This window comes from Echeneis naucrates, chromosome 16 (genome assembly GCF_900963305.1).
Source record: "Echeneis naucrates chromosome 16, fEcheNa1.1, whole genome shotgun sequence".
In the NCBI taxonomy this organism is placed as follows: domain Eukaryota; kingdom Metazoa; phylum Chordata; class Actinopteri; order Carangiformes; family Echeneidae; genus Echeneis; species Echeneis naucrates.
The window spans coordinates 22,143,623-22,197,441 of NC_042526.1; the positions used below are offsets into that span (position 1 = coordinate 22,143,623).

At 39.0% G+C, this 53,819-nt stretch overlaps 2 protein-coding genes across 2 annotated transcripts; one reads left to right on the plus strand and one right to left on the minus strand.

Moving 5' to 3' along the window:
* Nucleotides 1-759: 759 nt before the first annotated feature.
* On the plus strand, nucleotides 760-11,495 carry LOC115056280 (aminopeptidase N-like). The gene is made up of 21 exons (XM_029522592.1): nucleotides 760-1,063; nucleotides 2,554-2,860; nucleotides 3,156-3,343; nucleotides 3,582-3,673; nucleotides 4,478-4,604; nucleotides 5,363-5,517; nucleotides 5,769-5,882; nucleotides 5,976-6,119; nucleotides 6,393-6,458; nucleotides 6,624-6,689; nucleotides 6,799-6,971; nucleotides 7,595-7,671; nucleotides 8,299-8,432; nucleotides 8,570-8,625; nucleotides 8,821-8,968; nucleotides 9,049-9,140; nucleotides 9,731-9,838; nucleotides 9,921-10,088; nucleotides 10,191-10,331; nucleotides 11,117-11,198; nucleotides 11,343-11,495. Exons 1-21 carry the CDS (start codon nucleotides 760-762, stop codon nucleotides 11,493-11,495), a joined length of 2,895 nt encoding a protein of 964 aa, XP_029378452.1.
* Nucleotides 11,496-15,347: 3,852 nt separating this feature from the next.
* Nucleotides 15,348-32,490, minus strand: LOC115056384 (synaptic vesicle glycoprotein 2B-like). The gene is made up of 14 exons (XM_029522768.1): nucleotides 32,275-32,490; nucleotides 31,328-31,554; nucleotides 28,094-28,274; nucleotides 27,062-27,213; nucleotides 26,299-26,432; nucleotides 25,945-26,034; nucleotides 25,296-25,409; nucleotides 24,321-24,409; nucleotides 24,027-24,102; nucleotides 23,570-23,658; nucleotides 20,925-21,058; nucleotides 19,046-19,246; nucleotides 15,650-15,809; nucleotides 15,348-15,531 (listed from the first exon to the last, which is right to left on the minus strand). The coding sequence occupies exons 1-14, from the start codon at nucleotides 32,487-32,489 to the stop codon at nucleotides 15,348-15,350; spliced, it is 2,046 nt and encodes a 681-aa protein (XP_029378628.1). The 5' UTR covers nucleotide 32,490.
* Nucleotides 32,491-53,819: the final 21,329 nt, after the last annotated feature.

A 53,819-nucleotide genomic window follows, 5' to 3' on the forward strand; every position in this document is an offset into this window, starting at 1 on the left:
ACTCCTTCTTTACACTATGCTAAACCAATATAGGCAATGTATAAAGCAAATGAAACCACAGCAGAAAAGCTATATTCAGCTTTATTTATGTGTATCTTGAGAGCAATGTGATGTTATGCATCAATAAAAAAAGAAAAGAGTCCAAAGCAAACAGCTGTTGGCTCCAGCTGTAAAGTCACAATACAAGCACGAGGCTGGCGTAGTTCTCAGCTATCTCTCCACAAGAGGGACAAGGAGCCTATTACCTATAATGTCAAGCTGTTCTATAATGTGTGGGTTCCCTTTATTACAAAGATTTACTTTTCAAATATCTCAGTGGTAAAATGTTGAAAGTTGTTTCTTTTGGATGAAAAGGGAAACTCTACATTTTGATACACTGATTTTAAAAAAAATGAATAATTCCTATAATTCTTCCTGATTAACTTCAAAACCCTTGCTTATACAATCTTGTCTTTTTTATATGGCATATGTATGCCTTACATTATACATATAACATTTGCAAGGGACTCTGAATTTCAAAAGAATATTTTCAGTGGTTTTGCCCTTAGTTCTGGGCTGCAGCATATGCAAGTCAGAGGTTAAGTTATAGGGCAATAATTGCCAGCATGACTAAGAAGTCTACGTAGGTAATTACTGTCTTGCTGTTAATTTATCATCTGCAACAGTGAATGGGAGGGGAGATGCTACATAAGGCTACATATAAAGGCGCACCTTTCACCGTTTGTCCATCTGTGTGGGGCTTCTGTATAGGCAGGCAACATGGGGAAAGGGTTCTACATTAGTAAACCTCTTGGGGTTGTGGCTATCATTCTGTGTGCAGGGGCTCTGGCAACTATCATAGCCCTGTCTGTTGTTTATTCACAGGAAAAAGCTAAAAATAAAAATGAAATTTCACCAACGGATGGAGGAGCAACATCTAAACCCACAGTTACGACTGCTGCCCCATCAAATGAACCATGGGACAAATATCGGCTCCCCAAGAGCCTGACACCGGAATACTATAACGTCATCCTCTGGCCACGACTAACTCTAAACATGACGACTGGACTCTATATCTTCACTGGTGAGGCTTGATGAGTATAACATGCATCACTGATTATTGAGAATTTCTTTAAAACAGGTGTTAATTCTGAAAATAAAAAGTTACTTAAATTCCAAAATCTGAAATATATCATGATAGACCCAGGTCTTGGCTGTTCAGCAATGTACTGTGTATTGTGTATATTTTTCATAAAATAGATTTTTTTCACTTTCTTCAGTTATTACCTTGTTTTTGTCAACACCGTCAGACACAATAAAAGGGAAATAACTTTTTATTTATTCGGTCTAATATGTATTTAGAATTTTAAAACTATTATCTGGTGTCCTTAGTACACATATATACTATTAAATGTTGAATATTCACTTTTGTTAATTTTTTTATATCGTCCTGTAAAAGATCCAACATCAGACAACATTTACTTACTAAAGTGACGGTGTTGATATGTTATGGCTGTGACAGTAATATTGTCCAACAATATTTACAAGTTTAAGAGAAAATAGCTAACTTACAGGAGCTTGAGTGATCTTGATGCATACTGTAGAGCTGAAAGTTTGAAATTGGGGTCCTCAGGAATGCAGTTGACCTTGCAGTTGCCCAATTTTATTGCTTTTTATAAATATCTGACAGTGGTGATGAATATGTGGGACACATTTTGAGCAACCACAAAGTAATAGTCAGTATTGTTCAGATATTGCTGTTTGTAGTTTTTATTACATATTACAATGTACCCTTTCATGTGGTAAAGATATTATTCAATTCAATTATTACCTTTTGTTTTTTTAATCAAGTTGAAATTATTATCTCCTATCTGTGGGCAACTGAATTTGTAGCCAATCAGCCAGCATGTAATCATTAATCATATTAATTAATCAAAATTTAAAATAAGCCTATAAAAGAATCTTACATATGTGCAAAGGACCCACTGATTATAACCTTGATTCTTTTTATGCATGAAAATGTTATTAATATTCAACAGAATGAGCACTTTTCTGAGTGGAACATGTTTTTTTTCCAAAGTTTCAAGAATCAGAGGCATGTCTGATGCTCTGGAGGAAGGTTTTTTGTTTTTTCATGAAGAGTTTTAGAGGTTTATTAGTGAGAATTAAAACATGCAGAAGGTTGGCAGCATTTTTTTTGAGGGGAAAGAGATGACTGATAAAGAGTTAATATATTCAGGCTAGAAGGTTTGCAAAGGTGTGACCACACTCTAACCCACATTCAAAAAGCCTGATATGGTTTCTAATCGCAACCCCCTGCTGTCACGCATGCAATACTTTATGTATTCAGTGAAGATCACATATTTTTAAATTATTTTCATGGATAATGTTACTTCATTTGCACTTAAAGCTTTGTGAGTGTTTCTTTTTCATTGGTCACAAACCTAAAAAGGTTAGGAACCACTAATCAGATCAGGTTACACAATCACACAAATTACTTATGCTAGAAATTTGTTCAGATGGGTTGAAGTTTTTCACTACTGATCAAAATTGCAATTATTTATGTTCTTTCAGGTGAGTCCACTGTGGACTTTGTGGTTATCGAGGAGACAGACCTGATTCTTATCCACTCCAACAAGCTGAACTACACCCAACTTGACAATGGCCACTTGGCAAAGCTCACCACAGTTAACAGTCGAGCCGAAGCTCCCACAATCAAGAAATCCTGGCTCCAGACTACAACCCAGTACCTGGTTCTAGAGCTAAATGGTAAACTTAAAAAGGACCAAAAGTACCAACTCTACACTAGTTTTACCGGAGAGCTTGCTGATGACCTGGGAGGCTTCTACAGAAGTGAATACATGGAGGACGGAGAGAAAAAGTATGTTAATTTGGTGTCAGATAATTAATTGTGAAACAAAATTAGTAAAATTGAGTCCCGAAACTTTCAGAACTTATAGTAGCAAAAATTATCCAAAGCACATCTATTTTAATTAGTCCTTGATTGAACATTTCTATTTCTATATGTGTATTTAACACTAAGCTAAACTGGTAGAGCTTCCTTCCTACGTCCCGTATGTGTAGCGATCCACAATACAGAATACCAGGAACTGTCTTTCGGTTTGATGCAAATGAAATTATATGAATTTGAGATTCATTAGTCTGTTTCCTGTCAGAATTGTTGCTACTACTCAGATGCAGCCAACAGATGCCAGGAAGTCTTTCCCGTGCTTTGATGAGCCGGCTATGAAAGCTGTTTTTGATATCACTTTGCTCCATGACCATGGAACTATAGCCCTGTCTAATGGAAAGCAAAAAGGTAAGTCACTCTACGAGAAAAACTGGAGAGGACTAAGAAATACTTGTTTTTTTTTTATTCTTTTGCAGATGGATAGAATAGAAGTGTGACTAATGACTGCGGATGTGTGACAGTGAAAGATATTTGATGCGGAAATTAAGGCGTAGTTTTTGAACATATTTGTTGTGGAAAGCAGTGGAAATAATGAAGATCAAATGAAAAAAAAATCCTAACATATTTCAACCATTCTTCTTTGCAGAAACCAGCAACATCACCATGAATGGTCATAGTGTGCAGAAGACAGTTTTTGAACAGACTCCAAAAATGTCCACCTACCTGCTGGCATTCATTGTCAGTGATTTTGGATACATCAATAACACCATTGGTGACGTTATGGTAATGGCATTCCCCTTTCTCTAATAAAGTTTGTATATGAATCCTTAAAAGGTGCTGTACAAATAATCAAAGTCATAGGAATTTTCAAATCCCACACATGGTATGGAAAATACTTACTTTTTTTCAAAGGGAAAAAATGCCAGAAAATCAAATGACTTTGTTTCAATCAAGCAACAAGAACTTGAGACAACAGCTTGAATACAAGATAGGTTATTTTTACAAAATGAATCACATTGTTGAGCTACATCATACTATGACACTATTTTGAAATGAAGATATTTTAACCCCCCCCTAATCAAACCCACTTAAAAGCATATGTGTACAGACCAACAAGATAGTTTTAGGTTTTGCTGGAATGCAGCTAGTAAATGGATTGTATTTGTTGGATTTCAGTTCGGAATTACAAATGAACACACCCAGCACTGTTACAGTGCTAGGTTCCATGTAACAAGCTAGTTGAATTTTTAATTGTTCTACATCCACAGTTACATTCAGTACAAAGACAGTCACCACTGAAGTCAAACAAAACAGCCAGTGAATTGGGAGGAAGATTCTAAAATGACACTGCTCCAAATACTATGTATGATATATTTATGTTTTGAGTCATTATTTTACAGACTGTTATGCAATAATTTTAATGCCAAAATCCAATAATTTTATGCACAGTCTAATAGCATGCAGTTGAAAAGGTGATGTTTATTTATACCAGGCTCCTTGTTTTCTCATCATGCTTTTCAAGCAAACAAAAGTGTAAAAATGTCTAATGTGTCTAATTATGTATATTTTTGTGTTATGTGAATTCAGATCCGTATCTTCGCCCGAAAGCCTGCTATAGATGCTGGCCAGGGACAGTATGCCCTCAACAAAACAGGACCCATCCTCAAGTTCTTTGAGTCCTATTACAATTCCACCTATCCTCTGCCCAAGTCAGGTAAGTGTGCCATGCATGATGATCATGGAAGGAATCTCTTTTAAAATTACAGTGCTCTAGGGCCACAGAAGTCTGAGAGCAGATCCTTATTCAGTTAGCTGCCATGAATGTCAGGATGGGACCAGCTACCCAATTAACTCCCGCAGCATTACACTTTCTGCACAAATCATGGACGTGAGGTGCAAATATTTCCCTGGGACAATATTTAAATTCATATATTTCATTCAGTACAATCGAGTAACACGTGATTGTAAAATGTCATTCTCGGATATAACTGATGTGTTATACCGGTCAAGTTTATTGCCACCATTGTAAAGACATTGCAAATTACTGTCATTGTCAGCCACTTTGAGAAAATTGCTGTGCCAGCCTTTTTGAAAACCTTATCTACTAGAGGATAATAGGGATAGCTCTATCATTCTGTTTTGAATTTTTATGATAAGCCTTTCAAAGCAGGATCTGAACACAATCATATATCATAAAATGGATGACTTGATTGTTTTAAAATCTTTTATGATGTTAGTGATGTGAGTTGGATCATCCAGTATTTGTTGGCCAGCTCGTAAATTCCCTTCAATTCTTTTCTTTCTTTTTTTGCTTCTTCTTTTTTTTTTTTACAACATCCTCTAATCCCAAAGTCTTCATTCCAGGCTATGTTCTATTCATTTTGCATTGCAATTCTTTCAGCTCAGGTTTAGCCAGCTGACAACAATGTTAAGAGACTCCATCTGTAATTAACCAAAAATAACCCAATGCAGATCAGATCGCTCTGCCAGACTTCAATGCTGGTGCCATGGAGAACTGGGGTCTGATCACATACAGAGAGACTGCACTGCTCTATGATGAGGAATTCTCCTCCAACGCCAACAAAGAGAGAATTGCAACTATCATCGCTCATGAGCTTGCTCACATGGTGAGTAAAGCATTACATTATCAACACTGTGGCTGTATGTTTTGATTTGTTCTTGAGACAGTGTAGAAAATCATTGAAAACAGAGAAAGGTAATCACCTTTTAAACCTTGTAGAAGTTTTCTCTTAGGAGACAAGACTGTAAGCATTCATGCTCACTGCTAGGAGATTTTTGTAAAAGTCCAAACTCACGTTTTTGACATTTTGACCTTTTTTGTCTTTTTTTTTTTCTTTTTTTTTTTGTCTTCTTTTAGTGGTTTGGTAATCTGGTGACCTTAAGGTGGTGGAATGACCTGTGGCTGAACGAAGGCTTTGCTTCTTATGTTGAGTACTTGGGAGCACATGAGGCTGAACCAGACTGGAATGTGGTAAGGGATTTTCTCCCACCTCATGGTCTCAGCGATATAAATAATCTAACGCAGGTCAATCTGGAGAATGTTGTCTAATTTGTCTCCCGACAGAAAGACCTTATAGTTCTCAATGACGTCCATCGGGTATTTGCTGTTGATGCCCTGGCGTCCTCTCACCCCCTGTCATCTAAAGAAGAGGACATACAGAGACCTGAACAGATCAGCGAGTTGTTTGATGCCATCTCATATAGCAAGGTAACCTCACTCTGCTAATCCTAACCCTAACTATAATCACTACTCCCTACATGGGGACTGATTGTGGATGTCACCAGTAGAAACAGATTAAATTCATGAGTAAATGAACAGAAATAACTGCTGAAAAACAGCAATACTTTTCCCATCTTAAGTTCAATCACTTCAGGTTATGGTTTCGCTTGCTCTCTCAAATATTCATCCATTTTGTCTTTTTAATATGAATCCCTAAGTTGAGCTGTGAAAAACATGTAAAAGGAGTGTATTCATCTTTAGGGAGCATCTGTTCTGAGAATGTTGTCGGATTTCCTGACTGAAGACGTTTTCACGATGGGACTCAGGGTAAGAACATATTTACCAGCTACAGTACTGCAAAGCTTAGTCCTTTTTTATTGGACACGTGCTGGTATATAGCTGAGAGTACATTTAGCTGACAGCTCATGAACACTGCATCAGTTCCAGTAATATTAAAGTAACATTGCTTGGTTTATTCTGCCCCTTCTGCAGACCTACCTGAAAGCATTTAGTTTTGGGAATACAGTCTACACTGATCTATGGGAGCATCTGCAAACGGTATGTTGTTTTCTACCAACGCTTTAGATTCAGACATTTAGCAAATGTTGTACTTGAAAGGATGAAATCCATTACATAACTCTTTTTCTTGTTTGTTCTTCTTCCAAAGGCTGTTAATACTAATGGCACTGAACTACCTGACTCCGTCAAAAATATTATGAACACCTGGGTGCTGCAAATGGGCTTTCCTGTGGTTACAATAGATACAACAACTGGGGCCGTGTCGCAGAAACACTTCCTCCTCGATCCAGAGTCTGAGGTTACAGCTCCATCTCCATACAAGTATGTTTAATATAATGTAATGGTTTCCTTTTATGCTTAGTGGATGAGTAGAGCTCCAAGCTCTTCAACATCTAACGCTTTCCATGTTTTACCAACTTTAATTTACCATTTTTTACCATAAAAGTACTGTCCCTTATATGAAACATGCTATTATCCAACAAATGTTATCAAAGCCTAATCTACATCCTACCATACCCCCAGACTATGCATATTTCAACATTTATATTCCTCTAAAAATGGTTGCCGCCGCCTTGTTTTTTTCATCCAAGCCCAGTTAAGATTTTAGATTAACCAAGCTCTTAAACTATAACTGTGAGTTATCAGGAATTGGAACATACAGCTTCTTACCCCAGAAAGGTTCCCTTGATCAAGCAAAGTTTAGGGCTTCTTTCCTCTGCCTCCACCCCAGCCAACTCAGCTGTGCTGATATAATATGAAATCATTTAAAATGTTCAACAAGTTAAAGAGTCATTAAATGTTGTCACTTTTTTTTTGTTCAACTCATTGATATGCATTTCGTTTTTATTTTAATGACATTGCATTATAACATACACCTTGCTTCTAGTTAATAAAATGTAATATATAAAAAGGTTTGCAGCTTTAACAACATGTTCATCCTACAGCTATGAATGGATTGTTCCAATCAAGTGGATGAAGACCGGACAAAAGGAGACTCCAATTTGGCTGACCAAGAAATCAGGTATGATACACACAAACACCAATATAGAAATTTTCTGGTGAGTGTAGTCTATTCTCCAGTAGTTCAGATTTATTTACATAGGCCTTTTGCATTCGCACAGAGTTTAGGAAGAAACATAAGGCTAAGCAGCCAACTGTGAGTGTTGAATGCACATCATATATTATTAAATAACATAATAATAAAAAACACTTAAAAGATTCTCTTTTACAAAAACCTAAACTATACTGATAATACTAGGAGAAGCTATTATACTCTCTGAATGGCAAAAAAGTGCCCTCAAAATGCATGTGAAATAAAATAGTCTACCATCTGAGGTCATGGCTTGATCTGCTCATTTAATCTTGGAGAAGACCCTTTGGTTTTTAAACCAACATTCACTGGAGGATATCACCTCCAGTTTTTAGGTCAGACCCTCTGTACAACCCATCAACCAGTGTGACCTCCTCACTAAAATGAATGCAAAACAAATTGTTGCAATGCATCTTTGCTTTGCCTCTAAACTTTGCTTAGCTTTAACGATTTTTTAGGAGCACATCACACAAAAATGAATCATTAGCAAACCACCAGCACTGACGCAGAGGCCAAATGAATGCAGTACCTTTCCTTTATCCTCTCCATCTTGTGTAGACACAATATCTGCAATGAACACATCAGGGCTCGACTGGGTGTTGGCCAACCTCGATGTCGTGGGTTACTACAGAGTAAACTATGACGAAGGCAACTGGGAGAGACTTCTGCAAACTCTCAGCAACAATCACACGGTAGGAAAAAGTTCTTATCCCCTGTAATTTTTTGATTCAAAACAAGTAATGCATGGTCAGCCTTGCCTTTCTGTGAACATATGTTGTAATCTGAGATGTTTCAATAGTAGTGACAGGTCTGTCTCTTCTTTTTCAAGCTTATTCCAGTGATCAACAGAGCTCAGTTGGTGGATGATGCATTCAACCTAGCCAGGTGAGGCCTGCTAACATAACATATGTATCAAAGAGTAAAGCAAGTAAAGAAATTACTTACATTTACGAAGGCTTGCAACTAATTTGGCAGGATATTAACTAGAGATTAACTAGAGAATACAAGTAGTAAATGATTAAGGTAATGTGAAATCCATTCAGATATCCCATTTATTTTCCCAATCTCGTCACCCCAAAGGGCAAAGATCATCCCCACAGTACTGGCCCTCAGTACCACAAAGTACCTGATTAATGACAGGGACTATATGCCATGGAAGTCAGCCTTGAACAACCTGGACTTCTTCTACCTGATGTTTGACCGCACTGAGGTTTATGGTCCCATGCAGGTGTGTTGCATTTTCTTTAATGATTGTCATCTCACTGGAATATTTCCATAGTTCTTTAAATCTTCCCACTTGTTTTTTAGGATTATCTGAAGAAACAGGTCACCCCTCTGTTTAAATACTACAAGGAATTGACTCATAATTGGACCAAAGTACCTAATGGACATATGGACCAGTGAGTACCGATGCATAGGCACCTGCTGCTCTTGGGCTCATGTTTTTTTATGGGAGAAATTCATGTTTAGTCCAACAGCAGAATGAGTTCATTGTTTTGCTAAGCAAACATTATAATGCCAGTGACACAGGTGGAACTTTGAAAGTACTTTGCCAGTAATTTTTTTCAAAAGATTATATTAAAGAAGCTATTCTTAAATTTTGCTATTGCAAAACATTGTTTCTATGAGCACAGAATGTTTACTGGTGTAAAAGAAATGTACAGTATTGAAAAAATTTTGCATTTTTTAACATGCTGTATCCTCTTTCCCATCTAGAAAATTTGAACAGTGTAGTAATGTGTGAATTTGTCTACTTGCCTGATGCCTCATATTCACTCCTAATTAACAAAAAATCCTAGATCAAGCGTATATATGTACATGTATATGAATTTTTTTTTTATGTGTGAATTGCGCAGTCCCACCAAATTTTCAGAACAAAATTACTGCTACTATATAGCCTGAAGAATAATCCTGTTTTAGTTCTTTTCGTATTCCCACTGTTTTCCTCCTCGGTTCCTGGTGATACCCGTCTTTCACATTTGTCCTTTAGGTATAATCAGGTCAATGCCATCAGCCTGGCTTGCAGGACAGGTCTTGAGGAATGCCAAACTCTGGCCCAGACATGGTTCAAAGAATGGATGGACACAGGGAAAAACCAGTAAGTTTAGTCATCATTCCTGTGTGGAACTACTCGCATGCATTTCGCTATTCTGAAATTTAATGATGATGTCTCTCTTCAGGATCCCCTCCAACCTACGATCCACTGTGTACTGTAATGCCATTGCAGCAGGTGGCGCAAAAGAGTGGGAGTTTGCTTTGTCAGCATTTCAAAACGCCACCATTGCTATTGAAGCTGACAAACTCCGTGCCGCCCTAGCCTGCTCTAAGCAGCCCTGGTTGCTCAACAGGTCTGTTTTTAGATAGCTTTATAAATGGATACATTGCATACAACAATATACAAATGACAGTTACTAAAGAGTATACACACTCTCCCTGATGTGCCCTCTCAGGTACTTGGAGTATACTCTGAATCCCGACATAATTCGGAAACAGGATGCCACGTCCACCATTGTTTACATTGCAGGCAATGTTATTGGCCAGTCTCTGGCGTGGGACTTTGTCAGAGCTCAGTGGTCTTACATTTTCAGTCAGTAAGTACATCACAATACTTTCCTTTTTTTAGTATGTCTGCCAGTTGGATTGAAACATGAATGAAGTAATTATATTTGCTGTCAGTAACTTGTCAAAGTGACAAATATGGAGAAATAGGTTTTACAGTTCTTGATAAAAGATTATGAATCCACATACAGTATGTTAGGTAACAATCCTTTCAATAAAAGCTGAGTTAGATATTAAAAGAGTCACTGTAAAATCACATGAAAGAAGATAAGCGTTTTACGGCAACTTTGTTATCAGCAATGGCTTTTATTGACTCAGCATCACAAGTGTAAATCAAACTGTCTCATACCTCTTAGCATAAGCATAACACTAACAAACAAGGCATCCTTTTACTTCATGTAAAGTAAAATATCAATTTTTTTCTTATTAATTTAAATGCAAGAGTTAAGCAATCTTCTCAAAAATTGTATGTCTCATGAATAGCAGCTTTATGATGCTGACAAAGTAAAGAGAATAACCCATTTCAAGACAGAGGCCATTAAAAGTAATATTTTATTATAAATTGCATTTGAAACTGAAGATAGAAATAGTCCCCTTTAAATTTGACTGATTATTACCTTCAAGCTGCTTTGTAGCTTATGTATAGCTCCCACAGTGTATTTACATTTGTAGTAGATAGATAGAAGATTTACAATATGTTTCCAAACATACTGGTGAATTCTAAGGAGACTAAACAGTTCACTGTCATGTGAAGAGCTACTATTTGCTCACAGAGGGGTCAGATAATCCATTATGTCTTCATTGTCTTCATTCATAGGTATGGTGGTGGATCGTTCTCCTTCTCCAACCTCATTAATGGAGTCACCGAACGCTTTTCCACTGAATTTGAACTTCAGCAGGTTAGCTATTCAACTCATCTTCATCCACAAATTTAAAAAGCTGTTTATGTTATGACATTAAAGCATTCAAATGTCTTAGTTCAACAGATTTTCATGTAAAAAAAAAAGAACCTTTACCATGTTATGTTTTATTTTCTGTCACAGCTGAAGCAGTTCAAAGCAGATAACTCTGAGGTCGGTTTTGGCTCCGGCACCCTGGCTGTGGATCAGTCCATTGAGAGAACTATTGCCAACATTAAATGGATTGAAGAAAACAAGAACAATGTTCTGGCTTGGTTTGATAAAGAAGCAAAATAAACTTTGTACTTTATTCACAAAATGTGATTTTAATTTTTTTTCTTGCTTCAGAGAAGAGGAGATTTTACACAACTTTGTTTGTTTGGAACCTTTGTTGAATTAATAGTTTTGCTGCAAAGAAAAGAGAATTATATTTGGATGGGTTTTTTTTATACGTAATAAGCTTTCAATTAGTTTTTTCCCCAATGGTTGGATAATTACTTACTAATTGTCATCTTGTAATGAAAAAAAAAACAAAAAACAAACAAAACAAAACAAGTATCTGTATCTGTATCTGTATCTCTATTTGTATTATGCGCTATTTCTATTATTTATCTGTATTTTTCTGCCGCTAACTTAATAATTTTTAAGAGTAAATGTTTATTACATTGCTTGTCCCAGTAAAATTTATGAACAAATTTCTTATATTTATTGGTTCTCAACTGACATAAAAGTTATACATTTTGCCATTGTGTCAGAAACAGAGATAAAGAATAAAGAATAAAGATAAAGAATCCTTGTATGTGCGTTCAGATCAAATGCTAATTGCAAAATTTGGGGTTTACAGCAGACTACTGTTCATCAAGCGTGCAGCATTCTTGAGAAATGTATCAAAACAACTTTACAGTCAACTCTGAAATTCAAAACCTGCTGACTACATTTTAAGTCAGCGAGCAGTATATGCAAAGTTACAACCTACAGACAGACAGGATGTTGTGCACATGAAAGTATGCCTTTAAAAAGCCTGCTATCAATGAACACAGCTATCTGATGCTGAAACTGAAGATGTTCAAATGTTTCAAGTCAATGAAATTAAAATAAGCAGTGCTTTTATTCCACATTAATGTGTGTTCTCACACACCCATATATATATATATATATATATATATATATATATGCCTGTTCAACAGCACCAAAAGTTTGACATGTGAACATCGTGAGAAAAAACATTTGTGTGAATTCCCAGCAGTCAGGATTTATAGCCAATATGTAAACATACAGTGATGATAATTCATCATACATCTCTGTGTGTGTACAGAAAAGGTTGCAACCACGTCTGCTTGACATTATTAAAGATAACTGTTATTCATCTGCCACCCAAGCATAAAGAAGTACTTTCAGTGAGGAGCTGGTGACTTTGCTCTTTGTGGGTCACTTTGAATCAACCTGAGGGAGCTGTTTGCCTGGCCATGGGGAAAAACTGTGGAATTAGCAAGTTCTGCTTTGTATCCATAGCTGTAGCTGTGACCTCCGTGGCAACCATTGTCACATTGTGGACTATTGCTCTGACGGGAGAAGATCCTGGAGGTAACATCACCACCCCTTGGAACAGGTCGGGCAAAACTTTCACACTGCTGTGTCCTTGAAGGATAACTAATAATACAAATGTGGAGACAGACACGCATTGGCGAGAAAAAATTTGACTAATTCAATCTTTAGGAAAAATAAATTTAGGTAACTAGTCATGTATAATTTTAATCCCGCTTGTTACAAAAACAGACTGAAGGTCCACTGAAGAGGAGCAAAAACTGGTTACATCTCAGCTCCCTGTGAACTTGTGTCTCTTTAGCATTTGTATTTGTCAACAAGTAGAAGTGTGAGAGTGACGTGGAAACGTGAATGTCTCTTTTATTTAAGTTCTAACATGGATCTTGTCCCCTTCTTTATATGTCAATTCCTTTCTGTTACCTCCACTTCCCACTTGCCAATGTTGTGATTTGTACAATTTAACTCTTTTTCTTGTCATTTTATTGCATCTCCATTTGTCTTTTAGGTCTGCTATTGTGCAACCCACCTCCATGACATTACCATGATGTCTATGATGTCGAGAGACCCGTGGCTAAAGGTTTCCATCAATCATTGGTCCAAAGCACCGAGACACCAGTCGACACTCACTTCATATTGACTTAAGAGAGATCTTTGACATCAGCACAGTCTAATCACTGTTGCTTTCCTGGAGTAATGACAATAAAGCCTGCTTGTAATTAATTCCTTTGTATTTTAATACTGACTTACTAAGAACTACCAAGTACTACTAAGTCTCTTAAACCATCTGGGGATTTATTGTTGACTGTGATGAATCTAAAGTCAATTTCATAAGTTCCACATTAATTGAGCTGACCATTGAATGAATGTGGTGTTGCGCTTCTTTTATGCATTGTAAACTATATTTTATATGCTAGATAGCAACACATGAGACATCACTCTGAGTGCTTGCTATCGAAATAGAGGTGTACGTGTGATTTATTAAGTAGATGGATTTTATTGGTCTGATTTGTTACAGCCACAAACGCACACAACAGTAATCAGAGATGAAATGAAACAGTGAGACATTTTGCATTGGCAGGTTCTCCATCCTCACTTATGAAAGGAGGAGGTGTGATTTAAAGTACAAAGAAGCAAACAAAGAACAAGTTGTGGCTTTTTGTCAGTGTTAAAGACGTTTACAACGACAGACAACAGGTCCAAATAAAACAGGACTTAATAAAAAAGACACACTATTCGTATGTCATAAAACACATCAAACAAAAACAAATCAACATTAAGAGCAACACTTTCATAAATGGTCATACACATCGACTTGAGCAAAGTGATGATGAAAAACATAATCATACCATTACCATGAACCTATATTACAGAGATTTGTTAATAATTAAATTTTGCAGAATGTTTGCATTTTAAGGTAGTTTCCATAAGTTTGAAACTCTTTTTTTTTTTTATGCTCCATTTTGTACATGAATTTTCAGCTCAGTGGTTGTGAATGACCATTTTGCTAGATGTCATAATATTTCACTTATCACTTTTGACTATGTAACTATATTAAATATTAATTTCAATAGAAACACTTATCAGCTCATAAACTGATACAATGTGTAACTGTCTGGGCATGCAGAGGTAACTAGTTGGTAACTATTTGAAATGTCATTCTTATTATTTTCCTCCACAAACTTCTTTATAAAGATTTTTTTTTTTCATTTAATTCTGTGACTCATCACTGATGATGACATATCATTGAAACACCAGTTATTCACATTAAAATAATTAGTGATGGTTGTACAAGACAAAGCAGCAAATGAGTTTTTCAGTTGACGGGGACACACAAGGACCACTATATGATTGAAGACTGCAGCCAAACTTTACCTTAAGCAATGCAAACAGGGGGAGGCAGATTGTCTGAACAAAGAGAAGCTTCATGTAGCTCACTTTTGATATAATATCTAGTCTGTCCTATATACAGAGAATGAATGAAACCAATGACAATGTAGCAAAATGCTGAGAAGTCAAGAACTGCTTCATGCTGTGAGTGAAAGCTTAAATTTCCTCTTGTTGATACTGCAGTCCAACAAACACAACTCTGAGAGCGGCTGAAGCACAGTATAATTGACAGAAAGTGTATTCAGTAAACTTTAACTTCAGAGGATTGTAAACTGTCAACAAGCCTCTTCACAATTCCATTTTCTGAAATAGCTGGAAGGATTAAAGCTTTGGAAGCATGTGGACAGTTCATTGAACTCGAGGTACAAAGGCAAACAGCAGGAAGATGTCACCAGTTAGATCAAACCATTTAACCACCAAGTTTCTCTTACACAACAATAACAATTCTAGTTTGTCTTAATATCGTAATTACATGATCAGGAAATCCCTCTCAGCCGCTTTCTCCTCTCAGAGCACAGTGTTTTTTGCAACACTGTGCTCATTCTCACTCATTGAGTATGCGCAAAATAAAAATTGTGTTTCAAATCAAAAACTGAGGGCTTGACAGGCATGACATTTTTAAATTGTTTTTTTTTTTTTTTCAAAATCAAGTCAAACTGCCTTCAAACATCAAGTGGTCACAATGAGAAAATGCCCACCGTCCGCATCCCAGTGACCTCACTGGAGGATTTTCTCCCGTGTTTCTGGTAGTTTGAGCGCCACGAGGCCCCCACACATCAATGCAGTGAAGGACAGAAACATAGGGACAGCTTTGGTGATGCCCACAAAGCTGGAGAAGATAGCGCTGCCCAGAATAGCCGCCAGTTTACACAGAGCATTCAGCACACCAAATGCAGTGGCCCTGGAAGACAGAGAGGACAACAGAAAATGGCCAGTGCTGTCACCAGAGTATTGTTCCCTGGCTGCATCTGAGACATGCTGTATACGGCTGAGCCAGCCTTCCCAACAAATATTATTACCTTTTCGAAGCAGGGTAAAGCTCCACTGTCACAACCTCGATGCCATTCCATGCAGCTACACTGATGCCACAGAACAAACATTGCAGGGCAATGGTCACTGACTGGTTGAAGCTCAGGAACAGGAAGAAGGAGCACCCTGCTGAAGTCAGCATGGAGCCACCTGCAGAGAACAAATTTAAGCAACAAAAACAAATGGACAAGTAAAAAACAAACACCACCATGAGCTGTCTCAATCCAGAATCCAGGTTTAGCAGTTACTTGATCTCTGAGAGGCAGCGTACCAAGTGTGTCAGAGAATGGATGAGGAAAATGAACAAACTGATGACAATTTCAGATCAATTGAACACTCCATTAAGTCTCAGTAGCGACTGGTACTCCTTCCACCTGCTAAATAACTCTGAGCTAGCTTCCATATTTAAATCATCTAAGGCCTCAGCTTCTCTTTTACATCAAATGAGGCTGTTTAAGGCCTTTCAATTTAGATTTATTCAATTTGTCTTTGTTTTTTTTTTTTTTTTTATTAGGTTATGTACCACAGACTTTTAAGATTGCTGTTTTTTAACCAACTGCTAAAAAATAAATAAATAAATAAACACAATTAAATAAAACAGAACTGTTTAGGAGCTTCTGACTGAAAAAAAACAACAACAACAAAAAAAAAAACCTCAGGCCACTGCTATGGAAAGATTGCACCTCCTCCACACGTACCTGAATCTCCTTCCATCAGAGGCCACATCCAGACTGTTAATTACTGAACTGTTATTCCAGCTGAGCATGCCTGATCCTGCACCCACATTCTGTTGACACTTTATTATATTATTATAAATATGATTATAAACGTGTGCGTTGAGAATGCTGTCCTGTCACACTCAGCCCACACTAACTCGCCTCCTGTCTCACCACCTCACCAGTCACAATCTCCTTCACCAGGGAAATATTCAACAAACTCTGAGTATCCAGTTCCAGAACAGCTGATCTGAATGTGTTCACTTTGAGTTGAGCGCGTGCACAACGTCTATAAAAAGCATCATCAATAGAGTCCCGATACCATGAGTCACCATGGCAACCCCCCCCCAAAAAAAAAGAAAAAGAAAAAAAGATCCAGTAATTTCACCCTGATGTGGTTGGAGGTCTTAATGCAGGCCGATGGAGAGTATGAACACATGTTTCACCATAAATGTAAAACTCCTGCAGCAGCGAAGGAGAAACAGCAGGAGAAAAAATTACTACTCGAGTCAACGCGTAAATTTGGATGTACTATTCCATTGATTTTACATTTAACCGTAAGAGATCGTAGCTTACAGGTATAAATATGAATGGGAATAAAATAAAAATTTTCATTTAGGTGCAGTCCATCAGGAGAGAAGTGTACTTGGAAGCAGTTAAAAATGAAATCTCAAAACATCATTGAAAAAGGTAAGGGATATTTTTGCTGAGCTATGATCGTACCTCACTTTGATTTTAATTCAATTTTTTTTAATTGACTTAAGCTATTAAACAAAGTGAATATTAATTGAAACCCCTAACAAAATGTTTTAACGTCATCTCATTTAACAGCCCACTGGATGAACACATCATACAATGTTTACCCATTTTTTTTAAGTAATTCAAAAAGTGACGATGTGTACACGAATAAACTAAAATGAATAAAAAAAGAGATTGACATTTGAATTCTGCTTAGCCAACAGAAAAAAGGCAGAGGCCTGAAAAACAGGTGGAGCCGCCACCACCACCTCTGAAAGAGGCTGAGGAGCTGGGGACATCTCGGGGTCACCCCCCAGGACACAAGTGCCTACATGAGATATAAGTATAAACTTGTGTCTTTTAAAAAATAAAATTTCTGCCTCCTTCAGCCTTCGACTGAAACTATTGAACACCCGGCAGCTGTAAGTATTCCAGACTCAGAGTATTCTGAAACTGAATCTTTTCCTGCATCACAAGAGGAGGATGATGATGATGATGAAGAAGAAATGCTGTGTGCTGCCACAGGGAGAGCAGCAGAATGTATGTCGTTTAAAATAGAATATATGATTTTCTAAATCAGTCACCTGCCATCCTGTTGAATTCCTCTTTAATGTTTCTTACAGGTTTGTGTCCCGGGAACACTACCATCATTGGGAACAGTGCAAGAGTTACTTTTCTCACAGCTCTACACGCTGTTGCCTTTCCAAAGTGCTCTTTATCACTGATGTTGTAAAGAAAATTACAGTTTGCATAAAATCAGCTGTGATGTGAGCGCATGTCCACAGTGTGTGAGGTTGGTGATGTATGGCCGGAGAATGTCATTGAGATTAATGGCAGATGCTGGAAACGCCAGGACATCTAATCTCTCGCCACGTAAAGCATTTCGAATTACTTGGCCTTTGATATTAATCCATGTCCAGCAGCTTTCTTTGTGTGGGAGGAGACAGGTAGAAACTCAGGGTATCCTAAAGAAAACCAGTGAGCAGGTTATGTTTAGAGTCTGTTACCATGGTGATTGACTCTGAGTTTCAGATACCCCTCTTTCTGGAACTGATAACTCAGAGTTTCCCTCATCTCAGGGTGAACATACTCAGAGTTTTCACATAACCCGCTTTCTGGAATACCCCTCTGGTCTCCCCAGCTGAAGCTCCCCTCCACTCATCAGCCAGCGAGTATTTTAACGGCCCAGATCCTCACAGACACTGCCAGGTTGTTGTTGTGTCATGCACTACTGTCCAGCACTCTTTTCCAGACTGATCACCTGGTATTGACTGCTTGTCCCTGACCACGTCTCCTTGTTGCTGCCCTGGAAATCTGACCTGCTAACTTTTGCTAACTTTTTACTCTTACTAGCATTACAAAAATTATTGCTTCCTCAATTATTTCTACTTACTGTTAATATTAAATGTACATGTTTAGTAGTAATAGTCACTACTCTTCTTCTCTTCATCTGTCCAAAGAAATGCATGTCTAGGTTAACTGGTGACTCTAAATTGACCGTAGGTGTGAATGCGAGCGTGAGTGGTTGTTTGTCTTTGTGTGTTGGCCCTGCGATGGACTGGCGACCTGTTCAGGGTGTACCCCGCCCCTCGCCCGATGTGTGCTGGGATACGGATAAAGCGGATGAAGGTAAGTAAGGCACTGTTTTGATTAATTCATTCATCTTCTATTGCTTATCTGTTTCCGGGTTCCAGGATGCGCTGTGGCAGTTTCCTGAACACCAGCTTCAATACTCTCTAGAAATCCCACCCTGGACAGGGTCCGTTGGAACTACAGTGAGGACCCTTTATTTGGAGAGCTGGCCTATTGGAATGCCCTAACAGTGTCTTCCAGCATGATGTGAGATAGCTTTAACGTGGTACCTACCATACCTATGCAGAAACATGAAAAATCGATTGGTTTCATGAAGAATCGGGAACTTTTAAAAATCACCTATAATCTTGACCCTGCCAATCTTTTCCATGTAGAGCGCAGAAATGATGCTGCCTGGCAGCACTGCCAGACTGCCCAGGAAGCTGACCATGTAAATGAGGGTTTCGGTGTCGTCATCAATGTCCAGATGGCAGCGTTGTTTGTGGTGCTCAAAAGTTGTGTTCTCAAACTCACAGTTGATGAACTTTTCCTCCCATAGGTCTACAAAAAACAGGAAAACCAAGATGGAAAAAAGTCAACATTTGAGTCTCAGACATGATTCAGTGAAACATATATTATAATAATGGCAAATTCTGATTCGTTTTATTGGTAAGCACATTTCGATGCACTTCTTAACAAAGGGTTGAAAATATCAATTGAAATTTCATAAGGTTTCTTACAGTGAAGGGGTGATCATATTGTGTTTTTCCTGTTTTATTATTTCATATCAACTGAAATTAAATTTAGCGCCATATTTGTAATCCATTTGGAAGTGGTTCCTAACCAATATGAGCCCAGTCAATCTGAATGGTGGATCTGTGAGATGAAGTGGCAACATGTTGTGATATCATTGATTGGTGTGCATGTTGCGTCAAGTTTCAAAATTTGCTGTCAGCATGTTTTTTTTTTTTTGGATGAGGTAGTGGTGCTGTGGGTCTGACTTGTGCTGTGGTCCATCTTGATTGGTCGCATAATGCATTGTGGATGCATTTTCCATTTAAATCAAGAAGTACCATTTCCTCTTTGACAGAATATTCAGTACAGGCCAAAAGTTTGGACACACCTTCTCATTCAAATGGATAGGTGTCCAAACTTTTGGCCTGTACTGTATAAAGGGATTTTTCTGCTATCGTAGATTAATTAATTTTGGCAACCATCTAGGAGGCAAAATCTGATGTGCCCAATCCCAAAGACTAAATTCCAGTTGGATTGATTTTTGGCTAATTTGGATAATGTGAAAAGGAATAATATGGTATCATCTCTATCAACAACACATTTGGTAAACAAGACATGAACAATCTGAGTAGGCAACAGGAGTTGAAAATGATGGCCACTATCAATAAAAAGGAAAAAAATAGAAGAGGTCGCGGGTTAGCAAGAAAGTGGATGTGAATCATAAATGTATAATGTAATCATAATCATTATACTGACACATATGTTGTCCATATCTTGTCATATTGTATCATGTGGTATTTTCAGTTAAAAGTACAGAGTTTCAGCACTGTTGGTGCACAAGATGTGGGGGAAAGTATTCTGAACTGTTTTGGCAATGGCGCCACTAGGGGGTGTCCAGAGGGGGCGACAGCCTCCCCCTATGAATTTGCTAGCCACTCCACTCCAATCCACTTATGCATTTCATCTCAAATGCACAGCCAGCCAGGCAAGAGACGACAGGGGAGCAACAGAGGAGGATGGAGGAGAGGAACAGGCAGAGTAGCATCAGTAACAGAGCGCAGGGATGAGAAGACCATCAGACAGCAGCAGCCACCGCTGTGAAAAATGTCTGGAGGTGCCACTGTGTCTTGGTAATTAATGAATATGCGTGTGAACCATTCATCAGCGTCCACTATTTTACTATTCATTATCACTCAGCTTGCTATGAGCTAAACCAACGAAAAGTAACCTCCAGTTGCTTTGTCTATTCAGCTGTATGAGAAAGGAGCAATCAAAACCATCTTTCACGCAGATGTGAACATAATGTTTAAAGGCAGATAACTTCTATATGTAAACAAGCTAATTCATTCACACAAAGACACACTAATTTGACAATGATGGGTTAACATTTATTCCTGTAAGCAAAGCTTTAAGATGAACTCACCAAAAATGTAACCTCTGACCTGCTTTCACTTTTGGTGTTTGAGCTGTATTTCTTCCGAAGCCCTGCTCCTGCTAAACCTACCTGTGTAAAAGAAGGCAGTGGAACGGAAGGTGCAGTTCACAAACACTGTGTCTCTGGACCTGATGTCCTCAAAGCGACAGTCTTCAAACAGTGAGTCCTCAAACTTCATTGACCTCATCTTTATACTGATGAACCTATGGGGATGTAATGCGACGCACACACACACACCAACAGACAAAGAGAACATGGACTCTTTTCTATTGCTGTGGCAGTACAGAATCAGAATGGACAGAATGGGCCTAATGGAGTTACATCCAAAATGATCATCACTCCCAATACTGCCATGGAAATAAGTACTGGTTGTGGACTGGTGATGGAGTCAAAATGGTGGGATGATCATCTCCATGGCGATATTATAAGTGACAGCACTGTTAACTGCATGTTGAACAGAGTTAAAGCCCATCGAGTCTGTTTTGAATTTTGCAAAAAGCATAGAAGTAAATGTGTAAACAGTACTGGCACATACTGTACATCTGCAATGAAAACTGTCGTTTGTTGAAGCATTGAAGATAAACACACTCATTTTGTTAGAGAACCTAGCAGCAAATCTGTTCCTAAAATGAATTGAAGGCTGAACTTCAGAGAAATATTATATAATATTATATAATAAAATACAATATAATAGAACATGTCTAAATGAATACAAAGTCAACTGACAGATTCTCCAGGTTCAACGTTGCTGATGTGCATGAACTGTGTCTGAACTGACTGAACTTTAGGAAGAAACTATGAATCTACTTACTGAATACTGATTTCATTTCAGTATTCATCTATACTGTTTATTCGTCAGGGTTGCAGGGAGCTCTGGAGCCAATCCCAACTGACAACAGGCAAGGGCGGGGTACACCTCTGGCAGCTCGCCCGTCCATCGCAGATCTGACACACAGGGACATACAGACATACACAACCATTCACTCTCACACCAATTCTGTTGCCCAGCAACAAGACGTTTGCTGTTTGACCTGGGCCTTTCTGTGTGGAATTTGTTCTAGACCTGCTCTATATGTAAAGTGCCTTGATGTAACTTTGTTATGATTTGGCGCTATACAAATGAATCTGATTTGATTTTGATTTGATTTGAATTTGCATGTTCTCCCCCGTGTCTGTGTGGGTCCCACCGTCCAAAGACATCATGTTTGGGTTGATTGATGACTCTAAATTGTCTGCAGGTCAAAGTGGTTGTTTGTCTCTGTCTGTCTCTGTGTGTTGGCCCTGTGATGGACTGGTGTACCCCGCCCTCACCCATTGTGAGCTGGGATTGGCTCCAGCACCCCGCAACCCGGAAACGGATGAGCTGGAGAAGATGAATGAATGAGTGAATGTAGATGAGCCAGTATTAGGCTAATAACCTTATCCTGGGCTAAATCCATCAAGATGCAAAGAACTGTTATACAGATACAGAGCAATACAGGCGTGCAACTGTCTTCCAAGTGGCATAAGTGATATTAAAGATAAGCCCAGTTTTCAAAAGGGAATTAATATTTTACCTAGAATGAAATCACTGTTGATTTTAGTTTGCTTAAAATTGTTATGCTATTTGATTTTGGTTTTTGATTGCTTTTTGTCTATGTGTCATGTAATGCCTTGATGCTGTAATGTTTGCTTTGTGTTATGCATTGTTTTAATATTGCAGTCTAATTAAGGTTTATGGACTAGCTGGTTATCTAGGCAACAGCTAATGGGAGTCCTTTTTTTAATAAACAATAACAAAGCTAAAAAGAAAAGCAAGAAATATTCAGTACAGCGTTGTAGAGGATTTGCATGCATCTCATCTATGCCACCTCATCCACCATAGATTACTCTCAGGTTTTGCTACGAGCAACATTATTTCATTGGTTGTGTCACAGACAAGCAAGTGATGTGACAGACAACTGCGATGTCATGGACAAGCCGACAGTTAAGTTGCAATCACCCAGATATTTCACAAATAAAATATATCTGCAAAAATTTGAATCTAACCTTTGACCTTGGACGCAACTCTTTTGTCCATCCACAGCTTCATACACTTCACAAACCTTTAAGATTCGCAGGTGCCATAACAAAATCAGAGTGTATCTTTCTGGACTACATCCAAATGGAAAAAATCTTTTTATAATCTCTGAAAATTGTGATAAAATAAAAATGTAAACCTTTTTAAGTTCACTGTCCAACCAGTGTCATTCAATGTTTTTTGTTGAGATCATCAGCTTGGTAGTGATGGTCATGCTGGTTTGTCATAACAATATGAGTGAAAATGAAATGATACAAGAAAGATCACTTCCCAACAGGAAATGCAGAGTAAGCAAAAGATGGCCATCTCTTTCTTCCAAAAAGTGAATTATGTTGTTGCCGTTGTGCTTATTCTTTCACAGCTCATAAAAGTACAGCACAAGACTTGCATAAAAACTTAAAATATAGAAAATAAAGACTATTCAACATAATTTCAGCAGACCCAAGATGTGAAAAAAGGACAAAAATTTTAAACGCAATAAATTCCAAGAAAGTGGTCATATATAAGAACTCATACCAGCTCTGTCATTTACAACCATCTCACATTTTTAAAGGAGTCAAAAAATATATTTAAATATGAAATGTTAAAATAAAGTATTTGTAGCACATATTGAATCTGACAGCTTTTTGTGTCCAGGAAGTCCAGGTAGACTCACTTGTCATTGATGAATATTCCTCTTTTATGGAGTTGGTTCTCGAGAGAAAAGTTAAAATAGAAGTTCTCGACTCTTTCTCCATCGAACACCTAAGAAGAGACAAGGCCACATATATCACTTTCTCTGCAGGTGGTTTGTACAGTAAGTTCAGCCCACCAAAGTCGCAAGTCAAATAGGATTTCTGCTTCAGCTGAATTATTGAACTCAACTAGCTAAGATTTTCTTTTGAGGCTCCTGGAACGGCTGTTAGTGGCAAATACAGCCGTCTTTAATCAAATTCCATTCAGACAGATTTAAGTTCTACTGATTTCTGTTATTATGGCTCAAAGTTCTCTACCAGGCAGAGCACTAACTTTGTAGTTGTATAACTTCTTAACTTTTTATAACTTTTTCTTTTTTTTTGGAATTTGTGTGGAAGAAAATTATTCAGTAAAAACTCTTGAATTGTTGCCCTCACCTTGATCCTGGACTGGTACTCCTTGTGATGAAGGTGCTTGATCATGTCAGGGAACCAAACAGACAGACCATAGTAACTGGCAGAAAATGCAAATGGAGAGAATACCGTATCAATGCATATGCATAATATGACCAGACTGTAACTTCAGCTCGTACAGAAACCATTCCTCTGCTTTGTGTTAGAATTTGAAGAATATAATGGCAGCATGCCGTTTGATTCTGGCCGTCCTGTCACGTGTCATCCCCAGGACATATGTCTAACCTTCTGATGACATCATACTGTATGTGAACTCACCTGAAAGCCATGCAGAACCAGATGATTGCCATAAAAAGAGTGGCAAAACGCAGCTCTGCAGAGAAGAGAGACGCCACATTCCTTAACACCTGGAACAACAATACAGTCATGAACCGAGAAGCAGCTCATTCTGGACTCAGTGCTATAGACTGTACTATATGTTCTCCTCATAACAACACACATATAATTACATATTAAATAATTACAAAATCAGGGTATATTCTAAATATTTTGGAGCTGCTACATATAAAGTTTATGGAAAGAGGAGATACATTCTGGCCCTAAACCATATTCCTACTGTAAGAAAAAAAGCCATATTTCAGGACATGGCTTCAAACATGATAGTTATAATTTGGTATATTTTGTGTTTTACTGAAGGCTTGTGAAATAGTTTCTTAAGTTAAATCCAAGAGGTCATGGAACTAACTCCTGCATTAGTTAGCATTATATGAACTGTATTTGTAGAGCACTTTTCTAGTCTTATTGATAACTCAATGCACTTTAAGATGGAGATGATATGTATCCATTTCTACCCTGAGGCAACAGTCATTTTAGACATATTAGGGTTCATTATCTAACCTGTTGACATGTGGCCAAAGTGTTAATGTTCTGATTAGTGGATGACCCACTCTACTACAGCTGAATGACATATGACTGAACATATTGTATTATATTACATTATTTCACTTTTGTCTAACTTTATCGATAAATTGCTCTAGAAAAGAAAGGTCTCATTTAAAACTTGTGATGCTGCTGGAGTCCAGAGTGGAAAGACTGCTATCTTATCTCGTCACTTTAGCCAGACATAACTTCATCTACGAGGCTTTCACTGTAACAGTAAACATTTGTTGTCACTCACTCTAACCCAAACAAAATTGTTTTAAATTCTGCATAGTGAGTAAAAATTTCAGACGAAATGTGAAATAATTAGCTGCTCCCAGGCTTCAGTCTTAACCCCTGAGTGTTTGTACGCACCAGTTTGCAAAGTGTGAGTGAACGCACAGTCCATCGCTGTACTGCTGTTCCTGTGGCACTCTGAATCTCAATGAACTCATCTCCTGCTGTCGTAGGAGCCTTGATGTGAGTCACCTGACCCCAGAAAAGAAGAACATGTCAAAAGAAGTTGGATGTTGATTCAAGTATCTCCTCCTGAACATAACAAAGTCTCATTATAACCCTTATAAAATGATAAAACCCTTGTGTTTACTGCTGTCATCTCAAGTACTAATAGAACACAGCAATCACAGCTTGCCGCTTACAAATGGGATAGACAAAGACAGAGGTACGTCACTACCACTTATTTATGTGCTATGTAAAAAACTTCCTGTTGTACTGCACCACTTCCTTAATGAAGGCCAAAGGCTGTATCCAATAAGAAGATGATGAACAGCTTTCCTCAGAGCTCGAGGCAAGGCTACAGCTCAGGACTAACATTATAGCTAATCATAGGATGCACACACGCTCGGTTGTGGCTCGAGGCGCAAGTAACATGATCTTAAAGGAGATTGTGTGTGGGGTGTGCCCACACAGGTGCGTGTTTGAATCTAAGAAGAAATATGGCAGATTGTGTCAGTGGAAACATTTGTGCTTGTTGCATCTGTATGGGAGGTATGCATATACTCACAGTAAAGACTTTTTCTGGCTTTCCCTTGGCCCTCCAGTTGGTGTCATGGACCTGCTTCAGGATCATCCAGGCCTCATCGTGCTTGCCATTCTGCTCAACACACACACGGACATGCACGTAATTTGCTTGTTTCTTTGCATCATGTATTTGACTGCATCATCATTTAGAGGCAGTGAATACTGAGCTTGGATGAATAACTCATCTACTGCAAATGTGCAAGCAGTGTATGATCGAATATTATACATTATTTATTTGTCCATCATCATGGGGAATCTGGGTTACTGGTTGAAATCATAAGTAGTTTTTCTCAGCATTGTTCGATCAGATGGTGAGGAAGTCTGTGTGCAGTCTTACCTCCAGGAGGAACCGAGGGCTCTCAGGCATGAAGGTCAGTCCAACCAGAGAAGTGATAGCAGGTAGAGACGCAACCAGGACGAATACTCGCCAACTGTGGAACTGGATATCTGTCCCCATACTGAACCCCCAGCCTGTACACACACATATTGAATCACTGTTGTCAATGTGCTGCTCACCACACCATAGAATCTGTTGTCAACCGTCCATTTCCATTTTCAAGTGAAGGACAACACTAAAACCTGCAATGAAGCTAAGCAAAGCAGCAGAGTCTGTGGATTACCATCTCAATGAGATTAATTTTAAAATTCTCAGGGTCCATTATAATATTACACCTGCTAGGGTCAAAAGAGCTAAAGCACCACGGAGAGCAGTAGCAGATCAAAAAACAGAGCATGATTGGGGAAGGAAGGTTATCCTCAACAATCCATCTACTCCAACCTGCTCCAGATGTGGACTTCCTCACTTTTTCACCACTGTCATTGCTCTTACTTATTATGCCCACTCATGTGATGTTGCCTCACACCATAATAACCTGCCGCACAAATGACTCATTGGTTAAATAAAACGAAAACAAAATTCCCACCTATATATATACATATGTATATGATTGTGAAATTTAACAGCAGCAGCAATGGCAGCATATGTCCAAATACCAGTTTTGTTGAAATGGAAATATAAGCAGCATTGTCATTGTAGGGATGTGACAATTCAATGAGAAAGAAAATGACAAAATCATTAAATCCAGATTTTAAGTTCTCACCATATCTGGGTATGATGCCCCAAGCAGTGGAAGAAGCATAAATTCCACCAATCATCCAGAACATACACAACCAGGACAGATGCTCTCCTCTCTTGTCCATCTGAAGAAACTCAGAGAAGTAAGAGTACACGATTGGCACCGTACCACCAATACTGAGGGGGGGTGAGAAAGAGAGAGAGACTTTTATTGACGATTGCAACAATAAAATAAAACCTGTTTTAATAGAAAAAACAAAAACAGAACTGTCAATGCCACAGAATTCCTAAATCATACACTGGAGCAGTCATGTGTGGGGTATGAGGTAAGATGTGGTTGGGCGAAAGTGTGCGTTTTAATTTTTTTAATTTTATTTTTTTTTTAATTAACACGTAGATGTGTTGTTGATGTAGCCATGATCATATATAATCATGTATAAGTAAATGGCCAGTAATGGCCATTTTATTTTCTGCTCACTATGATTAGAATTAGAATTAGAATGCTTTTATTGTCATCATACACAATGTACAATGAAATTTAGAGACAACTCTGTAGTGCAAATACAATTATAAATTAAGAAGGATAAAGAAAAAGTAAAAAATAAAGTGTATGGATTATATTTACAAAAGGAGCCAGTAAGAACATATGTACAGAGAATTATACAAATTACACAAAAGTGTAAATAAATATCTTCAGGATATTCCATTTTAAATAAAACGCTACATTAAAGTCACTAAGTAAATCCATGTGCTTTACCAGGAGCAGTTTTAGCCTTTGTTAGTATGATGTGTGGTGACCCTAAGGAATAAGTGGTAGGAAATGAGTAATTGAGAGTGTATTACAGCTCTCTTCATATTTCCCTTGCTTTGAGATACTAATAATGAAACCCAATCCTGACCAGCTACATTGTCATAGTCAAGTCACTACAAATGGCTTTATCTTGGAATGAATTATTTCCTTCTGATACATAGCAGTTAAATGTAATCTGTATATCTAAAAAGCGATAGCTCTTATGATGTGGCACCTTATGCAAGTGTGCGTGTCATTGATTGTTACCCAATGCCAGACAGCAGCCTGAAGAAGAGGAAGAAGCCATAGCCTTGGGCGAATGATGACAGGAAGGCAAAGACGCAGTTCATAGCCAACGCCACAATCAGACAGCGCCGACGGCCAACTTTGTCTGCCAGCCCACCCCACACAAACGCTCCCATCATCATGCTTAGGAAGACAATCAATCCTGCACACAGAGAGAAAAACAGACAGGCTGTGGGCTCCCATCGCGGTTTCTAGTTCATCTTTAACCTCTTGACCCTTGAAGTTATTTAAAATTGTATGAAAAAAAATGTATTTGTGTTTTTGCTTTCAAGCAGATGCTAAATTAACTGGACAATTGTTAATTTGACAATAGCACATAGAATACATGTAAATTTAGGTATGATGCAAATTAGCAATACCAGGCAATAATGACCGGTCCTATGAGAAACCAGTGCTTACATAAGGTTCCTAGGTATGTATGGAATATGCACAAACAAGCATTAGGGGGATAAATATGCTATCTTGGCTTAATGGAAGTGGTTCGATGGTTAATTCTAAAATAGATTTTGATTTTTAAAAAGATTTTGAATTTTTGCATCAAACAGAATCCACATCACATGACCCATGGAATGAGATTTCTATGGTACAGGCTTACACAAAGGTTTGTGTTTGAGGCAGATTTATGGTATGAGGGGGATATCTGACAAAAGGTGTAAAGGAGTTAGAGATTTCAAACTAATGTAAATGAGGTAAAGAGAGAACTTCTAGTTTGAGCGGGATTTATTTCTCGCTTGCACTCCAAGCTACTGCACCTACTTGGACCACTAACTTAGCTTGTTGGATCTTTTCATATTCGTTAATATTTAATATTCATTCTTTTCACACTCCACATACAAATGGCCAAAGTTCAAAATGAGTGGATTTGAGAAATGTACCCCCCCGCCCTCCATGGAAGCTGAGGTCTGGCAAACAGGATGAAGCCTGTCCACCCAATACGCACACACATGGCCTACTTGAATATAAAAAGGTATGTCACGTTCTGCAATGTGGGATTTTGTCTCTGACTATGTTGTTAGTAGGGCCGCCGTGAATGAAGAGATTCCCCATCTGATTCCTCTTTTGAGCCGACTCTTTCTGCCACAACACCTTCATTGGGTTTAACCATAACTACAGCCAAAAATTGACAACACTGTACCACAGTAGGTATGCAGATGGCTGAGCTGCAGGGGAGAGCTAACTCTATGACTCATTATATTGAGTTCAAAGTATTAAAAAAAGCCCATCTACACATACTGTGCAAAACACACGTCATTTAAAATATAGAACGTAGAGGGAGAAGACACATAGGAGCACAAGTCCGTCATCTGTACCATATTTAAATACATGAAGAAAAAAAGTCAACTTCCCCTACTTTAACATTTGATATTGATCGGTGACGTTGACCTTTGGCCTTTGATGTTTAAAACAGATGATGTACGACACCAGACAGATGGAAAAGGAAAATGTGGAAAGACATAAGGGGAGGGAGAAAGAGAGAGGATATCTGTGTGTGACCAATACCTGCCTGTCTGCTGCTGAGTCAAGATTGACTGATGATAGACGGTTAAATACCAACATGAGCTCCTTCCAGTAGTGGTAAACACACATACTATGTATTGAACATATTCTGTGATATGTTAAGTGGGAATGTCAATGACATACACACTCTTTTATGAGAGCTCTTATGTACAACTGGCTAAAGCTTATTTTATATTTTCATATACATTTCACTACTACTGGAGTAAAAGTGAGCCATCAAAGTTGTTTGCTACAACAAATCATTGTGAGAACTTTAAAAGTTCTCTGCTCCACCCTTTCACATTTTCTGCTTTTGTATCCTTGGTGGTATTCCATGTATTGCCTTCTTTTTCTCTGCTAACCCAAACCTTCTCCTCACTTGTAACCTTCTCTCACCTCCACACCTTCAACTGTCTGTTTGTTTTGCTCTTGCTCTTCGTCTTTTCTCCCCTTGGTTTATTTCCTCTAAATGGGACCAGCATTTTAAAAAGAAGAACATTGTGTTGTATTGAAGACCATAAACTCATGAGTGAGGGAGTCTGAAAACACATCAAATGTATACATTCTCGGCTACTTCACATAGACTGTAAGAATGTCTCATTCTGATGTCTTTATAGTCATAAGATATTGATATTGTTTTGAGCATCTCGCTTCAGCACTTTTTATGTAATTTATGACATATCAGCTGTATAACATAATGCTTGTAATTATCCTTTGATCTGTCACTGCTTTCAGAGGAAACAAAAAAGTATGATAAAAAATAAGATATTGATAAGATGAAAATATAATAAGTCATTGACAGCATAAATTAAACCTACATGTAGGGACAATGCTCACTGTGTGATAGTCATTTTTTATTTTGGTAACAAAAAAATGAAACATCTGTATTTTTAAAGGTCTTTTTGTCATAAAAAATCACATTAATTCACCATTGCAATGATTTGCTATCACAACTGACTATTAAACTTTTATTTCAGCACCATTAATGCTGATGAACTTAACAAGGTGGTCAAATGGAGTTGATATGTGTATTGTGAATTGTTTGAATATAATTTAGAGTATGTATGGTCACGCTGCAGTTCAGGACAGTTCCTGTATATAGCTATGAAATCCAAGGATTTCCCTTTGCTTAGTCATTGATCATAACAAGAGTATCAGAGAGCCGCCAGGTACCAAGAAATCCACCGCGGATGTAACAGATGGAAAGGTAAACATCTCAGCACCGCATCAATCAAACCTTTAGCAAGACAGTGAGAGAAAGGCATACGGCTCTAACTGGAGCCCCCCTTTAAACAATAAGTTCAAAAACCAGCAGGTACGGCTCATCAGCTGGCTGACACTATCCCCACAGTAAAGCATGTACAGGGGAGCATCATGCTGTGGGAAGGGGGTTCCTCAGCACTAAGGACAGGCATACTGATCAGAATTGTGGATGAATGGAACTCTGTTTGGGCGTGAATGTGACCTGACACGGCAGAAACACTTCAGGGGCTTGAAGCAGCAGTGAAAACACTGGCCTGGCCTGTGATGTAACCCCACATCTATGGGAAAACTTAAAGATTGGACTCCATGTACAATACAGGCCTAAAGTTTGGACACACATTCTCATTCAAATGAATAGGAAAGTGAGTCCAAATTTTTGTCCTGTACTGTAGTAGCACATGCTTTACAAATACAATGCAAATACAAAGCTTTTACCCAACATTCCTTTTTCCGCGTTGGACAGGCATATATCCTTCTCTGCAGATGGTAAAACAAAGGCAACCACAAAACATTCGACTCCATCTGCCATTAACGCCAGGCCCAGCACCACAAAGAGCGTCCACTGGAACTTTCCATGGCCACAGTCTTCCATGATGTACTCATACTGTTCAGATAACTCTTCCAGTTCAGAGACGCCACTTTTAGCTGCTTGAGCTTTAGCGCTAGGACACAGAGAGAGAACAAGAAATTATCTTGATTACTTGTATACTTCTGAAAGTCTATGGCTGTAAAATGTCTGTTTCCGGTTTGTCAGGTCAGTGGCTTTCTTTCTCACATGATGTGCGAAGTGAAGGGACATGCGTATGCACTTCATCATCAGCTGTTCAAAGCAGAACCAAAGCTTTCAAACGTGCTTTTGATTTTGTCATTGGCAGAAATAGGAATGAAATGCCAATGTAGCTGGGGGATACATTTGGAACAAGTTTGTGTGCTGTCCCTGCTTCCCTGTGTTTTTGGATGTGTTGATACTGATACAGGAACATCACAGGGAACATGAAAAAATAATAGGTGTGTATTTGTGGAGCTGGTTCATTAGAGAGAAGGACGCTGAACGGAGGAGAGGTTGAACGCTGGGTGTCTAACACAAACGCACTTTAACAGATGACGGAGTGATACAAAATTCATGAATTTCTATTCATTTAAATGGCCAAGATCATTTATATCTCATACTTGCTAACAATATTAGAACATTTTACATCTTCAGCTGTTCATGTAGCAGCTGGCACTTGTTTGGCACTGTTGGGCGATCTGAGCAGGTTACGGGAAAATTGTCATCTGAGAAAGTGGAAGCCCAAAGTTAGAGAACTGAAAACTGACCATAGATTGTAGCTGCAGTGTTGCACATCTATAAGAAAAAGAAAGACAAACATGGCGGGTCTCACCTTGCAGCTCTCTGTGCAGCCTTCGTCTCATCAGGATGCGGTATCCCCTGATATTCTCCCTCATACATCTGATCCTCTTCATCGTGCCCCTCTGTTACATCGCTTGCTGCATCTTCTTCCTGGGAAGGGTAGTCACCAAGGCCATCACCTTCTCCATAAGTCCCGTAGCTGTCACCGCCTCTTTGGTGCACACCATTACAGCAGGGGTCAGCCATCTTGATTTACCAGCTCAGTCAATGTTTTTTTTTTTTTTTAAGTTGATCGTCTTAGTGATTGTATCAACCAAGTATGACGTGACCTAACATCACAACTTATCTAATTTTAAGAGCTGATACTCTAGTGATGTGCCTATCTCAGCTTCTGGTTGTAGTGCTGGTGATGAATCCAGTGTCCAGTCAGATTTTATTTTCAGTATTGCGCTCCTGAAAACAGAAAAATACACATTAATCAATTAATTAAGTCATTAATTCATTCACTGTCTTTTTCATTGATTTATTCAAGGTATTCTGATAGGAGGAACCAGAAAGAGAGTTATTTTTAAGAGCAAAAATGGCTGACTGGCTTGACCATTCAAAAATCAACAAAAATACTACAGGTGTATGATACAGGGTAAGGTATTCATTACGGGAACTGATGAACACTATCTGTCTATCTATCTATCTATTTTCTTATAATTTTTTTCTCATTCCCTGCTTGGTTCCAGCTAAGTAGGAGGGTTTTGGAGTGGGGGCAGATGGTCACAGCATGTTGGTCACGGCATGATTCAAGAGCCCTCAACATGAACTGTTTGCATTCAGATGTGATTGGAAAAAAAAAAACAAACAAACAAATAACAACAACAAGAAACCCAGAGAGCGATAATCACATGTATCCATGGCACTCTCTTTGTTTTCAGATGTTCTTATGGTAATTTTTTAAATAGTCATGAGTTGTGTTGAATGTTTTTGCTTCTTGCTCAATGAGCACTTGGATACAATTAAATCATCTCAGGGAGTTAAGAAAGCCACCATATGTGTCCCATATGCGGAGCAGTTTGAGGTTATAGGACAGATTGGCTAGTTCTCTCTGTCTGACTCATGTTCTGCTTTAGGTCAGAGTTAGAGACTAGAACATACAAGTACAACAAGTCATGTAGGCTTTTCATTGGTAAACGCACCACTCTTATACAACCATTTTCTAATCTTATCAAGCACTTAACACTTTTAGCCAAAATCACAAAGTTGAACACGCATACATACACTGATACATTTGTTAATGTCAGCAAATCACACTGAAGACCCAAAATAACTATGAATGGACGTTTTCTATAAGCAGAAGGCCACTGCACTATTCAGCTTGGTACATTGCCTCATTGATTGTGCTGCATATTACAACCTCTGGATTTCGACCTAGTATGAAATCTGCCTCTCACATACCGTATAATACATGATTGATTGACTGGCTCATACCTGATGCTAATGTACAGCACAGAGAGAACCACAGAAGAGTGGTGGTGCAGCTGTGGTCAGTGCTCAGCAATCACTACCAAGGCTTCAGTAAATAAGATGACCTGGAGCTGACACAGATGCAAAATGAGAGAGTAGAATGAAATTGTGTTTATTATGCGCCGCCTCAACTTCTCTGTATAACCGACGATTGGTAAAAAATGTGGATCTTTGTGGCTTCAGCCTTTGGATACATACATTTATCAAATCAAATCAAATCAGATTTATTTGTATAGCGCCAAATCATAACAAAGTTACATCAAGGCATTTTACATTTAGAGTAGGTCTAGACCAAACTCTTTATAAATTCATTTAAAGAGGCCCAACAGATCCCCCCAGCACTTGGCAACAGTGGCAAGGAAAAACTTCCTTTAAGAGGCAGAAACCTCGGGCAGAACCAGGCTCAGGGCGGGCGGCCATCTGCCTCGACCGGTTGGGTTGAGAGAGAGAGAGAGAGAGAGAGAGAGAGAGAGAGAGAGACAGGGAGACAAACACAGAGGGGGGCAAAGTTGGGTAGAAGCCTTGGTAGTGATTGCTGAGCACTGACCACAGCTGCACCACCACTCTTCTGTGGTTCTCTCTGTGCTGTACATTAGCATCAGGTATGAGCCAATCAATCAATCATGTATTATACGGTATGTGAGAGGCAGATTGGGGTCATATAAGTCGAAATCCAGAGGTTGTAATATGCAGCACAATCAATGAGGCAATGTACCAAGCTGAATAGTGCAGTGGCCTTCTGCTTATAGAAAAGGGAGAGAATGGGAACAGGAGGAGGGGATATTCAATACAGGTGCACATATAATGCTGCATGGTTCATAGAAATGATGCTGTATGGAGTTCATGAAGATATGGGTGTGGTGATTATTCACCACCTGCAGGATGAGGACAGGGAGAGGAGGAACTGGGAGAGACAGAGACTTGGGGATACATGGTTGGTAAATAGTTACACGTGCTTAGAACTGGGAGAAACAGGGACTTCAAAGAAACATGGTTAGTGGTATGCTGGCGCATGCAAGGGGGAGAAAGAGAGGGAGAAGGAGAGGTGCCCCAGCAGCCTAGGCCTGTAGCAGCATAGCTAAAGATGAGATGGACTTTCACTTTTTAGCTATAAGCTCTGTCATACAGAAAGGTTTTAAGCCTGGTCTTGAAAATTACTAAAGAGTCCCCCCCCCGGACCGATACTGGAAGTTGGTTCCATAGAAGAGGAGCCTGATAACTGAACGATCTGCCTCCAGATTTACTCTTGGAGACTCTAGGAACTACAAGTAAACCTCCATCTAGAGAGCGGAGTGGCCTGCTAGGACAGTAAGGAACTATGAGCTCTCTGAGATATGATGGAGCTTGGCCATTAAGAGCTTTATTAAAATCCTCCTTTGTTAAAAGGAGGATTTTGAATTCTACTCTGTATTTCACCGGCAGCCAATGAAGAGCAGCTAACACAGGAGAGATATGATCTCTTTTCCTAGTTCCTGTTAATATTCGTGCAGCAGCATTCTGAATCAACTGAAGGCCTGTCAGAGATTTGTTTGGACATCCAGATAATAATGAGTTACAGTAATCCAGCCTAGAAGTAACAAATGGACTAGTTTTTCTGCATCCTAATGTTTCTCAGGTGGAACAAAGCTGCCCTACTGACTTGTTTTATGCGAGGGACAAAAGTTACTCCGAGGTTTCTTACAGTGGAGCTGGAAGCCAAAGTAATGCCATCCAGACTGATTAGATGATTAGATAGTGTGATGGCGCCTCCGTTCCACTAGGTGTCCCTGTACCTGTTGCTGGTTCTTCTTTGTTTAGCAGGGATCTGGGTTATGGGTCATGGAGGGTCCTCATCTGCCTGATCAGTCAGCCTGGTGTGATCTGATTTTCTAAAGGCTACATGTTCCCCCGGTCGCAGGCTCTCTCCCCTCGCAGATGCGGCTGCCATTTTGTTTTGTTGTCGCACACATATACACACATCCACATTCACACATGCTTGCAAGACTGATACTGACTTCCACTACGTTATTCTTCACTTTCCAAATAATTGCTTGCTTAAACTTGCACATCTGTCTGGTCTCCCATTTTTGCCATGGCCTAAGAGCCGGGCTGTGACAATAGTTTCTCTGAGGTGCTTAGAGACAAGTACAATAATTTCAGTTTTGTCAAAGTTAAGGAGTAAAAACTTTTGGGTCATCCAGACTTTTATGTCTTCAAGACATGTCTGCAGTTTGACTATCGAAATTCATTTGGCTTCATTAATAAATACAGCTGAGTGTCGTCTGCATAACAGTGAAAGTTGATGCTGTGTTTCCTGATAATGTTGCCTAAAGGAAGCAGATAGAGTGTAAAGAGGATTGGTCCAAGTACAGAACCCTGTGGGACTCCATAAATAGGATGTGAACCACCTTAGTGCAGTTCCTTTAATCCCAATTTCATGTTCCAGTCTCTGTAGTAAAATATTATGATCTATGGTGTTGAATGCAGCACTGAGATCTAAGAGGAGAAGTATGAAGGCTGATCCATTTTCTGAAGCCATTAGAATATCAATGGAGACTTTAACCAGTGCTGTTTCTGTGCTGTGATGGGCTGTGAAGCAAACCGCTCCCATCCAGATGGTCGTGGTTTGCTACTGCTTTCTCAATGATTTTAGAAATAAATGGAAGGTTCGATATGGATCTATAGTTTGCCAAAACATCTGGGTCAAGATTTGGCTTTTTGAGCTGGAGTTTGATGACTGTGGTCTTAAGAGTCTGAGGTACATAACCCAAAGATAAGGTCACACTGATCAGATGTAAGAAAAGAAAATGTGCCATATTAGGTGAAAAACATATTTATTCTTGTCATACACTAACAGATCAGTAACAACTCTTCAAGAACAGTATGGCTGTTTTTACAGAGGCCTGACTGTTTGTTTCATCCAGGTATTATGAATGTAAATTTTGTCCTGTGTAGCTATCAGCTGAAAAAAAAAATGAAATGCTACCTTTTTTTCCTATTTCACGTTTGTTAATGTTCTCATATTGCTGTATATTGACTCCTGGTTGGCTGTCTGGTAGTTGAGACTTTAGCTCTGCCATAACAATAAAGCTCTTTAGAATTCTGAAAGAAGCAGAGGGTCGTCTCACCCGACAGTTAGAAGAGTGGTCACATATAATAGTGGACTTATGGGAATAACAAAGTATGAGAAAAGCAACATGTGGGTGAAAAAAAATTAAAATCCATAAAAAAAAGTATAGTTTAAATAGTTGTGCATCATTTTTATTTTTCTTATATCATCCAGCAAATTATTTCAGGTCCTTTCACAGACTTCAGTTTGAATGTGGAGAGGTTGTCCCACTGGACTGATCTGACACCGCACTGAGACCTCCTCAAGAGGGAGCCTTTGCCATTATTGCCACAGAGGGGATACATTTTGGTACATATAACTTTTTCCTTTTAGAAAAATATCTGTATGATTACACATTATTTGTACTGTTGATTACTTGCTGGACCCTGGCCGGGTACAACAAAACCTCTGTCTCCCTCTGACACCCCTCCAGTGAATGACCACTCAACATCCACCTTTACCTCTTGGCCTGCTGCATGGCATCTCTGTGGACAAAGAATTTGTGCTCTTTTATCCACAGACAAATCAGGAGCCTCCTAAGATGACAGCCATTTTAACCCATCGAAGAAAGTAATGTATAAAACTGTCTAAGAAGAGAACTCTTACACAAAAACAAAAACTACAAGGAATAGAAAGCTGAGGAGAAAACCACAGTCAGCTTGGTCACTTGGCAAGTTTAATTATTCATCATGTTCCCATCTACAGCAGGAAGAGACCTCTCTCACACACACACACACACACACACACACAAACACTTTGGTATAGTGCAGTCTCCTGTTTCAAATCAGATCAGGAGTGGCCTAAGATGCACTTTGGCAGAGCAGCGTGATCAAATATGAGCTATCAGCTGCTTTTAAAGGACCATGACATATTTATATTTTCATTCATTTCAATTCGTTATTGGCTGCCTTGATTTTTTGTAACTCATTCTTATGTAGTTTTCAAGTCTGTGCTGCAAAAGGGGTTAGGATTATATCATACCAACCCAAAGAAGACAAAAGAAAAAACTCGGCCTGCCAAAGATTTAAATTGGAGCTAACTAACAGCTGTTTACTACAGGGCTAGAAGCCAGAAACCTAGCTTCTAGCTTTGCAAGAAACCTTACTAGTTCAAAAAGAATTCCCTCGATCACTCAGTGCTCTCTACAGAGGTGGAGAGAACCAATGTTAACTCGTCTCTATCACATCTTTCCTTCTGCCAAAGTTGTGTTGCAAATTACCTAGACTGAGTAAAATGTAAAAATAACCCTTTTAAAATGCTGAACTAAAATTCAGGGGATCACAAAATTTACTTGAATTAAATTTGTGGGGAACATACAACAATCTGAACCAACAATGTCAACCTGTGGGGGGCAGAATAGGAAAATCAGGAGCCTCTGAGGAGCACGAGCAGCATTTGTGCAAGTCATCTATAAACACAAATGTTTCAGTGTGGTTCAGAACAGTTGATGAACAATCCTACCATCACTCCATCCCATTTTCCTGTCTTTTCCTGTTAATGTCCTATCTTTTGCATTGCACTCAATAATACAATAGAAGGAAATACTTTATCCCTGGAAACATATATGGGTTGTTTCAGACAATCTTTGAAGGTGAGAAAATTCTTTAACTGTTTTAGGGTCAGTCAATTTAATCTTTTCTTATCTGTCAGGCCACAAAATTGTGACTCATTTTAAAGAAAAACTATCACAATTTGATCTGATGTCCTGTTTACAACACTGACAGATGTACAGCGTGCGTGACTTAAAAGTCTTTCGAAGCTTTAGAAGCTGTCAAAGCCCAGCTGTTCGAAATTTTACATGGAAGGTTCATGTTACACAATGAATGAATCAACAATAACATAAAAAACACAACGAACGTCCTTAGCCCACCATATAAAATTGCTCATTGTGTTAGATGGACTAAACAAATTGCAATTAAAAGAACGAAATAAGAGAAGCACGTTTTGTTTTTGTGAGCGCTTTGCATGCATAATCCTATGTGAGCATTCCCTGCTGAATAAGAGCTCTCATGCTTCCTGCTTGTTATGAATAAATTCATGTTCTCGTTTATTTTGCACCTTGTGGAGGACTTTAATCCAACTGTTTGGCTTCCACACTTCCACTTTTTTCTACGTGCTAAATTTAGTACACTTTCTGTACCTTAAGTTTGCATCCTCTTTGGGGGCAGACGTTCTGATATTTGATCTGCTCATACAGTACATTGTCAACTCTGCTGAGTCTGGAACATGACAACAAGACAACTTACGCAAACTTCCATAATGATTTCAGCTAGCCGTGTTCTAACATTTCAAATAAATCAAATCCCAAAGTAATTTCTGTGCCAACAATCAATAACATATAAGTTTATGGGTACCGTCTGTCCATAGAACACACCACTACCTTTGCAAACCAAATCAAATCAAAAACAAAGCAAGCAATTCAAAATATTAAAATAACTTACCAGAACAGAGTCAAATTGAAGTTCCCATGCAGTTGACAATGTTCTGAACTCAGAGAATGCTTTCTTAAAATTGATTCACAACCTTAAAATATAGCACTTTGTATTTAAAGACCAACTGTGTGCACAGTCAGCACTGAGAGATTAGAGCATGAGAGGGTAGTGCTGCCTTTCTCTCCTTCCCTCTGCAGCACTCCTCCCTACTGCCGCCCACCCTGTGCACAATGGTTCAGTCCAACTCTGTACTGCGGTAATCACTAGAATTTTCCATTTGGTTGACTGGTGGGGAGAGAGGGGGTTGGAGGGTGGTCAGGCTGGGGTTAGTATGGAGAGGCACTGAATAAAGCATATGGGTGTCTGGTGGGAGGGGTGGTGGATGGATGGAAGATGGCAGGGAGGGAGGGGTAGATGAGGATGTAGCATAGGGAAGTGACAGATGTGTTGACTTAGTGTGAGAGGCGAGATGTTTGATGAGATACATTCTCCACACTGATAATGATGTCCAGCAGCATTATGTAGAATCTGTTAGTTTTGTTTTTATCTCAGTAATGTTGACTCATGCCACTTTCCCATAATGAGCTGTATGGTGTATTCTAATTCCAATGCTAGTTATGGAGCAATAATAATAATAAATCTGCAAACAGTTCTTTTAAATGTAGTATTACTTTTAATATTACATTTCCAGTCAAAGGAAAGTGCTCAAATGATATACTGGGTTGTGCGGGTGGACTTCTGGGTCATGGCACCCCAGTCTGTTCGTGCACCCCGGCCCTTTGCCTCACTCCGCCACAGCCATGTTTGTTTTTGTTCTTGCATTTTCCCCCGTTTGTTTCCTCCACCTCCTTGTTTTTCCCCTTTTTGCCTCCTGTTTGGAGTGATTTTAGCATCTGCCATCAACCGATCTCTGCATCTGATTCCTGATCTGAGTCCTGGCCTGACATATGTTCCTGACATAAAAGTCATTGGTCATAGTCTGATTGCTCAGAATACAGATGTTCCAAAGGTAAACCATAAGGAGCCCTTCTTGTGTGCTCATTAGTGTGTTGTAGCCAGGAGGGAAAGTACCTTAGATGTACACACGCACATCCACATACACACGTGGAGCCAAAACAGAAAAATGAAGTATCACAAACAGGAGGATACTGGAGGATAACAAACATCCCTACTTAACATGATGGGGAGCACTGGAAAACTTTTCATCCTGGAGACCAACCCCCTCAAAAGTTTTGTATGTTATCAAATACTTACTGCTGACTCAAAATGATTGTATAATTGTAATTTCTTACAACTTGCACCTGTAATATTTGGACATGTGCATTGGAGTTTTTTGAGGATATAGAATTAGAAACATTTAAGTTATTCTTTTAGGAATTACAAACTAACATAGAAAGAAACAATGTGCAGAAGAATATTTTAAATTATATATTTTAGATATATAAATTTGAAATATTTTATTAACTTGGAAACACAAAACTCATAGACACCACATATTTGGACTCTTGATTTTACAGCTCATTGTGGTAGTGGAGGGATTTAAACCAAACTAAACTGACCGACACTCTGCCTCAGTTCCTTGAACATGTCTCCATAGCAACCAAGAGAAACAATACCCGAACCATGTGTGCACCAACAGACTGGAAACATACAGAGCTGTGCTCCACCTCCACAAGCTACAACCAGTGAGGGCAGGGTTGATCTTAGACGACTGCGTGCAGTTACAACAGTAAATGTAGCAATAATGTCATAGTCCCCAGGAGGATCATCATCCGCCCCAACCAGAAACCCTGACTAATGGGGAAGTTGTAGACTCTCCTGAAGGTGTGCAGTACAGCCTTCAGATCTGGAGATACACCAAGACTGAGGGCAGCTGGGCGGAATCTGAAGGTTGGTATGCTCTAAAAATTCAGGGTCATTTTTCTACCAATCAGCCCCAGAATATGTGGAACGGCAGGAAAACCCTGCCACAAAAGAGACACTGTTGCTGGGAGCCATCCCTCTCAAATGTGCTGAACACATTGTATGGCCGGTTTTTACAGATGTGTGGTGGATCCCTCGTCACCTAACATGGGGACTGCGCTGCAGCTGACAGGAAGGTGCTGCAGAGTGTGGTGAAAACCATTTAGAATGTCAGCAGCTGTCCTTCCATTGAGGTCATTAGGAGCAGGAGCAGTGTGGTAGCATCGTGGGGGGCCTGACCAAACCGGTCCATGCATTGTTTGACCCCCCTTTCCTGAGGCTGCAGGTCATTAAGACCAGAACTAATTATAGATAATTATTGATAGTTTTTTTCTTTTTAACTTATATTGTACGATTCCTGACCTGAATGTAAATTTAATTTCATGTGCAAACATAAAAATGACAATAAATCAACATTCATCCTTGATTTTGATATTTGGTTTATTTTTTTTCTATTTGTAATCACTTCCCTTGTCTGACTCAGGTTCATTTAATGTCCTGTCTTTATCAGGTTTCCCTCCACTTGTTTTCAAACCCATCTGCCTCTGCTGTGTGTATGTAGTCTCAGTCCTCCCACATGTTATGTCGCTTTGTCTGTGAAGGTTCTTTGGTAGATCATATTTCCATTATTTTGGATTCTTTGTTGTTTGCGCTTGCTTATTTTCCTAGGTCTTCTTTTTTTGTTTGAGTAATTTGCCCTGTTCATCTGACAGGAGTTGAGATGAGTTCAGAAGGCGGTTTTGTAATGCCTATAAATTAAAGGAAACATTCATTAGGGAAAGATATCTGACGCATCCATCACATTTTCTGAATTTTTTTTTTTTCCTTTATGTATTTCTACTCTTATGGAGGGAAAGCATCACACCTTGCCCCAGATGTATTACACACATAGAACTGTCCCACATGGAAACTGCAAATTGTTATAGGGTTCTAACATTCATGTCTTTGGACAGAGGAAGCCCACGCAGGCACTAAGAGAACATACAAACTCTGCATAGAGTGACCCACCCACCTGTGACCTTCTTGTTGTGGGGCAACAGCACTAACCACTGTGCCACCATGCTACCCTGTATATTAACATTGATACATTTCGTGACTAGAGGCAAGAGTGAGTGTGTGCTGCGTGCTGAAAGATGCTGCTAAACCTGAACAGAATGGCAGTGAATAGAGTAAAGTAGAAAGATGTTATTTTAATATTTTGAGCCCAAACTCTTAGAAAAGGTATTATGTTTATAAAGATTTAAATAAATATGTAACCTGTAAGTTAATCACCAGCTATTTGATGTTTCTGTCTTATACAAATATGTATGTAGCCTGTTTGCATGCACATTAAAGGGGCTCTCATAGAATTAAGTGCCATTTCCGTCATCCTACATAGCTGGGTTATTGACACATGAATCATCACCTCTAGCTACACATTTCATCTGCTTGCTAATGAGACTATTCAGGACAAAGAGTTTGAAAATGCCAAACATGCATGTCCTTTTTTTGCACTTTTATTGTACATATATACATATATATATTTTATTATACATTTTTATAAGACCTGGGGTCATCCTCAGACCCTCTGCCTTACCTGTACCACTACCCTACACACTACACGCCTACAACTCTCTGACCAGCTATCTCCTGTTTATCAACAAAACAATCCTTAAACCTGTCTGACTTGTCTGAGCGCTGGATTTGGGTCCAGAGCTTTTCTCTGCTGAAACCTGACACTTACTGCACTTATTTTATAGATTTACTGTGTCATGCTTTCCACAAAGCACTCTGCTGTGAATAAAAACATTTGCCAAATGAGTTCATGTAACAAGAACTGCTTTCATAGGGATTTAGAAAGAATGTTTGCATATCTAAATACCCTCGTTCGGATAGAAAACTGAAGCAAATATCCATGAAGTTGATTTTATTGTCATTCATGTTCAAATACAAGCAAATAGTGCATATTAAAACTTGGAGTTACAAATTCACAATAAGTAAAATAGCCATCTTTCAATGACAAGGAATAGTGTAATTACGTAAGTCTTTAAAACTGGCAGACGGGGCTTGGGATAATTAATAGGACCTAGCCACAGTAGGCCAGGACATTGAAATATGACCTCTTTTTCAGGAGGTCAAAATAGGTGCAGAGGAAGAGCAAGTGGTTCAGGCCGCATGGGATGAACAAGGTGGTAAATTATACTGAAACAAAGGATTATCTGGTAAAACCTGGTTTGCCAATATGATGTCCTGCGTTTGTTCAAGAAGCCTTGCCAAGTGAACCTTCACCGCTGGGTCAAGAGAGAGACACCTTCTGAGGAAGACATCCATGTCTCTTTGTTTTCTTAGACCAAGTCCTCAACAGCTGCATAAAGGTCATTTTGCTTGCTTTTGCCAGCAGGTGATTGTTGACCTCTAAGTGACAAAAGACTGGTTGGCAACAAGTTATCGTAGAACTATCTCAACCAACGGGACATTATACAAACAGCCAAAGAGAGAGCAATCCAATCCACAAGTGAATCTGCGGAGAAAGCCATCAGCTGACATTTCATCTTTTATATATATATATATATTATTCTTTCTTTCAGTTTGTTGCTTCCTGTTTGGTCACACACAAACCCCCTCAGACATATATGCATGGTTTGGACTGGCTGGCCTTAATCCTCTTCATTCCGACCAGCAGTATGTTTGGTAGGAGGGTTTGGTTTGATCTGCAGTCAGTAATATATGACAATAAATGTACACAAGCAAGCACATGGAGGGATTGAGGAGCATTCTTAATCCCAGTGACATACTTTAGCAGTATAGGATTACATGCATCAGACAGTCCAGTAGATAGTCATCTTAAGGAGCATGAATCAACAACCTAGCAACAGTATCATGAAGTCAATAGTGGTCTGTATAACACATTGCAGACCAGCAAGCAGGCATGGTGATGTTTTTGATTCAAAGGTCCCATATTATATGAAGTGAAATGTCTTTTTTCTTTTTTTTTGCATCTCAGAGAAGGTCTGGCTATGCATTTATATTACAGAACCAGAAACTCCAGTTTTCTCCCACCGTCCAAAGACATCATGTTGGGGTTAACTGGTGACTATAAATTGTCTGTAGGTCTGAGTGTGAGTGTGAGTGGTTGTTGGGCTGTCTGTCTCTGTCTCAGACCTGTGATGGACTGGTGACCTGTCCAGGATGACCTTGCCCTCACCCAGTGTGACCTTTGGAAACATACAGAGACAAACAAACACTCACACTAACACTTACGAGACACAGGTTGAACATGCAAACTCCAAACAGAAAGGCCCCAAGCCCAGGAATTGAACCAACAACCTTCTTGTAGTGTGCTTCTGTTGAGATGGTCTTAGTATAAATATACCTTCTTATGGATATCATCACTTCCAAAAAAAAACCCTGTAAACTGTGGGGCCATTAAATCTCACACATCCTAACACACACTTAAAGCAGTACGACATGTAATCAATATGCCATCACATTTTATTTTCATAGGGGGGAAGAAAGAGAGAAAGCAGATGGGCTAGTGACAAGTTAGTTTACCCAGGTTCCTTTATATGATTACCATCCTTTAACCATGTTTAGATCCTGCTGCTTCTCTGGATCCTGGAAATCTATAATCTAAAATTTCATCAAGTCTAAAGCATGTTTCAGCCATCAAACACTGAAATATACCCAAAATATTTACGCCAGTGGTAAGAATTAAACTCTGCCTTTGATACAAGAAATGATGTATGGTCAGAATGTGGTTGAAATCCTACAGGAAAAAAAATGTTTCTGGTTTTATTTTAGATTGAGTGAATGATTCAGCAAATTCCAAAGTGACGTAGCTCCAGAAGGAATGCCAGAGATGGCTTTGCTTTGTCTGGCCCAACAGAGTGATATAGATTAGATTTACTTAGAGCTTGCCTTGCTAGCTGTTGTGCCAGCTTCTTTTACAGTCTGAGTGGACCACAGCAAATACTAATTAAAGGAAAAGGTCTATGGCAAAATTTATGACCAACTTCTGCTGGATTCTTCCAGCTTTCCTGCATCTCATTAAGGCTGCACATAAAGTCTTTAGAAATGTTGACCAAGCTGATTAAGAGAAAAAACTGTTTTGCTTAATTAGTTCTTCTAGCAAGTGAAATATTCTTTAAAAGTCTAAATGTTTCCATTTGCAGACTATTTCCAATGGGCCCTTCGTGATTTGTGTCTTTGTTTTTGACCATTAAACAGAATGCTGTATCGGGGTAATGCGACCAGGTTCAAATGCTTAAGACAGGTTGTTAGTAACAAACAGTGCAACATGAAACTAACCTCCAAGAACTGGACGTGATCTGAGTGGTCGCTGTTCTTCAGACAGCAAATGTTGTGACGTTGAAAGGAAGACATAAACTGTGTTTGCAAAGGGTGTACTGAGAGTGCATGGATATCGCTTATCCATTTTGTTGAAGACAGCAGCAGTAACACAGCAGTCTTCAGAGAATATGCCTGCCTCCAGTGGGTCAAACAGATGCTGACAGTCAAATCCCATGGAGACAGGCACGCCAGCATGTGCTGGCTTGCCATTTAATCTCCAAAATCTAAATGACATAAAGCCAAATACACTATGATTGTGGAACATGCTGTACATTTTACAATCAGGTCCTGCAAAAATGACAAAATCACTCCCACTTAACACTGATAAATGTTGTTTCCAACTATGTGACACCACCCCTCAAACACTTTCCACATTTTCCTACTGGAGGATGCTCTAGCATTTTGCGGAGGGCCACCACGCTCTTTGGGAGCTTCACATTAGACAAATGGGCTAGGCCCATCAGGTCCATGTGTGGGAGCAACAACATCCTGCCTCCCTGCCGGAGTGGTCAAAACTCTTCCAGCTAGTGAATCGCAGGCCAATAGCACCAGACTTTCCCCTCCCAGCTGCTGTATGCCCCTGTGCCAAGTTTAGCAGCACATGAATTATTGGATATTACTGTGTGCACCCACATGGTGATTGAGGTGGGGCTCTGCCTCTTCCGCTTCATGTTGCCGCCTCCAATGTTCGGTGAAGCTGTGCCTTAGCAATGAAATATTTTCAATAATAACCCTTTGAAATTATTTTTAGTTGTGTTGTATTAATGTGTTTTTAGGTCTGAGTGAAGTCCCACACCTCAGATACAGCTGCTTTGGTTCTTTTCTTCTGTGAAACCTGAACAATTAGCATTTGTGTACCCTGCTGAATGGCCCCCCTCGTATTTCTATGCAGTGTCCCAGGTCGTTAGTTTATGGACCCTTTCCATTTTCTTGTTATGTTCCATTCTAACTCGGTAAGCACAGCCCTCTGGAATGCATTTTTATTATAGAGTTCAATTTACGGTTTTTGTATTGGATATTTTAATATATTGTATAATATTTTGTTTCACAAATGTTATATTTTCCTGCAAGTTGTCTCTTGTCTGTGTGGTCCCTTAAAATCCTGAAGTTAATTTAAATAATGTACTTCCTCACTAGAGGGGCACCTCCTTAGTTAATGAACACCACCCAATACTTGCCTCCGATAAATTGCCCTTCTTCTCCTGTGCAGGTTTGTCATCATGATCATACAGATAAGGGTTACATCTTGACAACATTGCACAGTGCATGTCATGGCAGTACAGGACACGTTCCAGCCCTAAACATAGTCTTATTATACTGCTCGAAATCTTATTTTCACAGCAACAGGGACAGGCATACCAGGAAGTTTCATTTTTATTCTCTGCATACTCATATTGACATGGATATGGAATTTACTTAGAATTACTGTATTTCGGCAATGTCTTCAATGTTATTCTACGCTTAAAAGTTTAATTGATGAATCTGCACAATTTGGGACCAGAACAATGTGAATGTAAATACATTTCACCTTAAAGAATCACCACCAGTTACACGAGAACTGAACTGACCGACCATTACCTCATTACATTTGAGTTTAATTGGCTGCACAGCATCAAGGAATAAATTCAGCTGTAGAAGATGTTTATCTGAAGATGCTGTGGCTAAAATTTAAAGAGAACATTCTGTCATCATTTCCAACAATGCCATATCTAAATTCAAATGAGGATTTCTCATGCACAGGTTGATGACCTTGTGATTAGCACTATGGCCACACTGTGTTCAAATCTTGATGATGCCGCCCCTCCCAAAAAGAAAGTAATGAAACAGTGGAGGCTGGCTTCCTGGTATAATTCCCAATTTTGTGCATTAAAGGAGACATCAAGGAAATTAGAAAGATGTTGACGTTCCAGTAAGTCAGAAGAGTCTCACAGAGCCTGGAAAGATAGCTTAAAAACATAAAAGAGCTCTCAGCAGTGTTCGAAGTTCATATTACTCAGCACTGATAGAAGAAAACAGGAACAACTCCAGGTTCCTCTTCAGCACTGTAGCCAGGCTGACGAGAGCCATAGCTCAGATGAACCATAAAATTCTCCCAATAAGAGAAAGAATCCATCAGCTCTTACCTACATTAGACAATAATCTTCTACTCAATACAGCAACTCTTGAATCAACTGCAACGCCTATTGTACATCTGGAATCATTCTCTCCTCTGAATCTCTCAGAGCTAGCTTCTATAGTCTCATCATCCAGATCATCAACCTGCCTATTAGACCCAGTACCAACTAGCCTCTTTCAAGAGATCTTTTATTTAATCAAGCCGTTCATTCTAGATCTTATTAATTTGACCTTATCTTTGGGTTATGTACCTCAGACTCTTAAGACTGCGGTCATCAAACCCCAGCTTAAAAAGCTGAATCTTGACCCAGATGTTTTGGCAAACTATAGATCCATATCGAACCTTCCATTTATTTCTAAAATCATTGAGAAAGCAGTAGCAAACCACGACCACCTGGATGGGAGAGTTTCAGTCAGGATTCAGAGCCCATCATAGCACAGAAACAGCACTGGTTAAAGTCTCCAACGGTATTCTAATGGCTTCAGAAAATGGATCAGCCTCCATACTTCTCCTTCTAGATCTCAGTGCTGCATTCGACACCATAGATCATAATATTTTACTACAGAGACTGGAACATGAAATTGGCATTAAAGGAACTGCACTAAGGTGGTTCCTATTTCTATTTATCAGATAGACATCAGTTTGTTCATGTTAACAAAAGCGCCTCCTCATGCACTGTAACCAGTTATGGAGTCCCACAGGGTTTGGTACTTGGACCAATACTCTTCACTCTTTATCTGCTTCCTCTAGGCAACATTATCAGGAAACACAGCATCAACTTCCACTGATATGCAGATGGAACTCAGCTGTACTTATCAATGAAGCCAAATGAACTCAGTCAGATAGTCAAACTGCAGACATGTCTTGAAGACACAAAAGTCTTAATGACCTAAAATGTTTTACTCCTTAACTCTGACGAAACTGAAGTTATTGTACTCGGCCCTAAGCCCCTCAGAGAAATGCTATCTAATCATCTAATCAGTCTGGACGGCATCACTTTGGCTTCCAGCTCCACTGTAAGAAACCTTGGAGTAACCTTTGACCAGGACGTGTCCTTTGTCCCTCACATAAAACAAGTCAGGAGGGGAGCTTTGTTCCACCTGAGAAACATTAGGAAAGTCAGAAACATCCTTTCTCAGGATGATGCAGAAAAACTAGTCCATGCATTTGTAACTTCTAGGCTGGACTACTGTAACTCATTACTATCTGGATGTCCAAACAACTCTCAGAAAGGTCTTCAGTTAATTCAGAATGCTGCTGCATGAATATTAACAGGAACTAGGAAAAGAGATCATATCTCTCCTGTGTTAGCTGCTCTTCATTGGCTGCCAGTAAAATACAGAGTAGAATTTAAAATCCTTCTGTTCACATATAAAGCTCTTAATGGCCAAGCTCCATCATATCTCAGAGAGTTCATAATTCCTTATCGTCCTAGTAGGCCACTCAATCTGGAGGCAGATCTTTAAGTTATCAAGCTCCTCTTCTATGGAACCAACTTCCAGTATCGGTCCGGGGGGCGGACTCTTTAGTAATTTTCAAGACCCGGCTTAAAACCTTTCTGTATGACAGAGCTTATAGTTAAAAAGTGAAAGTTCATCTCATCTTTAGCTATGCTGCTACAGGTCGAGACTGCTGGGGGAAGGACTGAGCATCCCCCCCTCCGCATGCGCTGACAATAACCATGCTTCCTACAAATCCCAGTTTCTCCCAGCTCTAAGCATGTGTACTGCATTTACTAACCAGGTTTCCCGAAGTCTCTGTCTCTCCCAGCTCTCTCTCCCTCTCCCTGTCCTCATCCTACAGGTGGTGAATCATCGCCATCCCAGGTTCCTGCAACGCCTGCTGCTCCCTTATCCTCATGAATTCCGTACTACAGCATCATCTCCATGAACTTCATGCAGCATCATGTTCCTGCCTACACCTGTTTTGAATATCTCCCTCTCTTGCTCTCATTGTCACCCTACGTTGCCCTCCTGTGCCTCTCTTGTTCTCACTCGCTCTCTCTCTGTCCTCCTCTCTCTCTCAATTATTTATGTTTATGAATTTTCAAAAAGGTTTAGGCTCGTCAGACACCTCTTTTCTTTGCAGGTACAGAAATGTACATGGTTTTGTACTCTGTCAAACAGACAGTATTTCTTTAATCAGATGTGTGTGTCAGAAATGGTTTTGATGGTTTTTAAAGAACCAGTGCCTTCTTTGTTGGGTTCATCCTCCCTCACAGCACACGGAGCAACCCTGAACAAAGTCTGCAGTAACAATGACAAACTAACCTTTTTTTTCCTGATATCATCACTTCACTTCCTGCTCCTTCCGTTCCTCCCTCCAGCTTCTCATTCTTTTTTTAAATTAGACTTTCAGCCTGTTCTTTTTCTCCACATAAAAAAAAAAATAAAAAAATACATAAATAAAAATAAGCAGGCAACCATATAGCATGGTCTCATACAGCAAACAGTCCATCATCCTAACAACTTGTTCAACTCAGAATGTACATATAAAGTGACAATTTCTGTGTATTTCATATAACAATCTATGGCTTTTCAGGATCCTGACAAAGGCCTTTTTGCTCTTTTGGCATAAGATTGTATACAGAACAATCAGCTTGGAATCAGTCACACACACACACACACACACACACACACACACATACAGCCAATCAGCCAGCAAAAATCAAAACAACAGGATACCATAATTTATAAAATTAAATAAAACAGACAAAATTTGGTCCCATTTTGAGGAAAATAGACCATAAAGCAGGCCAAGCATTTGAGCGGGGATACCTTTATATCACAGACTGTACCACAAATTCCACTTCAAAATCCATTCCTTCTCCCTTGCTGCATCTTCTCAATCAAGTATGGTTTGTTCTGAATTGAAGACTATTTATTTGTGTGAGATTATGATTGGGTAAAGGTTGATGAGCAGTGAAGTGATATGGACCCTTTTAGGCTGATCAAAGACCAGACAAGCTGTCACATTTTAAATAATTTGCAAGGTTTTAACCATCCAGAAGACCACTGCAGTATTCATAAAAAATGAGCCATGAATTGGACCAAGAACTGTGTGATGTACTGAGTGGGATAGGGCATTTACCAGTGCTGTATACAGTAAACACAGATACCATAAAGAAAGCGAGCTGAAAATAAAAAGATATTTCTATCAGAACAAATGTCACCCATCTCATGAGTGGGCTGCAGTACTTAAGCTTTAAATGATATTTGAACAGCAGCTCATCTGGATGCCAGAAAATGAATCATACTATAAGGTGAGAGCAGTTCTGCAGGACTTGAGTCACTCTGATTTGGCTGAAGCTGCAGTCAGTAGGAGTTAGCCACACCCAGCACTCGAGTTATGGTGAGATTGCAGCACAAGCAGTCTTACTCTGTTTTTTTCTACATGGCCATTGTCGCAGAGGCTCTTTGCTTGTCTGCAATGAAACTGACTACTTCACTATAAACTTGTTGTACAGTCTGAGCCAATATTTTGTGATTGTGTTCCTGCTCTGGTTTTCATTTTTATTCACTATTACTTGGTTATTTGGCAATGACAAAAAAAGGTTATGCCCCCCCCCTCCATCATAATTATTTATGTATATTTTATATTCTTTTTTGTCTGTATTATTTTTTTCCCCTTTGCACAGTCAGGTTCATTGCAATATGTTTCACTGCCAGTGTACATGTACAGCTGCATGTGACAAATAGATATTATTTTCAGGCTGAAAACGAGATGAAGTGCGTTGTAGGGTTAGGACCCAAATGCAGGAGCCGGAGACCAGGTAGATGACGAAAAAAGGACTTTAATCTAAACTAAATTTACGACATAAACTGAACAAGAAAACATGGACAGAGCACGGACAAAGTGACAAGGCATGGGCAAAATGACAAGGCAGCGCATGGACAAGCAACAAGGAACAAGGAACAGACTGAAGAAAGGACTTAAATATGCAGTGCTAGACAAGACATAGGTGATCCACATTAGGGCAGGGAAGGCAATCAACATGGGACACAACCAGGAAGTAAAGTAACGGGGAACACGAAGGAACCAGGACTACAAAATAAAACAGAAAGTTACAAGGACAGGACAGAATTAACTCAAAACCTGACAATTATTTTTGAACATTTTCATTTCATTGCACTGTATTGTTCAATTAAAATAAGGTCCAGTTAACAGTCAACATCATCTCCACTTACTTCCATGTAAGTGGCACTTAACTCTGATCAACATACATAAATTCAGTTACTTCACTTGGTAAATGGACTGCATTTATTATTGTATTATATTATTCTTTCTAATTTCTAGTTTGATGACCCTATGAATCTGGTTGATCTGGAGTTCTTTCCTATATAACCCGATTAATCCATCCCTTAATATATAGGTATATTGCACAAAAAAAGTATCTAGAATTGCTTGTCAGTTTCAATGCATTCACTTCTCTTATTTAGTTAGTGCAATTATATTTAATTAAAAACTGTGCGTTCTAGAAATATATTTGAGTGTTAAAACAACATTTTCAAACACTTGACTGATTTGTTCAAAGACCTGTCATAGTTTAAATGGTTATGAGTCATAATGAGACTTTTATATAGAAGAAACAAATGACCTCCCTTTGATAGTCTGGTGCATAAATGACTTTGTGTTTGTGTGTACGTGCCTCGATTTGATGATTTATCATTTTGAATATGAATACATTTTTTATTCCAAAGATGTCACCTTTCATAGTCAAAGAAAGCTTCACTTCAAATTAAGACGAGACAAGACTTCCAAGGTTTGAAAAGGAAACTTAGCACTTGTACCTTGATGTATAGACCATCATTTACCATTGCTGGGGATTACTTGTTGCTAATATCTAAGGTAATCAATGATGCCATTCATTGTATGTGCAAAACATACCTGAAAGTGCTTTATTTAAACCCTCACCATCATTTACTGCACTAACAGATGACAGACATTGATTTTTTTTTTCTCAACAACTTCAATGCATATTTTAATGACTTGATGACAATGATTCCTACATTAATAAATCAGAAAATTATAGAAGAAGAAAAGACAAGGATGGAATGGTGATTTACTTGCCTTATCTCCTTTTAAAAACGAGAAAGGGAGGTGGGGTTTCCCTCTGCTCCCTCCCTTTGTAGATGCTGGAGACCCCAAAGCACTGATGCAGAGAGAAAATGAGTGAGTGAAGGAGGGAGGGAGTGTTTAGCTTCTTGATGCAGTCTAGACAAGGTCTGCATACTTATCAGCTCTGTGTGTTTGTGTGGTACTGCATGCAGTAGTCCAGCAAAAGTACGGACCATTTCATTTCATTCTACATGCACTTGTCTCTAATATGTGAACACACACTCGCTGTGATCCTCACACACCACTTCTCCTTAATAAGCAGGATAAGCTTGAATTTTGGCATGGCGCTATAAAATATAAAACGGCATGTGTCCAATATGAACCTTTGTTCTGCCTGTGGAGTAAAGTTTCGACACAGCCCACAAAATCCATGAATCTTTCACACCTCACATCATCATGTTCATCAGGTGTTGATATTGTCAGGATTTAATTTGTTTTCAAATGGTTGCCGGGTCTGGTTCGCCACACACCCAAATTACTTCTTAAATATACATTATGAAAAGAAATAATGTGTCCTATTGGCCTGATTGGCTGCACTGGGGCAGTCTTGGTGAGCAAATCCCACTTATTCGCAATTTATTTACTTATACAAAATAAAACTTGACAAACAACTATGATGATCATTCATAACTTATTAACTAAATATTAATGTCAATCAAAAAATGTATTGATAACAGCTGTTACAAAATCCCAGGGCATGCCATTTGCCAACCACTGCGCTAGCATTAACATGAAACATAGCAACAGACAAGACTGGGTGTGCCAAATTTATTTACAACTAAATTGGACGTTACACCTCCACAAACATTCAAAAGCATGTGTACCCAACATTATTAACAGTACAAAACATAGCCATGTTTGAGAGTACATATGACATTCCCTCAAATAAATCAATAATAATAATATAATAATATGTAAAATATAAGTAATAAAATAACCACACTTTATGCGTGTCCTAAAGAAATACATCACACTAACATAACCACACACACACACACATTGTGTGCCCAATGAAG

What these genes read in the sequence shown, in the direction of transcription:
- LOC115056280 (XM_029522592.1), top strand. Translation starts at nt 760, where the DNA reads ATGGGGAAAGGGTTCTACATTAGTAAACCTCTTGGGGTTGTGGCTATC. An exon ending in TATGGGAGCATCTGCAAACG is followed by an intron (nt 6,690 to 6,798) that starts GTATGTTGTTTT and finishes CTTCTTCCAAAG; the next exon opens with GCTGTTAATACTAATGGCAC. An exon ending in ACAGCTCCATCTCCATACAA is followed by an intron (nt 6,972 to 7,594) that starts GTATGTTTAATA and finishes TTCATCCTACAG; the next exon opens with CTATGAATGGATTGTTCCAA.
- LOC115056384 (XM_029522768.1), bottom strand. Translation starts at nt 32,489, where the DNA reads ATGGCTGACCCCTGCTGTAATGGTGTGCACCAAAGAGGCGGTGACAGC. An exon ending in CGCGGAAAAAGGAATGTTGG is followed by an intron (nt 28,275 to 31,327) that starts GTAAAAGCTTTG and finishes CTCTGTGTGCAG; the next exon opens with GATTGATTGTCTTCCTAAGC. An exon ending in AGTACCAGTCCAGGATCAAG is followed by an intron (nt 23,659 to 24,026) that starts GTGAGGGCAACA and finishes GTCTCTTCTTAG; the next exon opens with GTGTTCGATGGAGAAAGAGT.